General features: G+C 42.3%; 1 protein-coding gene across 3 annotated transcripts; it reads left to right on the top strand.

Annotated features, from left to right (window-relative positions):
* The first annotated feature begins 17,230 nt into the window (after positions 1-17,230).
* Positions 17,231-42,616, top strand: AZIN1 (antizyme inhibitor 1). 3 transcript variants are annotated; one of them, XM_082235765.1, is made up of 12 exons: positions 17,231-17,580; positions 25,229-25,366; positions 28,146-28,343; positions 29,599-29,772; positions 31,283-31,455; positions 33,687-33,821; positions 34,989-35,070; positions 35,585-35,659; positions 37,167-37,332; positions 38,339-38,454; positions 38,588-38,802; positions 40,633-42,616. In XM_082235765.1, exons 3-12 carry the CDS (start codon positions 28,242-28,244, stop codon positions 40,742-40,744), a joined length of 1,350 nt encoding a protein of 449 aa, XP_082091891.1. In that variant the 5' UTR covers positions 17,231-17,580; positions 25,229-25,366; positions 28,146-28,241; the 3' UTR covers positions 40,745-42,616. The 3 variants fall into 3 exon arrangements, with proteins under 3 accessions (XP_082091891.1, XP_082091893.1, XP_082091892.1); XM_082235767.1 differs by lacking the exon at positions 17,231-17,580 and adding an exon at positions 18,776-18,796; XM_082235766.1 differs by lacking the exon at positions 17,231-17,580 and adding an exon at positions 21,448-21,594.
* Positions 42,617-67,093: the final 24,477 nt, after the last annotated feature.

Below are 67,093 nucleotides of genomic sequence, written 5' to 3'. Positions count from 1 at the left end.
AGTAAACCATCTAATACTTGTGATAGCTGTCATGGGTTTCCAAATAGTGTAAACATGTTTCTAAAAGGGAATCTTATCTGTTTCTGAGAGATTATGTTTATTACTGTGATTAGACTTTCATCTTATAGAACCAAATAAGTCAGTTTAAGATTAGCTACTATTGCCAAATCACATTGAACATAAAATGTGTAGGGCCCTTCATTTCTGTTTTCACAGTTGGCAAGTTTTTCTACAGAAATAGCATTCCAAAAAATTAAAAGATTGGATTGTGCAAAACTGTTTCTTGCCGCCAACAACCTCTTTACACACATCACCAGAAACTTGCTTTTCCAGACACAGTTTAAGGAACCTGAACCAACAGGCTTTAAGCCAGCAGATAAAAATATTAATGAACCTGTGCTCTCATCTCAAGTGGAAAAATTCCATTCTCAAAGAAAGCTACTGATGTCTAGTTCTCAGCATAGGTCAACCACCAAGGAGACCAAAGCTATCTCTGTCCCATAGCTAAGCCTAAAACAAGATTAAAATGGATCTAGATAATTAGTCTCTCCTACATGGAAGCCATGCCTGTTGTCTTTGTCCATGGAGTTTTCTTGGCAGGGATACTGGAGTGGCTTGCCGGTTCCTGCTCAAGGTGGAGCACGTTTGGTCAAAACTCTCCACTATGACCTGTCCATCTTGGGTGCCCTGCATGGCATAGTTCATAGCTTCTCTGAGTTATTCAAGCCCCTTCACCACGGCAAGGCAGTGATCCATGAATTCTGGTGCTGGAGGAGACTCTAGAGAGTCCCATGGACTGCAAGAAGATCAAACCTATCCATTCTTAAGGAAATCAGCCCTGAGTGCTCACTGGAAGGACAGATCGTGAAGCTGAGGCTCCAATACTTTGGCCACCTCATGAGAAGAGAAGACTCCCTGGAAAAGACCCTGATGTTGGGAAAGATGGAGGGCACAAGGAGAAGGGGACAACAGAGGACGAGATGGTTGGACAGTGTTCTCGAAGCTACAAACATGAGTCTGACCAAACTGTGGGAGGCAGTGGAAGACAGGAGTGCCTGGCGTGCTCTGGTCCATGGGGTCACAAAGAGTCGGACACGACTAAACGACTAAACAACAACAACACATGGAAGCCATAGCTGCTCTTTCTTCAAGCCCCTCCAGGTCCTGGTAGTCAACTGGCCCATCCCTCACAGCCTGCACGCCTCCCTCTGTCTTGAGCTGCTCTGATCATCCTGTCTCCTACCTTGTGGGTGGTGCTAACCCCTATAAATCGCTGCTCCCCCTCTCCTGGGTCAGTCCCCTGGCCCCCTGCCTCCATACTCTTCAGAGCCCTGCCTGTCCCTGGCAGAAACACGCAGAGAATTAGGCAAGGGACTTTACCTTTGCCAGGATTCTGCTGTAAAGTGTATCAGGTAAGGACAGATGAAGGGACCCCGAAAAGACACAGAGTACGTTTCTCTCACCAGTGAGCAGCTACTGAAAGTTCCCACATGTTAGAGGAACAGCCTAGTATGGCAGCTGAGGTTGGACCTGGGACCTGAAGTCCAAGCCCCACAACCCAAGAGGCCCTCAAATGACCACCCAGAGAGTGAAATGTGAGGGCAATGGCAAACAGATTCTGCATTCGCACTCTGGCTGACACAAACATGCCACAGGCCTCCAGCGTTGATACTGCTTGCTGCAGCACCCCATTAAAAACAACAACACAACCATTTTATAGCCAGGGAGGCAGTTAGCTGTGCATGCATATACTGTAGTTACAGATGCTCATTTTATTAATATTGTTTTAAAAATATTTTCCTTCACAAAATATTGCTTATTCCCAAGTAAATGCGTTCAGCATTTGGGCAGCGGAAGCAAACTCATTTTTATTCCCTGTGGTCATGATGGTGCTATGATTTAACCTTGCTTAAAACTGTGCACTGAGAAGTTCTTTAAAAAGAAAACAAAACAGGATTGACTGTTGTTGCTCCATTTTGTTCTAACATATCATGAAGGTAGAGGCAATGGTAAATTATGGAATGGGTGTGGTGGAGGAAAGAGGAGAAATGTTAATTGTGTCAATTAGGTGCTTTGCGACTGGAGATCTCTGTACAAAAGACCATTAAGTCCAGGATGTAAAAAGCACCTAGCTGCACCACAGGAGAGGCTTTCCAGATCAGAGCCTGGGAGGGGGGCAGTTTTCTTTCATATTTGACCCTGACACATATTTCCATACACTCTGTAGAAATTAAAGTCTCTGCCAAAGAGTGGAAACCTTCCTTGTTCCAAGTTGGCCTGTGGTTGTATAAGCACTGCTGCTGCTGTTTTCCATCTCTGCTCAAGGCAGTAATGGGAACTATGTGCATAGTTTGAATTGTAGCAGTCAAAGGCAAATATCTTGGAACTGTTTCACCAATCCTCCCTAAGTTTAGGTATTTAAACAACCTGAGCTTGGTAGCCCATAATCCTGGTTCTCGTAGGCAACCGACCATTTGGCATTATTTACGTTTTTAAATACATGGTGATGAATGAATTCATACAAAGGGGGATACAGCCCTAGAGATTCCACTTTCGATCCTGGCAAATTGCATTCTTAAAGAATACCAATACAGACACAGCAGCTGTGGGATCCGGCTCCTTTTTCAACCGGGGCCAAACAGGGTTTCAAATGACATAAGCAGACTAAAGTTTCAAAGCAGCACATGCCTGGAAGGACATTCTATTCTGCCCAGATAATTCCTAAAATATGATCTGCAATGAATGGCTAGTCAGATGGAGTCTCTCAAGAATGCTGTGTGTTTGAGTTGATCCATTGTTTATGCAGAAATCCTCAGGCAACAAGATTACAGAGCAGCAATCCTATATCCATTCACTGGGGAGTAAGCTTTGTTGTAAACTCAGTGTGACTTACTTTTGAGCAGACATATATTGGGTTGTGCAGAAAGAAAAAACACTTTCCGCAATATGTTTCAAGGTCGGCCCTTCCCTTAGGCACAGCAAGCATCAGGCAGCAGATGCAGGAACAAGTCAGGTGGGGAAGTGGTTGAAATGGCAGAATTGGTAGTGGTCTTCCTTGCAAGCCCTAAGCTAGCCTACAGGCCTCAAGTTTAGTGGGGGAAGCTGTCCCATCACCAGTGTTGACATAAGAGTCAGCGGCTGATTCGGTCCGCTTCTGTATATGGAATAGTTAGGAGGGAGTCCCTCTCTTTTCCTCTGCTCTGACCAATTTGCTTAGAAGTACAGTTGTACCTCGAGTTACAAACACCTTGGGTTACAGACTCCTCTAACCCGGAAGTAGTACCTCGGGTTAAGAACTTTACCTCAGAATGAGAACAGAAATTGTGCAGCGGCAACACCGCGGCAGTGGGAGGCCCCATTAGCTAAAGTGGTGCCTCAGGTTAAGAATGGTTTCAGGTTAAGAACGGACCTCTGGAACAAATTAAGTTCGTAACCAGAGGTACCACTGTAAACACCTTCTGATTCTGTGGGTTTCTCTTTCAGTAAATATGTTCAGGACTCTTAGCATAAGGATATTTCCTCACATATGTGTTCACAAATAAACCTAAGACTACCTCATCCACTTTACTACCTGCCACAAAAATCTGTTTTTGCACAAGACTGGGCACCTGAGAAAAAGGACACGCAAATCAGTAACCGAGGAAGTGGCAACATAAACGACTACTGAAACCGGATTCCAACAAAAACATTGTGGGAGAAATCTGGTAGGCTGTATTTGGAGTCATTTGTTTTGATGACAGCCGTTTTCTGATATCTGAACCGTCCCTTATAAATTTATTATTAATCCTTTCCCCTCTCCTAACAGAATTGTTGTGTATTGCATTACTTTTTCATTGCCACGGGCAGCTTTGGGATCAATTTTTCAACTAATGACATTTTGTACTGTAACTGAATTGCTGATTCACACAATTGCACTAAATTTTGACATGGCAAAGTCACTACAAGGCACCACCATATCCTGTATTTGTTTCTATGGTTCTTGGTGAAAAAGCTATCTTGCACTGGGTGCCTCTGGCATGGAAAATCATTGCTTACCATAGCTGATCACTTTTTGTCTGTGTGCACACATTATTATATTCTACATTCCATACACATGGAAATCTTGGTTTTTCTACCAGATCTACATAGTTATTGCAATTATTGCAGTTATATCCCACAACTGCAATTATTGTGTTGGAGGGAATGGGAAAGGCATGGAAAACCTTTTCAACAGGATTATTTTCAAACAGATACCATGTAACTACACTCACCCTTGTTGATGGCAGGATCGAGAATACATATACAGTGGTACCTCGGGATACATACTCTTCAGGTTACATACTCTGCTAACCCATAAATAGTGCTTCAGATTAAGAACTTTGCTTCAGGATGAGAACAGAAATTGTGCTCCAGTGGGGCAGCAGCAGCAGGAGGCCCCATTAGCTAAAGTGGTGCTTCAGGTTAAGAACAGTTTCAGGTTAAGTACGGACCTCCGGAACGAATTAAGTACTTAACCCGAGGTACCACTGTAGATTGAAAGCAGCTTATTAAGGAGGGCTGCGTATATATCAGACCTTTAAAGCACCACCTCCCTGCATAGAGGAGTTAAAAGTTTGTGTAGGATGTATTATGGATGTGCTTTAGAGGTTGACTATATGAACAATTCTGCATTCTGATAAACCATTCCTTTGCACTCAAGATGGATAAGTGTATACACTGCCTTAATCTCAAATGTCTTAAGCACCGAGGCCAAGCTACCCAACCAGGCAAACTCAATCTTTTTCTAGCATTCATCTTTTCCCAGTACATCAACTATAAATCAGCAGCAATTAGTGAAAAAAAAATATTCTCATCCATTCTAAACAACATTAAAGCGGTAATTTTCAACTTAATATCTGCAGGGAACACATCCCTCTGTTGATTTGTCTGTAGAGATGCCTCTGTGCATTTGCTATACAGTCCTTCAGCACTGTCAAGGATCCTTGTGAGTCTCCACATTCTCAGTTCGTATAGTTAGGTCTCATAGTTATGCTGCAGTCAAATTGCAATGTAGGACAGATTCAACCCACCTCTCTGGTTTCACCTTGAAGGGGAAAACCCATAGAAGTGGGCAAGCTCTATTTCAAAGGTAACTTCATCTTTCAATATATATAGTAACTGATCATCCTAGTGAAGTACCCCTCAAAGTTTAAGGTTCACTTTAATACATTTAGAGGGAGGAAATGTTGCACTGTTGCACTTCTGCTTAAAATACGAATTAAAAATAAATGCTAATGAATGAGCAAGAAATGTACAGTAATGACAAAGGTGCAAGCAGGTAACAATAAAAATGGAAACAGGAAAGCAGGGTCGGGGGAAACCACTATGCCAATCTGTACTTGCAAGGATTGAGCTGCAAAAAAACAAACTACTACAACTGAGCACTTAAAAACAGCAGTGGGAGAGGACAATTGATAAAACAGAGGAATGCCATGGTGCAAGGCTTTCTGCATTCTCTGGATTAATTGGGTGAAAAAATGGTATCAATTCCAGAGGAAAAAGCTAGTGTGAAAGCTAGTCTGACTTAATGTGAAAGGCACATTAATATAGCCAAAAGATAGCTAGCTTTAACATGTAGCAACATGAAGAATTACAGTAAAAATTACTGCAACCAGAGGGTGTTTCATGTTGGCACTTAATAAAATGTACACATAAAATTATTCCGTTTAAAAATATGTTTGTCTGGCTTCCAGCTGGAAACTAATTACATGTTGAATTCTTGCCTTCTGCAGATCGAATTATGTAATCGCCTTATACTTGTACAACCGCGCAGTAAGCCACCAGTAAGTAATTGAAAAAATAAAATAAACAACTGGGTGTTGTTGTTTTTAAGCGTTTCCATCTGAGCTCATGAGCAAAGCAACAAAGCAAATTCATGAGCACAGTTGGCCTTAGTCTTGTGACATTATGGGCAAAATGTGCAGAATAATTATGTGATAGCTAAGGGCTACTGTCAGCTCCAGAGACCATACCTGTCCCTTTAAAACGATGGAGTAGCAAGAGAAGCTGTTCCCCCTGCACCACCTGTGTCAATACCCCACCTTTGCCCACCTTCCTTTTCTGCCTGTAGTGAACCAAAACTCAGGTCCTGCATACTACAGCACTTGGGTGTGGGGATTGGTGGACCAGTGGATTAGGAAGCACAGTAGGGTCTTGTAATTTACTATATTTTGAAATTAAAGGGAAAGGCATGATCTCTGGTTCTCATCTGGCATCTGTAGTGGTGGTGTCCTTCAGAAATACGTCTAAGAGCTTGGCTCGCTCTTCTAGAGTATAAATCAGGCAGGAAGCAAGAAGGCATCACATTACTAAGAAATGAATAAATCCATCTTTCAGTTAACTGTTATAAGCTACATTGCAACCAGGGGGGCCACCTTGAATAAAATATTGTGGGGACCCAGGTAAGTCCCACCCCGCATAATCAGTCACATGATGAAGTGCACACACACCATTTGAATGGGAATGCCCATCAACTTTGTGGTGGCCCAGACCCCTCAGATATTTTATTGTGGGGGGCCAAAGCCCCCGCGGGCCCTAGGAGTTGGCTTCTAAGATTGCAACTCCATCAGTTTACAATCTATAGCAGGGGAATTAACATGATGCCCTCCAGATGTTACTCAATTCCAACTTCCATAAGCCCCCAATACAACGACCAGGGATGGTGGAAGTTGTAGCCCAAAAACATTTGGAGAGCTACACGCAGGCCACCCCTCATCTTTAGTGAGTTATACTGTCATAGCAATCCTATTCCCATAAGGGTAGCCATGTTGGTCTTCTGCAGCAAAAACCAACAAATTTATTTGCATTTTATTTATTTTATTTGTATTTATTTATTTGTATCTGAAGAAGTGTGCATGCACACGAAAGCTCATACCAAGAACTAACTTAGTTGGTCTTTAAGGTGCTACTGGAAGGAATTTTTTTATTTAGACTATGGCAGACCAACACGGCTACCTATCTGTAACTGAAATTTATTAGAGTATACACCAATAGTGTAGCCTCAGGGCTAATCAAGTGCATGAAGCCTTTCCTACCTGCTGCCATCGTTCTACAATTTTTTATGGTGGCTTAAAAAAGTCTTCTAGACTCTGAACCTTTGGATTCAGTCCTTCTCCCATCTCCTGCTTCCAAGGCTTCATGTACTCCCCAAGAGCCCGTGGAAGGTGAGGGAAAGTACACAGACTAGCATATTACAGTGGTACCTCAGGTTACAAACACCTTGGGTTACAAACACTTTGGGTTACAGACTCCGCTAACCCAGAAGTAGTACCTCGGGTTAAGAACTTTACCTCAGGATGAGAACAGAAATCGCACAATGGCAGTGTGGCGGCAGCAGGAGGCCGCATTAGCTAAAGTGGTACCTCAGGTTAAGAACGGTTTCAGATGTTTTGGTTTTTCATTTCCTGGATTTGTTGTATGGCTTGTATCTCCAGCAGAAACAGTGCAAACCCTGCTCTAGTTTGGAAACAGGCCACCGCGCAGGTCAGATCTGTATGGAGATACATCCATTTCGGAGAGCCAGTGTGGTGTAGTGGTTAAGAGCGGTAGTCTCGTAATCTGGGGAACCGGGTTCGCGTCTCCGCTCCTCCACTTGCAGCTGCTGGGTGACCTTGGGCCAGCCACACTTCTCTGAAGTCTCTCAGCCCCACTCACCTCACAGAGTGTTTGTTGTGGGGGAGGAAGGGAAAGGAGAATGTTAGCCGCTTTGAGACTCCTGAAGGGGAGTGAAAGGCGGGATATCAAATCCAAACTCTTCTTCTTCAGGTTAAGAATGGACCACCAGAACGAATTAAGTTTGTAACCAGTGGTACCACTATACATCCACTCACTCAGCTGGCCTGCTTCCAATCCGAACCATCTCTTCACTTAATACAGGCCAGGGATCTTTGTATTTCTTAAAGGGATGTGGGTGAAGCATGGCTGGCAGGCTGCTTTCTGATTATGGCACTCTGGGCTGGGAGATTTAAAGACTCTTCCTGTTCCTTGGCAAAAAAAACACCCAAAACAGCAAAAGAGTTATGCAGCTGCCCTAAAAGCATGTGTCATTTTCACAGTCCCTTTTTACTCAAGGAAAGTGTTTCTTATCGCAGAGTGAGTGCATATGTGCCTGTCTCAGATGCCCCTTGCACTGGAGGTCTGCTGCCTGGGTATGGCTGCAGCCAGGAGTTGCAACTTGCTACAGGGCACTTTCCTGGCCTGAGTCCACTTTATCAGATGCAACTGATTAAGTGGAATCTAGAACATGAAAACATGCACCACAATACATACGGCATTCTTTTTAAAGGTACCACAAGGCTCTTTGTTGCTTTTGCAACAATCATCTGTGGTACGTAGGCCACTATATTATTTCCTTATTGCAGTTAAATAACATATTAATGCCTCCATCCATTACAACACTAGTCTCCTCCGTCCGCTCAAGATTTGTCCAGCATGTTCATTCTTTCCTCTTCCTGCCACCCGGCTGTAGTATCACAGCCCTGGTTCCTCAAGTCTATAGGGAAATGGATGTATCTCCATACATATCTGACCTGCGCGGTGACCTGTTTCCCAACTAGAGCAGGGTTTGCACTGTTTCTGCTGGAGATACAAGCCATACAACAAATCCAGGAAATGAAAAACCAAAACACCAGCGAGTAAACTCATACTTTCTTAAAGATGCAGTAAGAAAGGCAAGCATCAAATACCATGACAAGAAGTCAGAATAAGAAGTAATAATGAATAATAAAAAGCAACATGGAACATATAGCACAGCAGGAGAGGCTAGCAGTGTGTATGAAATATGTTAGAATCAATGTAATTGAGAATTAAGTCCCACTATGTCCAGTGGAGCTCACTCTTAATTTATGCACAGGACTGCGGTGTTACTGTCTTCAAAGTTCTTTGTGTAAAGGACCAGCTTTCTTCAAATTTTATGTTTGGGATTATCCTGGGGGGAAATTGTTTCAACACAACCCTTAACAATTATAAATTTGTCTTGGTTTATAGCATATTAGATTTGCTAAAGGCAGAGAAATTAGTTAACTTCTTAGAATGAATGATGCCTTTGTAGTAAATAAGTTAGCATGCCTGCCAAATAAATAAACAGTAGAACTAATGCTGTCCCATTGATCCTTGGCTTCTTCTAAGCAGACTTGTAATCTCACGGAGATCTTTACTACCTTCTGAGTACAAACAACATCTACAGTGTTTATAGATAGTATTACTCCCCAGGGCACTAATGCCTGAGATAACTTTGTACTTGTAGGATTCAAGTTGCTGTGGAAGATCTACATGATTTGCTTTCTCTGTTCCTCTAAAGGGTAGAAAACAGCTGCTTTTGTCTCATGCAGAAGAAAATTTCTCAAAATGTTAATAGACCACACCTGTCTGCATAAGGGTTACGAAGCAGCAGCCTCCCACGGATGTGGCAATATAACTATGTTGAAACAAGTTTTCCCATTGGCGTTGTGTTGGACTTCACCAGCACAAAAGCAGTTTAGGAGTAATCATTTGCTTTCCAGCGAGCAGTGGTAACCATGATAGCTTGATTTGCCTTGCAGAGGCTCTGCTATGAGCCTCACATTGGGCAAAATATTTCTGCATTGCAGGGGCTTAAACTAGATGACTCTCGTGGTCCCTTCCAACTCTACAATTTTATGGTTCTATGATTCCAGATCAGTTATCTGGAATATTGTCTTCTGACATGGTGCTGAAGTGAGCATTGTGCAAACAATTTTGATCAGTGACACTTACTGTGAATCTCAAAGAAGACAACACTCCAGCCATAGAGATATAGGATATGAGTATAATTAAGTTTACATATACGCCTTAGCGCTCTCTCTCTCTCTCTCTCTCTCTCTCTCTCTCTCTTTCTCAAAAAAGTTTTCTGCTTGAACTGTGTTTCGAACTTTCATGTGGATAAGAAACTGGGATTTAGTATCCAGCTTCAGAATTGTTTACCTGACATGGCTGTGAGATCAGATGGAATGGAAGTTGGCAGATCTCAGGAGTTCTCTACTGAATCTAATGAAAGTGTTTTTATAGCATCTCTTTTGTGGTTTAATCTTACAGCATCATTGGAGGGTGGGACCAACTCCTGAGCAAGCCCAGGATCTAAACCAGTGTTTCCCAACCGGTGTTCCGCGGCACACAAGTGTGCCGTGAGATGTTGCCTGCTGTGCCGCGAGATGTTGCCTGGAGGGAGGCGGGCGAGGGCGTTTGCTTCCCGGAGGACTTGTGGGAAGCCGCCCCTTCCCTGGGCAACGCGCTGCCTTGCGACTCCGGAGTCAGTCCCGAGGGCTCTCGGAGGGACTCGCGAGCGACGGCGCGGCGGCTCCGGGGCGCGCTCAGCCGGGCCACAACGCGCCCCCACTGCAGCTGCCCGGCGTGGAGCGCGACGCGGAGCCGGCCGGGCTTGGAGGCGCCCAGGTAGGGCCGAGCCGGGCGGGGGCGGGGAGGTCTCGGTCTGCTGCGGGCGCAGGAGGGCGAGCGGGAGAGGGGGAGCCGTCGGGTCTCCTGGAAGGAAGCGAGGCGGCGGCTGAGGGGGATGCAGCCCCGTCCCCAGCAACAGGCGCTCCTCGAAGTGAGGCCACAAGTCGGGGCTCGGACAGGGCCTGGAAGCAGCGGCTCCGGCTCTTGGGAGCGGAGAAGGGGACTTCGAAAGCGGCCTGGAGGAGAAAAGCCCCGATGCAGCGAGAGCAGGGAGCGTGCTGCCTTGTCCAGGCCTCCTCGCTTTGTGCCGTCTGCTGCCGGGAGCAGGACACGGGGGCTCCTCATTCGCATGCTTTCCCGGGTGATCGGTGAGGGTTAGGGTTAGGGTTAGGGTCCCTCAGTCCCTCGCTTTGCTGCCTCCTCCCCCCCCACCCCCAAAGCTTGGAGGGTCCCCGGCAAGGGGGAGGGGAAAAAATTGAAAACTTTCACTTTCGTGCGTCCCTCCCGGCGTGACGCTGCGCGCTGACGTCACGGGGCTGTAATGGTGGTGTGCCGCGAGATTTTTTTCATCAAACAAGTGTGCCTTTGCCCAAAAAAGGTTGGGAAACACTGATCTAAACTAAGCCCCGTGATATCTGCAAATATGCTCAGGCTTTTTTTCTTTGTACTTGCACTGTGCCACCAGGGTAGGGAGTTATGCAGGTGGTGTATTTTTTTAATTAATCTTTATTAAATGTTAAAACAAAAAGAAAGGAAAAAATACCACAGCTGTCAAAACATTATATACTTCAAAGAAACAAACTGACACAACATAAGATTGGCAGCCGATAAAGTACTTAAGAAAGAAAGAATAAATAAATAAAACAAAAGTAGGTAATTATTGAAAACGAAACAGGACGTGTGTTAACTGGTGTAAATGTGGTGCAATGCCAGCATAAACACTTTGCATAACTCCAGGATAGGACATTACTATTAGAAAACATTGTGTCCAAAAGGATTAGTACTCGATACATTCAATATACCACAAGTTTTTGGGAGAGGGTAGGGGAACTGATTCGCCTGCCAAGAGAGGAGAGGACAATATATGGCAGATAGTATTCCGCTTGACAACAGACAGTTTTGAAGAGACAGGTAATCATTTATTTTTATTTTTTTACTGAGCACTGATGAGATAATTGGTTAATTTTCCACGTCACAGAGGTTATCAAATTATAATGATGTTATACCTCTTGTGTCCTTCCGAGATTCATATTTATGACCCAGAGGTAAAAATCTGTGTAACCTATAATGGGTCACCTTAATTATACCTTGAAGTTTGTATCAAATTATTTCGGTTGGTACCTACCGGGTATATATGTATAAATGCAATTTGTAAAGACAAGAACAACCTTCATTCTACTGTTTCTCTATGGAAATGCCCTCCATTTCAGGTAGAGAAGCTTTCAATGCATTTGCCTGTAATACAACTTTTCTTGTTAAACATTGTCTGAGTGTGGTCTGAAAAAGCAGGGTTGAGTATTAATAGCCAGTTCATAATTGCAGAGGATTAAAACTGTTTGGCACATATTATTTTGCTCATACTAGAATCCTCTAATCCTAGAGTTGGAGAGGATCTAGTCCAACCACCTGCCAGCGATGGAAACAGCAACAGCACCCGATTGGTGGCCATCCAGCCTCTGCTTAAGGACTTTTAACCAAGGTGAATCTGCCCCCTTACAACACGATTTGTTGCAGCAAGACAGCTTGCATTGTTAGGGTGTTTTCAGGAGCCAACTCCTAGGGGCTGAAGTCCCTTCGCCGCCATCCCCCAATAAAATATTTGATTCCCGCCCCCAGTTGATGAGTATTGCCATTCAAATGGCGTATGCGCACTGTGTCATGTTTCCACTTATGCATGGTGGGGCTTACCTGCTCCCCCCATATTTTATTCAATTTGGCACCCCTGGCAGGGCTTGAGCTAGCAGTTGGGGAGTGGATGGATAACTGGCTAGCTGAAGCCCATGCAGTCCATGGCTCAAACACCCTCAAGCATAGGCTGCAGTCTTCTATACCTACTGATCTGGGGCAAATCAAATTGAGCTCAAAGGGGCTTCTGAATAAACATGTGTAGAATCACACTGTTAATTGGTAGGCTTGCAGTCTGCATGACCTGGCTCCTTTAGGTTCCCCCACTTCCCTCCCTGTGATGAATGGGAAGCTGCCTACAGAAAACAAACATTTTAAAATAGTTGTGATTTGTCAGCAGTATATTCCACTCCCCACCCTCCACAAAAAGGTTGTAGCATAGACAGTAGTTCATACGGGCTACTCTATGTCCTCGTTTACTAAAGGTAAAGGTAAAGGTACCCCTGCCCGAACGGGCCAGTCTTGACAGACTGTGGGGTTTGTGCGCCCATCTCACATTTATTGGCCGGGGGCCAGCGCTGTCCGGGGACACTTCCGGGTCACGTGGCCAGCGTGACATCGCTGCTCTGGCGAGCCAGAGCCGCACACGGAACGCCGTTTACCTTCCCGCTGGTAAGCGGTACCTATTTATCTACTTGCACCCGGGGGTGCTTTCGAACTGCTAGGTGGGCAGGCGCTGGGACCGAACAGCGGGAGCGCACCCCGCCGCGGGGATTCGAACCGCCGACCTTTCGATCGGCAAGCCCTAGGCGTTGAGGCTTTAGCCCACAGCGCCACCCGCGTCCCCCTCGTTTACTACAAAGGTATAATTCTAAGAGGTTAACTCTGTATCTTTGAAATGCTGTAGCGTGGAGTGTTTCTATTGAATTCTGATCAGCCAGCTCTGCACTCCACAATAGGCCATGCCATTCCCAGCGCCAAAAAAAAAAAAAAAAATTTAGTCAGCATTCTTTTGCCATTGAGCACACTCAGTTCTCAGGGTTTCAACCCCACTCCAGGGTTTCCCCTTAAGGTTTTTTTTTGTACTTCTGCTAACACTGAGGCTCCCTCCAAGACAGCTGATAGTTCCCTCTTGTGCATGGATGATGCCATTTTTTTTGACACAAAAGCAAGGGCACACACACTTGAACATCATAAATGGAGGGATATTTCCCATTTTGCAGCCCAAATCAGTCCTGGAATGTAAGAAACAATCCCAATTTCATACTTTTAATGCAAGACGGGCATTTTGTAATCCTGTTATTATTCCTTGTGTTACATAAATATACACTCTGTTTTACAAATTATCAAACCTTTCAAAACACTGCTCTCTTTTTGATCTTTTATTTCATTATGTAAGTGTTTCAAGCTCCATGTGGGATGTTTAATACGGTACAGTGTGTACCAATGTCTTCTCACTGTTGTACTAAGATGACCCAAAGCTACCACACTGGGAGGTTATAACACATGCTTGTTCTCAAGTCCCTTTCTCTCCTGTTGTCAGTTCTGTAAATACTGGCAGCAGTCTAGCATGTGATCTGTCAAGAAGACCATGTTGCTTATGCTAAGTAGCAGAATATATTGTGTGGGCTAACCTAGGTGTAAGCATAGGAGCTGCATGCATTAGCCTGCTGACATTTTTTTTTTAAGAATGAAAAGTAGTGGAGAGAATGAAAAAAATCTATTTAACCCTTTCGCTTCCTGACATTTTCTACTCAAAATCCCACTTAGCTGCTTGTGTCCCATCAGAGGGAAAGATACATGAGTGGGAAAGCTGCTTGGGTGATTTCAAGTAAATTAAGGACAGAAGGGGGAAATGCTAATCAGCCCTCCACCTTCCCAGTTCTTCCTGGTTCCCAACTGAAGCCTCTGAGATTGCTTTCCTTAAAAAATAAAGTTAGGAGACTCCTTTACATGATTACAAGATTTTTGTTGGGGGGACAACGACAGGACTTTGTTTGGGGGCTGCAGAACCATCGTGATTGGTCAGTTAGTTAAGTATTTCTATTGTTCTATTGCTGCCCCTCCCTGCCAACCCCCCCCCCCTCTATGCCCATGGCTCCCATGTAACATCAAGTTTGGTCATCAGTCTATCACTGAACCTGAAAAAAGATTAACATTTAAAACACTGGAAAGCTAATTGTAAGGTTCCTTAGACAAAAAATTCAAAAGGCTGGTACGGTTTCAATCCTATATTTACGCAGTGTGGCCTAATCCCAGGTTAGTGGGGTTAGGATTTCAGCAGTCACAAAGTTGCATTTTTTTCAATAACCAAGTTTTAGAAACAGAGCTTATTTGTTTTTCATAAGTTCCTGTCAGACTCCTTGGGAGACATACCTGCCTTTTCCTGCAATGCTTCCAGTTTAGTGTCCAGTTTAGTTTAGTGTGGCGCTTGGGGGGGAATTGTCATCGCGCCACTCCTTGGTGTGTGGAGTACCTCAGGGTGCGATTCTCTCCCCGATGCTTTTTAACATCTTTATGCGCCCCCTCGCCCAGCTTGTCCGGAGTTTTGGGCTGGGTTGCCATCAGTATGCCGATGACACCCAACTCTATCTGTTGATGGATGGCCATCCTGACTCGGCCCCAGACACACTGACCAGATGTTTGGAAGCTGTGGCTGGATGGTTACGTGGGAGCCGGTTGAAGTTAAATCCTTCGAAGACAGAGGTCCTCTGGCTGGGACGGAGCGATATGGGATCGAGGGGGCAACTCCCGTCTCTTGCGGGGGTGCAATTAGTGCCAGCATCGTCCGTTAAGAGTTTGGGTGTAATCTTCGATACCTCCCTCTCTATGGAGGCGCAGATTACAGCTATAACAAAGGCGGCGTTTTTTCACCTCCGCCAAGCTAAGCAGTTGGCTCCTTATCTCTCTCGCCCTGACCTAGCCACTGTGATCCATGCGACGGTCACCTCCAGACTGGATTATTGTAACTCGCTCTACGTGGGGCTGCCCTTGAGACTGACCCAGAAACTCCAGCGGGTGCAGAATGCCACGGCGAGACTCCTTACGGGGTCTTCGCTACGGGATCACATTCATCCGGTGCTATACCAGCTGCACTGGCTCCCGGTGGAGTACAGGATCAGGTTTAAGGTGCTGGTTTTAACCTTTAAAGCCCTATACGGCCTAGGACCCTCGTACCTATGGGACCGCCTCTCCTGGTATGTCCCACAGAGAAATTTACGGTCTGCAAATAAAAACACCCTAAAGATCCCAGGCCTCAGAGAGGTTAGGCTGGCCTCAACTAGAGCCAGGGCCTTTTCGGCCGCGGCTCCAATCTGGTGGAACGCTCTGTCACAAGAGACTAGGGCCCTGCAGGACCTGACATCCTTCTGCAGGGCCTGCAAGACAGAGCTGTTCCACCAGGCCTTTTGTCAGGGCGCAGCCTGACCCCCTCCTCTGGCAATCTGCACAAAACTTTGCTTGATGGTTGCCATTAATTTGATTTTAATTTGATTTAATTAATTTTATAATGAATGTTTTACAATGTTGAACCATTTGATTGTTGCTAGCCGCCCTGAGCCCAGCTTCGGCTGGGGAGGGCGGGATATAAATAAATTTTATTATTATTATTATTATTATTATTACTGAGTCAGAAGCACAGCTGAGCTGTCCTACAGACACACTGTTACTTCCATGCCATATACTGATAAGGTACAGAAGAGTCATGAGGCGTTTCCCAGAATTCTCCTTTGACTTGTTCTGAAAGAGTTCCTATCCCCCAGTGCCTGGGAAGAATGTAAAATGCAAACAGATAGGTGAAATTATGCAGTCTTTGCCATAGATTAAAATGGTGGCAAGGTAAGTGTTTGGCAGAATGACTTAAACCAATATTAACTTGTACCCATTTGTTCCATTTGTACTAACAAAGTACATAAATGTTTACTCAGAGGTAAGCTCCACTGTATTCACTAAGGCTTACTGCCTACTACTCAGAGTGCTTAGGAATGCAGTGCTAGAAACATGAGTGTATTTCAAATATTGTGGCACACGGAAGGAAAAAGAGCTAAGTGTGAGAGCGGGCACAGAACTAAAATAAGCAGCCATATGGATATCAAGCAAAATAAACAGCATTGCAGACTGTGGCATAAAAACAATTGTTTCTAATTAATACCTCCATAAATACCTAAGGTTGGTTTTGTTGGCAGAAGAGCTCTCTTTCACACAAGTGTTTCAGGCACATAAATACTGCATTTCTTGACAGAAGAATGCCTTGCCCTGGAAGGATGCATCATCTCCTGGGTTTCGGCCTATTATACAGCTCTTAAAGTGCAGAGCGCCTCTAAATATTATGGGCTCAAAAAAACAGCAAAGTATACTAATTAGGAAGGACAAGAGACAATTTAAATCCGCTTTAGTCTTTTAACTTTTGTAAGTTTTGGAGTAGGATTGTACATTTCCCCCGATTTTACTGTTTGCAAACCGCTTTGAGGGTTTTTTGTTTACAATCGAGCGGTGTGTAAATTTTGTAAAATAATTAAGAAGCACATTCTGGACACGCTCTCAGCGCCTTTCCGTTGTGTATTACTTCATACAGAAGGCCAGACCCCAACCAAATACAGCACGCCTTTATGTGTCTGTGTGCGCTTTTAATGCGGGCTCCGAGGCGACTGCCTTTAGTAAAGGGCGCACTTCGGCCTCCCCGGGAAGAACCACCGCCACCTCGCCTTCCCTCTGCGCCCTGCGTATGTGGCCTGCTGCGCTCATGCGCAATGCCCTCCTAGCCCCGAGGAACTGTCACTCACGTTGGGAAGGAAGGAAACGAGTCGCAAGGAGAGAGAGAGAGAGCGCGCGCGCGCCTTCGCTCCCCCGGCGAGGAGGGCGGCGAGCAGGCGCCTCCTTCCTCGCACGCTTGTGACGCGTGGCTCCGAGCCCCGCCTATAGCCCGGCTCCTCCTATAAAAGCTCCGCCGGCGCCCCTTCTTCCTCTTCTTTTGCCATTTCCTCCTGCCTGCCTCTTCGGCGATCTTGCTTGCCGCGCCGTCTCCCGTCTTGCGTGTGTTTTTTCTTTGCCCGCCCGCCTGCCTTCCTCCTCTCCTCCCGGGCTTCTGCCCCGCGCCTCCCTCGCATTTTTGTGTGCGCTCTCTCTTATTTTTTTCTTAAGCCTTGGCGCAACTTTGCGCTCTTTTCTCTGGTCGCGCCGGCAGCCTATGGCCCTGGAAGGCGCCGCTGCCGCCTCCCGTATTTCTGCTGTAGGTTCCCACATCCCTCTTTAAAAATTCCGCCTAAAAAGAGAAGACGATTTACCAAATCTTTCGGGCCGTTGTCCCACGTGAGTACTTACTTACTATATATGATTATGATTATTTATTGGGGGGGAATACGTGTATTGAAAGGGGACGCCACCCACCCCTTGCAGCGCTCTCCTTCCCTTCCCTGCCTTGCCTTGCGCGGGGGGGGGGGGCCTTTCCAGATGCACCTTCAGCCCCAGCGGAGGCGGGTGATGGCGGAACCGGGCGCAGGTGCCTCGGCCTCGGCCAGATCCAGAGAGGCGGGGGGGGGCAGTCTCCTTCCTCCTCGGTCCCTGGCTAGGCGGCGAGCGCCATAGATGGTGACTCCTCGGCACAAAGCTGCTCCGAAAGGAGGCGCGAGGAAAGAGCAATGTCCTGCGAGCTCTGCGCGCGCGCTGTCAGTAGGTCTGGATCCGTTGGGAGCCCGGTAAAGGAGATGCCTCCCCACCCCACCTCCATTATAGCGCGCGCGCTTCGGGGCTCTGGGGGGGGGGGTTCCCATTACACCAAGCCCCGAGGCGACACTTCTTCCCCCTCGAGGCGGGGAGAAGAGGAGGGAGAGAGCCGAGCTCCTGGGCGGGCCGGGGAAGAGCCAGAAGGGAGCTCCCCTGAGCGGACACCCCTCTCGCTCAGGATGGCGAGTGTGCGCTCTTCCCCGCTTCTTCCCTCAGCGCTCAGGGCGGCCAAGGAGCCCCCCCGACCCGAGCAGGTCATCGGTGTGCGAGAGAGAGGAGGCGCGGGGCTGAGGAGCTCCTAACATGGCGGACGCTCGCGTGTGAGGGAGGGAGGGAGGCAGGGAGGGGGCTGCCGCCCGACGGGCTTCGGCGGCTCCGTTCCCCCGCGAGTCGGGCATTTGTGGCGGCGGCGGACGGGGCCGGGAACCGAGGCGCGGGGAGCCCAGAGGACAACATGGCAGAGGGGCTCCTCGGCGGCTGTTCTAACATGGCGGATTCCTGTGGAGGGGAGTGGGAGGCTGCCACCGCCTGTGTGAGTGAGTGTGTGTATGGCTGCCTCAGAACTGGGTCAGTTCATGGTGATAAGCTGCGGGAAGCAGCAGCAGCCGTTTGACGCCCTGCCTTTGGAGATGGAGGGGGGGTAGAGGTAGGGGTGGGCGGCTGCTCAGGAGGCCGAAGCTCCGCGGTGGCGAGAAGCAGCGCTTGACGTGTGCGAGAGGAGGAGGACTCCTTATCCCTTCGGAGTGGCCATTGTCGCCGGCTGGTCACTTGTCACCTGCCGCCCTCTGGGGGGTGGGCAATGGTGAGTTGCCTCAATCCCTAAAAGTGAAGCCTTCATGTGGCTCTGGGAGATCTGGCTGGGGGCATTTAGGCCTCGCGACTATGAAGGGAGTCATTGGAAGCTGGTGACATGGCAGAGGTCGTCCTCTCCCCCCCCCCCACCTTTTTCATTTGTAGGTGTGCTCTGTGTGTGTATAGAATTGTGACCAGCTTTCCGGGTTGTGTTGTTGTCTGGCCCTAACCTAAGGGCTTTTCCTCCTCGTGCGCCTGGTGAGCAAGGAAGGCCACCCTTAATGCCCTCTCTCTGCATGGGTGGATGGTGTCAGCAAGGAGTGGCTGATGATTTTACCGTGTCTCTGAATGGGAACCAGCTGCTTTTGTCAAAGCCTGTAAGCAGTTGCCAAGGTGTATGAAGTGGTGCAGGCCACAGGAATGGAGGAACATGACAGGTGTCACTTACCCTAGGATGTAGAACATTTGCCATGGTTTGCCTCAAAATGATTTTGCACCCATTGTTTGTGGCTATACCATGTTTATTGTTGGTAACATAATTTGACACAAATATTACTGCTGCTTTCTTCAAAGATCAAATAATTTATCTCCATCATGGCTGGAAGAGAATTATTGGAGCTGCCCTTTTTCTTGGTGCTAAGACATGTCTTAATGCTGGTATACCAAGGAATGGGATGAAGCAAGACCTCCTGTCCTGTTCAATTGTTGCAATTCTCCTGGGGCACATGTCTCTTAAATATTCCTACTGGTCCGACAGACGCTTGCACAATATACACAAGAACACACATTTTTGTTTTTAAATACTCAGGAATAAACACAAACCCCATGGTCTGTAGAGGCAATCAGCACTGCAAGTTTGTCCCTAAGCATGTGTGGAAGGATTTGAGAAAATCTGTCCTGATTTGAAGGTGGCAGGGTTGCAGCTTCTTGGTTCAAACCACTCTACTTGACATTATTGAGGGGGATATGGTTTGTCTCTGGCACGCCTTGGCTTTTAGAAAGTTTGTAAAGAGTTGTACATATTTTTTCGTATGTCGGAGAAGTGACACAGGTGGAACTGTTTGGATATCTGACACCCATGCCTCCAGCAGAGGCTGGAATGGTTATTTGAATTTAGGAAAGACCACATTCTTGATCATCTGTTGGGAAAGTTGTGTTTTTCTAGCTCAACCTACTTGGGGGGGGGATGAGTATCCTATGAATGCTGCTGCGAGTCCTTTGAAGAGGATACAAATGTGACAAAACATCTCCTTTTTCTTTGTGGGGAAGACAGTGGGAAAAGCTCTTAGCTGTTGAATGGTACAGGATCATAACTTTGGCCATCTGTTAATATGGAATAACTGTTACCTCTTACTTGTCCTACAATGTTCATTTGCTTACATTTATGCCCCATCTTCTATGGAGCTCAAGGTGGCATACATGTTTCTCCCTCCTCCCCATTTCATCCTCATCAGGAACCCTTTGAGGATGGTTAGAATGAAAGACTGTCGGAGGTCACCCAGTAAGCTTAATGACTGAGTGAAGATTTGAACCCTGGTCTCCAGAGTTCCTCTAACGTTCTTTGAACTGGTAGTGGAAAAGTACCTTTTGTCATACCTGATCTCCCTGCTTCTTTCTGACCACAACAGCACAGTTACTGGTTAACACAATTAATGCACCTACTTGGGCATTAGAACCAAGATTTAGGTGTTATGGGAACATATACTTTTATAGCAGTGTGTTTTCCCAACACGCATGGTACAGGTCCAGTGTGTTCGCATTATATCTCAGCTGCGTAGTTTGTGATGCGGCAGAAGTACAGGGAAAGGCGTGGAGTCGGGCTTTGCACGCGGGGCAGGAAAGCAAGCCTTTTGAAGTGCAGAGGATCCTGCACATATTTGGCGCCAGTATAAGGGACAGTTCAAAAGAGCGCAGGTCTCGCCAGACCAGCCTGCAGCCCCCTTTCGGAGGCAGCGCTGTCATTGGAGGCTTGGGCTAGCTGGAGCAGCCGCTGCTGCTTCAGCGTCACCGTCCGCTGTGACCAAGCTGACGCGATCGTCCTCGGGGCCCCTTCCTCCTTCCCTGCATGTGCGCTGGCGACCAGCTGCGAGCGCCCTCCTGCAGCCCTGCGGCGACGGCGTCTTCGCGGAGTTGCGCCGCGAAGCATGGCGTGCTGGCAGGGGGAGGAGGGTCTGTTCCAGTCTGGACTGGTCCTGTCTAGTTCTTCGCATCCTGCCTGCCTGCCATGGTGTGAACAATGCTGTTGCTGCTGCCGCCGCCGCCGCTGCGGTTTGCGACACGGCATCCCCCGCCCCATGCGCTTCTTCAGAGTGCGAGCCCCTCCCCTCCCTTGTCTGCCCAGCTACAGCCTCGCCAGAGAGCTGCTGCTGCTGCTGCTGTCGCCCACATCAGGCGCATTGGTGTATCCCGCCCGCGGGGAAGCCCGTAGCCGCTGAGCTTTCCCTAGCAGCCTCCGGCAGACACGGGAGAAAAGGAGGGCGGGAGCTACGGCGGCGGCTGGAATAAGCTGCAGGGCTTCTTGGTGGCGCACAATGGGAGCTTACTTTGGGTTGCTGATACTGCCAAGGCAGTTCAGCCATGTGGGTGATCGGCTACTCGGCCTCCTTTTTGGTCGCCCCCACTCCAAGGGGGGGGGTGGATGTTCTGCTTTATGGCTTGAAAACGCGAAGAGCTCATCTGTGGCGAAGGAACTGCTGCTTTGCGCACGCCTTAAAATGAAAAAGGCAACACAACTGTACTTGAGAAAGCGGCTCCCAGACACGTGCCTTTATTGTGTGAACTTGTTTTTGAAGCTTGTTGATTTTATTGGTACGTCATTATAAATATGTTATGCTATTTATGCAAACTGCTTACAGGTGTGTTGTTTTGATTAAGTTGCCTGTAAATTTTGTTAAATGGGCAGTTATGTGCATAAGCATGGATAATAAAATAACCTGTGTTGGCAACAATAGATTTTAGAGTTTCAGGAAAGAATATCCTTTAGGAGGTAAAGGACTAATTCACAGCCATGATAGCACTGAACTTTTGCGAAGTCCCATGGACACAGTGGAGGAATATTTATTTTAGAAGAGCTAAGAGGATAGTGCTGAACAGGGGAAGCACCCACTTAGTAAGGAACTTCATCACCACATGAACTTGTGCTAGTCTCTTCTCTCTGGTTAACTTGCTCCTTGGGGGTTATCTAATGAAAATCTCTCTGCAGAGAGAACAGGGCACAAATATGAGAAATAGATATATTGTGACATAAATATTCAATCAGTCTCCTATTTCGAAATGTAATGCAGAAAGATTTTTTTAGGTATATGTGGTACAAGTGAAACAAAGTTTTGTAGCACTTTAAAGAATTAATAAATGTATTATGGGATAAGAAATTGTTGAACCACCTCATCAGATGCATAGGTTTGTTAGTCTGTTGCTGTACTATAGAATCTTAAAGACTAACATGTTTACTCACCTGAAGCAGTTAAAATGGTAGAAATGGAGGTGAGTGAGTTTCACGGTATGTTTAAAAGGTGTAAAGAATGCAAGGGAACATAAGGTGTGTTCCAATCTGATAAAGTATACACACCAGATCTGATTCAATTAGAATAGGTGTATTCCACTTCCACCTCTGCCAGAGGGTATAGGGTGCACTAAACAATCAGCTGTTCCAACTTGGACCATTTTGATCCTTGTTGGGCTCCTCGGAGACATTAGGTTGAAACCTTTTTAAAAGAGGTTTACAGGATGAATACATAGAATCTTCATAGTTTTGTGAAGTACTTGCTTTCATGTCTGGATGCCAAGCACAACCAATATAGTCCTGTCCGCATAAATGCCTGCTTCTTAGGAGTGCTGGGAAAATTGGACCAACACAGAATAATTTTTTTCTGCTTTGTGGAGCTAGTGTACCCAGTCTGCTGGGTTACTCATTTTTTAATAGATGAGTCGTGCAAATGTTGTATCAAGAATGGTGAGGGTACTTATGCCTTTCGAGGTCTGGATTAACTGGGGCACAGTGTGGTCCTTTTGGATAAAACATGAAGAATAACTGTGAAGAAAGGATAGGAATAGAAAGATGACTGCAAGGATTCAGACTGAACAGATGCACCAGACTGCCCCTCCACCAGATGCACATTCAAAGCAGATACATTTTTTTCCTGTGGCTGCTCATTGTCCTGCAGCACAGCTGTTCTGGAGAACAGAAGAGAAGTAGAATTGTTTCACTTGTCTGCCGATTGCCTCAGAAGGCTATTGCCATCCTTGGACAATATTGTTGTTAAGTAAAGGACTACCACTAGGACATCTATCTGGGGCAGTGACGTAGCGTGGGTTGTCAGCACCCGGGGCAAGGCAAGTAATTTGCGCCCCCTAACCCGTGGATTTGCGCCCCCTAACCCTAACCCCCAGATGTTGCGCCTGGTGCGGCCGGCCCCCCCTGCACCCCCCACGCTACGCCACTGATCTGGGGACCTGAAAGACTTGAATTGTGGTTTTTAGTGGGCTATACAGCTGTTGGTACAGGGACTGGGTTCTTTATTTCCCCCGCTGCTCGCTACTTGCGCCAATGTTGTGCTTGTCTCTGGACCTTATCCCTGATTAACTAGAACAAGATGTGCCCACAAGCTAGCCTGTTGGTGGATTTAATGTGTAGTGTGAGGGTTTCCTTCAAGTACTCATTTTAGGCTTCCTTACTGCCTCTGTTCAAACTTTCATGTAGGTTTTGGGTGTTGACAGAGTATGGTAGCCCATTATGTCCCTGCTCTATAATCTTGCTCTTGAGGGATTCCTATTCCGAGCCATTGTGGGCAGGAGTTTGCTGCTGTTGATCTTTCAGTCTGCCACTCCCCCAGCTCTTGCCAGAAGATTCTCTCTTTTGGACCTGAAGTTGTGCCTATAGCCTAGGTGATTGTGATTCTTGTCAGACTTTACATTTGTAAGATTTTAATATTTGTTTGATCAAGGCGTGAATTAGAGTGTGGTGATAATGCCAGGGTTGTGGGTTTGATCCCTGTATGGGGCAGCTGCGTATTCTTGCATTGCAGCAGGTTGGATTAGATGATCCTCAGGGTGCCTTTCCTTGATACAGGGGTACCTTGGGTTATGAACTTAATTAGTTCTGGAGGTCTGTTCTTAACCCGAAACCATTCTTAACCTGAGGCGTGCTTTCGCTAATAGGACCGGCACATCTCATCCTGGGGCAAAGTTGTAACCCGAGGTACCACTTTATAGACTTTGTACCAATGTCACTGTTCCTCTAAAATGTAGTCTAGATGCAGTTGTCAACATAGAATACGGTCTGCTGATGGAAGTGATCTGTTTACACCAAGTAATTTAATTACTAAGGCGTAGTTTTTCTCTCAGCAAGTGTTCATAAAACATATGTACACAAAAAGCCATCTAATGTAGCATCTAATGTCCAACTTATGTCTCAAGAAAGGTGAGCTGTTATTTGTAACTTGCTTCCTTGAAAAATGTTTCCATCATCCAGAAGTTACAAAAATAGGGGTTCTGCTAATTTAAACTACATTCTATATGTTTTCTATAGGATGTACAGTATTTACCTTTCTGTCACATCATTTCCCTTGGAGAATGTTACACTCAGTAGCAGTTCTCCATTTTTAATAATTCAGTCTCCATTTTTAATCTAAACTTGTTCCTTGTTGTTGAACTTGGATGATGTGCAAGTGTGTTCATCACTTATCTTAATTCTTTGTTTTCATTCTTCCCTTTTTCTCAGAGCTTAAGTAGTTTCCACAGTATAGAACTCTGGTTTCCTTTTTTTTATTACCTTGTTTACACAAAGTGCTGGTCAGATCTATTGTGCCACGTGAGCAGAACACACACAACTTTCCTTATGCTTACGTACTGTAAGGGAAGTTTGATAGTGGCAACAGAGTTGTCAGGACAGCTCTTCTGCTGATCCCCAAGGCTCCCTGAACTCGGTTTGACAACAAATGGTTGATAAGCTAAATATTTTAGTACCTAGTCAGCATGCTCATTTATGCTTCTGGCTTGTAGTTGCTATGACACTGCTACTGCCTGGGAGCCTTCATACTGCAAGTTGAATGTTGTACAATTCTGGTGAAATTTGAATTGGCCTTTTCAGTCTGCGTTCTAACCTGAATGTATGTTTATCAATGATCTAAACATACAGGCAGCAACCATTTTAGGCACGTCCCATATGTGCATGACTGTACCAAACCTAGAAGTGACTCAAAAACATCACGGGACGGGACAGGGCAGGGTGGGCTTACGTGGGCCCCACCAACATGTGGGGGGGGGGGGTCCAGAGTGTAACCTCTGCACAAATCCTGTACTGTATGCTAAACTTCCTGTTTTTTCTTAAGCACAATTGCTGTATTGAGAGGGGTGTATTTGAAGACTGGTTTTGTAAAGCTGGACTTGCAACATTACTGTTGAATATATAATGGATATTCTCCTCCTCCCTCCCACCTTACAGGGCAAGCTCTCTGACCAGGTGTACAACTATCCAGAGGGATTAGGAGAAGTGCTTTATCGGGAACAGTTCGACTTCAACGCTGAGCCACCTTGGGAACCTAGCTGATGATAGTAGGGTTCCATCTCCTAACTTGTCCATGTGAGTCTTTTCCTTTATTTTTACAGCTGTGCACTTGTAAATTCACTAAGTTTTCCCTTCTGGAAATTGTTTTATGAATTGTTCCAAATGATAGGGAAATGTGTGAAAGCCTGATCTTAATTCAAGAAAAGCTGTTGGCCTGAATCTATGTTTGTATGAGTTTACATATCAAGACATTACGATGCCTTCCCTTAAATTAACGGCATAGTTTTTATAAATCCTCTGTGTTCATTTGTAACCTACCTCAGTATGCTAATTGGGAGATAATGGCTGTTTAGAATAAACTTTAATCGTCTTATTGATGTGTTACATGTAAATACCCATTGCCAAATCACTCCAGCACTTCACTTGTAGAGCACAGCCTCCAAGGCATGTCTTGTTAAGTGCCTCTTGCTTTCCATAAGTTAGTTTTTCAACTACAGGAGATTGGTGGATTCTGTCGTGGACAAATGATTTGTACTAGTTACAGTTAAAATTATAGAGGAGAGAAATGGACGGAAGCATCCTACTATAGTTCTGTATCACCACAGCAGGAAATCTGGTTTTGCAAACTTGGTGCCTTATCAGACATCTTCTAATAATATATTCTGGTTATCATTTTTGTTGGAAGCAAAAATAATTTAGATTAAACACTACTGAAATAAAAAAACATGACTAGTTGAAGCATGTCCCATTACATAATAGACAGCATTCTTGCAAAAGAATGTACCACATACCAACCTGCTGCTGCATTTGTGTGCTAATATATGAGAAGCTGCTTCAAGCAGTAATTCTATTTTATTATGGAAAAAGACAGAACTCAAGCAAAACTTGGAGGATGTCACCTGAATTTAAAAAAGACTAATCTGTCAAATAGACTTGAAACAAAAGTTATGCTTGCAGGTTTTGTTTCGTTTAGCTAAATTGTTGGTGTTTTGAATCAGCCTATTTGACTAGCCTGGCTGGAAGCCTAGCTCTGACCTGACTTAGATATATTGAGATTGTAGGTTTCAAACTTGTATACTACTTCTTGCATCATCATACTCTTCCTTGCATGTTCATATTCCCATTTTTTTTCCTAGTTGAAGCAAATGTAATTTGCTCTGATGTTTAAATCAGGCAAAATGTGGTTTACGCAAGCTGTAGTTTGGCTTCCAAATCAGAATGAGAAGTTTCTGTTTGAACTTTGAGAGACCAACTATGGGTTGTACAAACATAGTGTACTTGATTTGGACATTACAGCATATTATGCTTTGCTGAGACCTGGAAGGAAGAACTGAGTCTGAAAACTATTCTCAGTAGCCAAACTATGACTTGCCTGTTACATTTGAAGATCATCTATATTAATTACTTAATGATTGTGTAGTGCCTAGGCACTCTAAGCTTTTATTTTGCATTAAGACTTGTTCTGCTGTGTACAAATATTTTAGATTAATCATAACTAGTGAACTTCATAGAAATGCTTACCACAAATATACTTACATTTGGGGTGTGCCTAAACTTGGAAGAGCCTTGACACACCCAGATTGTTCGTGTGTGAGAGAGCTGACTAATAGGCACCTTGAAGTTGTGCTATAAAATGTTTTATTGAGGAAAAAGTCAATTAGACATTAAATATAATGGACCCTACTAGGAACAGGCTATTAATTAAAATTGGTTTGTCTGGGTATAATTTTAAATTCTTATTAAAAGTGGTCTCCACCTTCAGCTGACAGCTGTAGGAAAAAACCTGCTTGAGCTCTTGGCTCTGGGACTAAAACCTACCTTACTCTTGTCAGGATAGCTCTCTGGGACAGGCAGTTCTTCACAGAACCTGCCTGGTGTGCACATGTTTCCCCAACACTCTTTTGGAAGACAAGTGACACATAGGTGTAACCAAATGAGAGAACTGGAGTAGACTAATTGGAGGTTTGTTCTTTAGCCAGCAGACCAGAAAAGTCTGGAAAAATGTTTCTCTTACTTCCCATCCCCCATTCCTTCAACTTTGGGGCTTTAAGGGGTTTGTGTGCGTGCGCGCATCAAACACTTTAAGAACTTCAAATAACTATTTTGCATGCTAAGTAAACATACGTTCATTGTTTAATTGAATTATTATTGGATAACATGTCAATATTACATTGGTACATTTATTTTGCATGCTAGCCTACTCCGTAATTAAATGATCCCCCCTCCTCACTAAATGGCTTTAGTATTTTAAAAGTGGCTATGACCTCTTAATGTTTGAGATTATTAAGGAGAAAAGTTAATGTAAAAGTAAAGGTTTGGCAAAATGTCTTTCTGTATGCCTACTGCTTCCCACAGATAATGAAAACATTTTTTAAAATCACAAAAGGCTTTTTGCAGTGGAAAACTAGCACATGGGGTGCTAATTTGCTAGGGGCAGGGAACTTCTTTTCTGTAGAAGGCAGCATTCCCTCAGTGGTAATCTGTTGACAGCAATGGGTGGGGATAGAGCCAAAAGTGGGTGGCGGGGGTTCATCCCTTTTCTGTCCCTACCTCTCTGTTTCTCCTGTTTGTTGCCCTCTCCCTGCCCCCTCAGTGTTTCCCCCCTTTTCCCTCTGGGCTCCTTGCATGAAAATAGTTGAAGGGCTGCAGGCTGCCCACCCAATTTATAATCCAATTTTGCTGAATACCTAGCTTTGTTGTTTTGCTTTCAAATTTAAATAAGCAGCATATTTACACTATTGATAGCCCCCTGATCTCTGTGTGAGAGAGCATGGGTGGGGAAGGAGAAACGAAAGCTTTCTAAAAAGGCTGTGGTGCGATTGTAATTTTTTTTATTGTCTTCTCTGTCAAACAGTTTGTTGCATAGCTTAAGGACCCGGATCTAAGGTTTTGTGGCCCATCCCTTGTGTTTCTTGGTTTATGACTGTCGGCTTTGCGGAATACGGCTGAGATGAAAGGATTTCTTGAGGATGCAAACTACTCCATTGGCTTACTGGATGAAGGAGTAAATGTTGGAGATGTCATTGACAACTGCATTTATGAACATACTGTTGTAAGTGTTCCACTTTCAGTATTTTTATTTTATTTTTTATATTGCAAACTCAAAAAATAAATCCATGCAGTTATACAGGACCTCAGTTAAAAGCAAAAAACACAAAAGTAACATTGAAGTAAAATAAATTAAAGAAACAAAAGTAAAGAATGGTTCATCTGAAAAAATAATCACAAAAAACAATCATTTTGATGAGAAGGCTAGGTTAAAATAGTGGTGTTAAGATGGTGCCTAAAACCTATGACATATGATGCTAGCTTGATTTCATTAGATGAGTTCCTTAGCCCCGTTACCACCATATGAAATGCACAATTGTCAGACTTGTCTGAGTGACAGTTCACAAAGATCAGGCAGGGGTGTAGAGATTAAAGCACCCTTTTAAGTACACCAGGTTATGTCTGTCTTTATAGATTACCATATTTTTTGCACCATAACACTCACTTTTTTCCTCCTAAAAAGTAAGGGGAAATGTCTGTGCGTGTTATGGAGGGAATGCCTACAGGTGGCATGCCTACGGACTTTCCTCCTCTAAAAACTACGTGCGTGTTATGGTCGGGTGCGTGTTATAGAGCGAAAAATACGGGAATAGCAAGAATTTGAAGCTTGGTAGCATACTGGCAGTCTGTGAGGCTCCCTTAACACAGGTATTGCATTCAGAATTTTACACCAGTCTCAAGGGTAGCTCAACATAGAGTGTGTTACAGTAGTCTATCCTTGAGTATTCCATTGCTTGAACCATCACAGTTAATTCATGCAGGAACCGTTGCAGCTGGTAAATGCACTCCTAGCCACTGAGGTTTATCTGTGCCTCAAATGACAAAATTGGACTTAGGAGTACCTTCACACTGCATAGCTGCTCCTTTAGGGTGAGTGCAGCTCCATCCAAAGCAGGAAACTGGCCTTTCTCCTAGACATTGAAATGGCACAGCCATAGAGCTTCAGTCCTGCCAGGATTCTAGGCTCAGTTTATTGGCCCTTATCCAGGCCACTGCTGCATCTCTAGACACTGGTTCAGAAGCCTTACCTGGCTTAGACATTGTACTGCCGATTTTCAGATTTAGAGGCGTCTCAACCACAAACAAAGTTCAAAAACAAGGTTACATTTTCACGGTATGCCCAGGGAAAGTGGAGGATGTCTGGGACAGTAATAAACAAAATGGAAAATGCCCCCTATGACTGCCAGCTACTTACTGTATATCTTTGTAGTTACTGTAGTCTTTAACTGTAGATTCACCGTTTTTCTCCTTCTTCCTAGACTGGAAACAATACTTTTTTTGTTGGTGATCTGGGAAAGTTGATTAAGCAGCACATCCACTGGCAGAATGTGATGGCACCAGTAAAGCCATTTTACAATGTAAAATGTAACTCCACTGTAGGTGTACTTGAGATAATGGCAGCTCTTGGAACTGGGTTTGCATGTTCAAGCAAAGTAAGTATTTGACATCTTACCTAAACAACTCTTCTCCAACCTGGTGCCCTGCATAGGTTTAAGACTACAGCTCCCTTCAGCCAGCACAGCCATGCTGGTGGAAGCTGTAGTCCACAACATGGAGGGGACCACATTAGGGCAGGGTGCTCTGAACCCTAAACCTCTAGTGGAGGATGCAGATAAGAGCTTGTTCACTCCTTAAGAACAGTTTCGGAGGTTCCGCTTCATGTGCCTCTGCCGCCAGCGCTTTGGAGGTTGGTGACTAGAAATAGTCCTGGTGGTGATCCTGTTTATGGAGTGCCCACCTCCTAGGCATGATGGAAGCTAGTTCATATGTCTGTGTGTGTTTATATTCTTAAAGTGGCTTACAACAGATTAGAGCAATAAAACAAACAATCCAGGAACATTCCGCTGGCTGGTTTCAAAGGTTAGAATGACCTTCCCCTCACTGCTGTGATTGTAGGCCAACTAGCATTTGGAGCAGAGTGTTCATTACAGAAGATAAGGGGTGAGCAAACTCCCTGCAGTTCATTCTCAGGCCGGTGGCTGGAGCCAGCTCATCTTCCCAGTTTTATGAAGACAGTTGTATTCTCTGGTACATTCAGTGGCTGGGCCTGGCCTTTTTATTCTTAATGCTTGTGCTGTTGTCTGTTTCATTTGGTGTCTTATTTTATTCTAGTGCTGTATTGGGTTTAATGTTCTAAAGCTTCTGTAAACCGCCCTGGATGTGTTTAAGTTGGAATTTAATCATCTTAATATTGGGGGGGGGGGGAGATATGGAATGCATTCTTGACCGTATCATTGCTATGCAGAGGTGTGTGATACCGCAAACATATTATATTATTTAGGACCATAGAAAGCTACCATATACTATGCCAGACTTTCTCCAGTTAGCCCATTGTCTGCTTTGACTGACAGTAGCTCTCCAAGGTCTCTTTGTAACTTGAGATGCCAGGGATTAAACTTGGGACCTTTGTGGAAAGCATGGGCTCCACCACTGAACTGTGGTTCCTCTCCAGCCTATGAACCTTCCACATATTGAGATTTTTGTACCCAACTTCGATGCTCTCATAACTGGATTAAATAAAAAGAATCCAAAATACCATTGTGATGTCTTGAGAACAACTAAGAATGACGTGTTTTATTAGCGTAACTTGCATAGCTTGTTTGGACATTATGTACATGTAGGACAGCTCCAGAGCTCCAAGCATTAGAAACTTTCAAAACTTTGTAAGCCCCCCCCCTTACTCACACACACACAGAGCTGGCTTTGAGTTTCTAGAGATAAACAACTTAAGGTAGAATTTTCTTAGCCTTTGGGATAGGGCAGCTTGCAAACTTAAACTAAGTAACTTTGGATAACAAGCCTTGCATTAGGTATTACTTTCTTTCCTCCCCTTTTAATACCACTATTGTGATTTTTAAAAATTCCAACTTTATATACTCTAAATCTTCTTCACAACCTTTATTTGCCTCTAACCTTGTTCAAATGTTTGTTTGTTTTTTTCAGACTGAAATGGCATTGGTTCAAGACCTGGGCATTTCTCCTGAAAACATTATATTCACAAATCCTTGCAAGCAAGCTTCTCAGATAAAATATGCAGCGAAAATTGGAGTAAACGTTTTGACATGTGACAGTGAACTTGAATTAAAGAAAATTGCTAGGAACCATCCGAATGCAAAGTAAGTATACAGAAATGTTTTCATTTTACTTACCATTGTGGGAAGTTGGGATTACAGTATACAATTTTAAAACATTATTGTGGCATCTTAGAACACAAACAAATTGTACTATGGCATAAGCTTTCATGAACTGGAGCCCACTGAATTAAATTTAATATATGCTTATAATGAATTATCTCTAAAGGGATAACCTTCTGAAATACTTTTTGCAGAGAAGTCTCCTTTGGCTGTTCTAACATGCAACTCTTAAAAACTTGAGAGTGTATACCTTGATGACCCAAATACTAGTTAGGTGTGTTTGACAACATAGTTTTAAGCTGTTGCTTTTGAAGATTTTACTAACTTACCCTGAAATTGCTTTACCAAGATACCTTAAAACTTCTTTTGACTCGGAAGCACCTCCTGCCAGGGTTATGTGGGCTGGCAATATTAAAACATGAATATATCTATGTGTTTACACACATCATTCTCTGCTTGGGACTCTGGCATCATGATGAAATGTATCACATGTTTGTTCAGATCACCATCTGTGAGAATTGTCTCAAGATCCCGTGAGTTGCTCCAGAATGTTTCAGGGGGGGAAAATCAAGTACAAATCTGGAACAGGCTGCTATATGCTGCGTGCCAGAACTGTGGTGCTGCACCAGAAGTGCACATCAAGTTTTCTTCTAGTTTACTTGGGGTAGCATCAGCATGAAGGAGGAACAAAATGTATGGCGGTGGATTATCTAAAACAGATAAGGCAGTTAGTGGGTAAGTACATGCCCCTTTGAAATAATAGAATATGAAGGCTGCATGTCAATCTCTAGATTGTTTCAGTAATTTAATATTCTGGCAGACTTCCTGGGCCTTGAGAGAAGAGTTCATCCAGCAAATGTGTCATCCAGTTGGGCACCTCCTTCCTCATTGTCAATCTTTGTGTAAAAAGTTGCTGGAGTTTATTCTTGTAATAGGGCAGTGATTGCCATGCGTTCAAGAAATGTCATATAGATGTTATATGCTCCTACACTACTAATGCATATTATGATCCAAACTTTTATCATCAGGTATATTGATCCTTAAGAAAAAGGATAATATATAGTGCTTCAGTTGCATGTTTTTAAGGGCAGATCTGCATGAGTGCTGTGGACCTTATTTTGGGGCAATATAATACACACTTGGAAAATATAAAGATGTTAGCTTCCCACTCGTTCCGATACCCAGCATTGACCATGCAGTCACTTCTGTTAACTGAATCAGCAGAGGACTAACACAGTCATTTGTGGAGTATGACGTTTGCAAGGCTATTAATGCATCCAGCTCCCAAAGTAAGGTTTGGTAGACTTGGCCCTAAGGATGTTACACAGACATTTAGAGTGAAATTAATGGCTGTATCTCTTTTGATTAATATTAGCAGCTAATTGATGTTCAGGTTTGCAAGAAATGACCCATCTTTCTAGAAACCAAGGACTCATTATGCTCTCAATCATCAAGTTAAGTTCCAGTTTCTTGTAAGGGTGTAAGCCCTGTTACCTTCAAATGAAATGCTGCCTACTAGCCTGTTCTGGCTACTACTACAGGAAGAAGCAAGCAGTGAAGCTAATAAAACTGGAATTAATACTTCAAAAAAGTACCCAGTGGGAGGGAAAATCTGGGATGCCTTCTATTTCAAATCAGCCATATTTTATCAAGCAAACAGTATTCAGAACCCAGTCATTGACGTGGCTTGCATGTAAAGGTAAGCTGAACCATAGCTTGCTGTGACTGCATGGGCCCCTGTAGAGACAGTTGCAGCTGCACCAAACCACACTTCAGCTTGCAGCAGTGCAGTAAGACTGGAGAAGGAGCAGCTGTAACTGTCTCTCCAGGGGCTATGGTTTGACTTAGTGTTACATGTGAACTGAACCATATTCAGCACATTTTGCAAGAAGTTGTCACTGAGCAGCTTTATGACAGCCATGATTACATCCAAGGTAATGTATTTTTATTACAGCAATCAACAGGTTTTCTGCTACAGCAGTTATTAGCTGCTGCATTTCCAAACCACTTATCCTTTTTGACTCCATATTTAGGCCCTAATTGCTAGTTTTCTCTCTGTACAGGATTATTTTTATTAGGTTCCCTTGACTCGTCCATCGGTGGAACTGGAGTATTGGCAACATAATCAACATACTTCTGACAGTCTTCAGGCTTCACATGTGCTGATGCTGCTGTAAACCAACTGTGCCCCAATCATCTTCCCCTTCTCTTAGGCTCTTGCTTCATATTGCCACAGAAGACATTAATGGAGAGGAAGAGATGAACATGAAGTTTGGCACCACCCTGAAGAACTGTCGGCACCTCATGGAATGTGCTAAGGAGCTGAATGTCCAAATAGTTGGTGTTAAGTAAGTAATCATGTCCTTTCTCCTTCATCTTCCCTTCACATTGCTGCTCTTTTCAATGTGAAAGAGGAAAGCAGTGGACTTGAATGGTATATGCGGTCACTAATGTTGAAATGTTCATGTTAGGAAGGTATCCTGAATGTCTACAAAAGTAGCCACAGTGTTTCATAACTATGCTTCCAATTATATCTCATACATATTAGTAAAATGCTATATAATACAGTGTATTGTATCTGTGCACCCAAATATTTGGGAAAAGAATATGGGAAGTATTAATACCACAGAGAGAAAGAAACTGAACTCTTCAGGGATATTAGTTCCCAGACCTCTAGAAAATTATTCTTAAAAGTTTGTCCTATATATGGTGTACAGTACATACATTTCCTGTGTGATAAAAATTGACCTTTTCAGTTTAAGGCTGTAAATTAGTTCCTAAAGGGGGCCACCTAATTTGAATACATATGGCAGATGAAAGTCATTTAACATGTAAGGCTTGATAGGACAAACCCATTTCAAACAAAAGGTAAACATTTAGAAATACATGTATGAAAGGCAACACAATATTCAGAGCAAAGCAATTCTCTACAGCTTTCCCATGGTCTCAACAATATAATGTCACGTCCCTAGTAGCAAATATTAGACACCCATAGCATCTAATTCCAGGAAGATGATTATACTGAAAACAGGCCTCCTGCCTCAAGTGTCAATATACCTCTGGGTATAGGATGGTATATAAATTCAATAAATACTAATAAATAAATCATAATTTTGGGCAAAAAACTATAACTAGTGAGGATTGGGAGTAGAACTTCAATGCTGAATGATATTTCAGTAATGTAGAGAGATCTCTTTTGCTAATACTGTACTGTACTCCATCTTCTTGTTTACCCTTTGTACAAGTCCCATATTTATTAGCAAGAAATCCTGTTGCTTTCAGTGGACGCTTCTTCTAAGTATGCTTAGCATGGAACACAGACAGATTTGATTGGCTGGATAATTGTCATCATGTTTATGTTCTAGGCTTCAATAAGTGAGAGAGCCATTGAGAGAATGAGAGAATTGTGAAGCAAATTTATTGCAAAGTTTGAGGTTGTCAAGCCAGAGTAAATCGCATAGAATCTGCAGGGGGTTTTTAAGCTAAAGTTAGTCTTTGTTTTTTGTTTGTTTCAGATTTCATGTGTCAAGCTCTTGCAAGGAAATTCAAGTATACAAACATGCTATTTCTGATGCTCGCTGTGTGTTTGATATGGCTGTAAGTGAATTATTGGACTTGTATACACTTAAGTTCACATGTTGAATATGTTCAGTACAGTGACACCTTGGTTCTCAAACGGCTTAGTTGACTAACAAATCAACTCCCAAACGCTGAAAACCCGGAAGTGTTCAGGTTTTCAAACGTTTTTCAGAAGCCAAACGTCTGACGCGGCTTCCACTTGAGTGCAGGAAGCTCTTGCAGCCAATCAGAAACTGAGCCTTGGTTTTCTAACGTTTTCAGAAGTCAAACGACTTCCGGAACAGATTCCGTTCAAGAACCAAGGTACAACTTTACTTAATTCCATCACACAATTGTAAATATTTTGCCATTTATTTTTGACATAATATATGAAAATTAGTTGAGTTGCCATTTACTGTATAATTGTTTAAAAGGTAACAAATAAATCACCTTGTCTTGTTAGAAGAGCTCAATGTTTTAAGAGTCTATATTACAAAACAAAATGGGCACCTAATACCTTGTAGATAGTAAACTTTCTGCATTTTCATTTTAGGAAGAATTTGGCTTTACCATGAACCTGTTGAACATTGGTGGTGGTTTCACAGATTACGAAGCTGACCTGGAGGAGGTATGAATTTTGACTTAGCTTTTTCCTATAAAACTGGCTTATTTAATTGTTCAGTTAGTTGAGATTTGCATTTGCAGTGGATATACGTATGAAATAGCTAAAGAATTAACATAGAGATGGAGGGTGGATTTATAGTCTTCAGTTCCAATTCAATCATTGAAACTTGAGTTCACAATATTATATTTGGATACAGAGCAGCTTTCTTAACCTGGTGCCCTTCAGATAATTTTGGACTACAAGTTGCATCAGTCACAGCCATTTGGAGAGCACCAGGTTGAGGAAGGCTGACTTAGAAAATAAGAGTGGCAGACTGGTTTGATCCTGGCTTGTTTAACCAAGTCTAAGTATAAAATAATCAGCGTTCCTTTGAGTTTAAACATAATAGAGAGCACTGATTAGTTTTAAAACAAAAGTTTATGAACTTCTTGCTACACCAAAATTGGAGATGGGAGCACAGTAACCTGAGGCTTGTTTGCACAATAGTAAAACACATTTTCTTGTTGCATCCAAAAAGGACTTTGCAAGTTTTATATTATAGAGCTTCTGATGCTTCTTAAAATGAATATTTTTTGGAAGAACTTGTGCAGTGATAAGAAGTTATAGCATGTAGGCCAGGATCCAAGGAACTGTTGATGAATGATCAGATGCAGCTTGTGTAGTTGCACTTTGATATTTTGCACAGTTTAGCTAACTCTGCTTATAGCTTCATAACTTTCTCAGGGCTTGTGTATCCATATGTGCTATGCATCTAAGAAGGTGGCCTGGTTTTCCTAATGAGGAAAACAACCTAAACTTGGAAAGCAGATTTCCATATGTGGAAGCAGATCTTTGGGTCCCAGTCACATTTTATCATAGTAACATGTGCATCTGTATGACCTGTTTTTGCTACAGTGCTTTCTAAAAGATATTGTGTTATATGAGTACTGCTGCAAGTGTATTTTGGTCTAGTTGCACAAATGAGAAAGCAATGTGTGTGAATTGGTTCTCCAGTTTGTGCAACCCACATGCTGTGAGTTACCTGACTGACCTAAAATGTTTTTTGGATACAGGTTCACACTGAGAGGGAGGAGAGGAGGAACACACCACTATTGTGCTAATTTAAAACTCCAAGAGTCTAAATATCACAACAAAATCAACCATTATTTTCAAATTACCCAAGATTTTAGATGGCTGCTTTTGAATAGACCTAGATTATTTGAAAACAAGATCATATTTCGTAGGATTGAACATTGGGAAAAACAGCCTGATAGGAGCAGTTGTAGTCCTCTATCGGTAATGTGCTAAAATTTATACAATTCACTTTATTTTAATAGATCAGCAATAATACATCATGTATCATTTTTATTCTGAGGTAAAATTTTATTCTGCGATAGTGAGTGGCACCTTTTCTCCCCTTAGCTTTCAACTTGACAAACGTTTATCTAGGAACAGACTTAAAATTTGAACTAAAGTTGTACGTTATAAATTGATACAGGTTTTAAATCGATATTCCCCTTCTATCTTCAAGGTTAATCATATTGTCAGTCCATTACTTGATACCTACTTTCCTGAAGAATCTGGTGTGAACGTGATTGCGGAGCCTGGATGCTATTATGTTTCTTCTGCATTTACTCTAGCAGTTAATATCATTGCCAAGAAAGCTGTTCAAGATGACAAACCTCTTCTCTCTAAAGGTAGGCAAAACCTGTTCCACACTTAAATCAGCATAAAGATTGAAGAAACAACAGCAGTGCTTTGGATCCTGGCCAAAAATTAAGCTTCTAATCTAATAGCTTATTTTCTCTTTTAGGTTGCTGAGAAGCTTTGGTTTATTTCATTTGTTAGTGGTATTGATATATGGCCTTTAAGGGAAACCACACAAAGCAGTTTGTTAATGCTTATTGTTCTAATATTTTAAAACAATCAAAGAAAGCAGTAAAAATAAGCTATTGGGGTGGGGGAGACTCCTAAAAATTAAATTTCTCTCCTTGAAACAAGATGGTCTTTGGTCAGTCCTGGTGGCAGCTGGGAGAATGGGGGGTTTACCTCATCTTGAACATTGGGAGTTCACCAGGCTGTTGTTTTCTCTTTTTCATCTCCTGAGGTATCGTGTCTCTTCCAGTATTTGAGCTGGTTTCAATTTAAAAGACTGTTGGCTTTTTTGAATCAGTAAGGGCTCAGCCCTCAGGAGGAAAAAAACTTTGCTATTTGTAAACTAGAACATATTTTCAGTTTCCATAGAAACATACTGTTTCAGGCTGAGAGTTTTGCCTGGGGGGTTACATTTCAATTTTTGTTAAGCTTTAAGACTTCAGGGTTTGACTTGCATAGTACTGCTAATTTGTATGGCAGACCGAAGGCATACCTCTGCAGTATGTTTGTGTTCAGACTGAATTAAGTGATGAATCTATCTTATTTAATGTGCAATCTTAAGAATGTTCCAGGTCATGATTCATATTTGTCTCAGGATACATCTTATATCTGATATTCCTTCATCATGTTTCTTGTTGTTAGCCGCCCTGAGCCCGGCTTCGGCTGGGGAGGGCGGGATATAAATAAAAATTTATTATTATTATTATTATTATTGTTCATGTGCATGTTCCATATGCTCCTGAAAAACTTAGGCAACTGTTTAAGAAAGGGCTGTAAGTGGAAACTTATTGTGAAACTGTTATTAAAATGTAACATCTTTTGTTACAGTGGAACAAATAAGGAGTGATGAACCAGTCTTCATGTACTACATGAATGATGGTGTTTATGGTTCTTTTGCACGCAAATTATCTGAGAATTTGACTACTATTCCAGAGGTTCACAAGGTAAGAGCACCTTTATGTACTATAAGCTGCTATCCTCAACAAGAATTGCCAAATGAAATTATCATTGCTTTTGTATGTGTAGAATCATACATGTATAAATTTAAACCTAACTGTCAGAACTGTTTCCATGCAGAAATACAAGGAAGATGAGCCTCTATTTGCAAGCAGCCTTTGGGGTCCATCCTGTGATGAGCTTGATCAAATTGTGGAAAACTGTCTTCTCCCTGAGCTGAATATTGGAGACTGGCTGCTCTTTGACAATATGGGTTCTGGTGCTTTGGGTGAACAATCTGCTTTTAATGATTTCCAAAAGCCACCAGTTTACTACATAATGTCAATCAGTAACTGGTAAGTTTATATTGCGTTGTACTTTATGATTCAATCTAACTTTTACAAAACACTATGCTCAATATTTTATGAAGGAAGGTGAGCTATTTCTAAGAGCATAGGCATTTCAGCAATGTGTGTACACCTTTTGAGAAACCCAAACTTCCTTTGAAAATTGTTGCAGCCCCCCCCCCCGTGCTTTTCCTTTTTCGCCTGGCAACACATGCTCACTTTTAACTGAAGAGTCAGGATAATAGCTAGAGTGCTAGATTTGGACATGGGGAGACCCATGTTCCAATTCAGTGCAAAGTTTGTGTTCAACTTTGGAGAAGTAGGTATCTAACTGATCTCACTAGATACAAAGGCAATAAAGCATAATTTTATCTAGATAGTGCATGTGTGTTAGCTCTTGTTTTGTATAGGCTGTCCAACTAGCTTTGCAGATCCGTATTTTTATTTTTTTAAAAAATTACATGTCCATTCATACCCATGCTAAGGTCACATGTAGTTTAGGTGCTAAAAAGAAGTATTTCAGTGCAACCACAACAGTGGTACAGTTCTCTCATTGGGGTAGACCCTTAAAGTATATGCTGGGCCAGCCCAAGCCTTGCTACATAAAGCCTGGCTGCCTCTAACCAATCACTATACAGTACTGCACTTGCATGCACTGCTATCCTGGTCTATAGGTAACACACCAGTGTGGGCAAACTGTGGCCTTGCAGATGTTGTTAGATTCCAACATAAAGTGGTCAAGGATGATGGAGGGCTACAGGTTTCCCTTTCTACTTGTTTTGTCCATGTTGCTAATTGGCCAGGACATAATTTGGCATTAAGTGATGGAAAGTCACTTTGTGGAAGAAGGAACAGGTTGATCTGGGTGTCAGCATCGCCCTAGAGCCAGTGCACCAACTGGACTCATGCACCTCAACCCCGACTGGGCTAGGCGAGCTGGGTAGCACCGCCAGAGACCTCCTTTCTCACAGGAACAGGTCACAGTGCTGTGGACTCACAGCTTAGAGCTGAGAGCACCGGATTCACTGTCTCAATAATACAGTCGTTGCACAGCAGAGTTTTGCATAGTCTTGCAGAGTATAAACCACTCGGAGAGCAGCTCTGTAGAATATCTTCCTTTTATTCTATAACTACAACTATGATACAAAACTATATACAGAGCTGAATATTCTAAGCATAAATCAATGCTACACTGAGAGTCTGCAGCTGCACTTAGCAGCAATCTTATCTCTAGGATCTCCAACACTCTCACTTTCTCCGATACACTGACTGACTGACTCTCTCACACACAGAGATGTTGCTAGGCAGAATAAGTAGATAGGCAGGACACGCCTCCTCCTCTCTGGAGAGTCAGCAAAGACCATCAGGAGATCATCAGGAGATTCTTGAGTATGGGAGGGGTGAAATCTCCTCACTGGGTATCTAAGTTCATTTTTACCAGTCTTGCAGATTGATGGGATTTTATATATGCAGGCAGTGGCCATTTCACGTGGGGGGTTTTGTCAGCAGAGCACACACAAGCACACCCAGTTATGCCCTCTTCCAGGTCCAAAATGACCCACACACTGGTGATCGTGCCTAAATGTACAACTGCATGCTCGTTAGATGAGGTATAATGACCAAAAGTGCACAAAAAGTACCATCTATACTTTCTTCTGAATATTTGATAACATAACGGCTGGGAAAAGCTAAAATTAGGCAAGTTAAATTGCTAAACTTGCAGTGTTTAGAACAGTATGCAAAATAGGAAAGGGCGGTGCTACAGTGCTTGGAGAAACCCCCAAATGAAATCTTTCTTCCCCTATTTTGCCTGAATATTGTGTGTGCTTTCCATTCCAGGTGTGAGATGCAAGATGCTGGGTTCACCTCTGACACACTGATGAAGAACTTCTTCTTTGTGCCTTCTTGCATTCAGCTGAGTCCTGAAGACCGCTTTTCTATTGCAGCTTAAACAGGCACTAATGCTTCAATTAGCCTTGCAGTTGCATGTCTGTAGTCTTGTCTGGTCACAACATTCCAGTTTGGAATTAAAATGGAACAATCTTGAATGAATTATTGAAACTTGAAATCATTTGGGACCAGGCAAAACCAGCTACAACTACAATTCACTGGGGGAGTAAAGGTTAAAAAACAACATCATTTAAACTTGTCAGATCACTCAATCCCTCAGCATTTAAACGAAATATGCAACAAAATGGATGACTTAGTTGAGATGGAAACCCATCACTTGGGTTCTCTGTTAAACAGTTTACATACAAGTACAGTTTTTATACTAAGGATTTCTGTTAGTCTTGTAAAGTTGTCTTTCCCTCTGATATCTGAAATGTCAGTGGGAAACAAGTGTGACTTCATTAGCTATGTTTAGTGTATTTAGAACGTGTAAATTTGTGCTTTGAACTGTAGTTTAATAAATGTAAAATTGCATCATAGTATTTGTTGTATTCACCTTTGCAGTACCCACCCTTGTACGATTGCAATAAAATTTTGTGTAGACTTTACTGTTCTCCCCACCTACCCCCCTCCCTGCTAATACAGGGAAGAGATCTAAGCAACACTGATAGTACAAAAAGGTGTAAGGTTATTATACAAAGACTGTTTAAATTGACAAAATTTTAAATCATGATTAAAAACTAAGATGAAGTGCAGTCTGCTGTTTTCCTCAAGCATCTAATTTAAGCTAACTCCAAAACATGCAAGCAGACAGGTGCTGCAAATCAATTCACAGGAAGTAAAATGCATATAATAAACAGAAAGCTAACTTATTGCTCTTTTGTCTAAAAAGCAAGACTTACTTTGCACACTGTTGAAAGCAAGACCCATTAATCTTGGAGGGGCTTACTTTCCACAGAAACAAACATAGGATTAGGATTTAAAAGTCTCAGTATTCCAACAAAGTAGTTCTGATTAGCATTTTGCTCTTTGACAGGATGTCTACATCCATCTCTAGGAACCAGATCCCTGATGTTCTAGATATACTGTAGCAGCTAGACTTAGCAAGCAAAATATAGAAGCTTTTACTCATCGTTGCTTAGATTCCTCCTTCCCTTTGAATTTCTCACTTTAATTTATTTTGCTAACCTAGTAGCCTTGGATGTGAATTTTGAAATGCACCAAGCCAGAGTTAATTTGAAAATGGAGATTAGTATACTTAAATAACTTGGTAATGTAAAATGGGCTGCCAGATGCACATGCATTTTATACTAATGCCAGTTGGCAGGAAGCTTTCTATTCTCTCTGCCCCCTTTCCAGTTCACTGGAGCTAAAACTGCATACTTGCTAGATGAAAGGGTTTGGGAAAATTCCCTTCAGCCTGATCCTTTTAAAATAACAGGTACTATATGCTTTTAACCATATGAGATGCTTTTAATCTGCATGAATGCTTCCTGCAGCTAAATCTTAATAACCCTGACAGTGGAATATGGTTGTGAACATTAAAGCACAAATGAAAAAAGCAAAATCAGTTTTCCAATTAAGAAAATAACATCACTTTTCAGAGTTTTGATCCAGTATCTGTCAGGGTTCTATCAGGAAATAAAAAAAGCAGGGGCAGTTGTCATATCCATCATCAAGCCTCTCTAAAAATACCAAGGATTCTGCTCTTAAGTTTATAGAACTGTTGTGAGTTAACCAACTCTGTTGTAAATGGTACAGTCACCTTCGAAATGTCTGTATTGTATTTGACAGTTTGCCATAAAAGCTGGTTTGAACTTGGTATGTATTTGAATTTATATGCTAAAACCTATCTCTTCTGTTTACAATATTGTAATATCAGTTTTTGAATAATTCAAATATAAAACTGAATGATTTCTATATAGCAAATTAACTAATGGGACTTTGTCTTGTGTATAGTATAGCTAGTTGCTGAGAGAGACTTGTTATTTGAATGATTACACATGAAGACCTATAGACCTGTCCAATTGAAACTGCTAAGGAAGGAAGCTATGTTTAGATGCACCAAACTGCTGACATTTTAAATGAGATTCCAGTTGGCAAGATTAATGGAAAGGCGGACAAAGGGACTGTTCCATCTATTGCATGGGTTTTATTCTCAGGTGCAGTGTTCATTGGACATGTAATGTAACTCCATAGGTTTATATTATGAATCCTAAGCATACCTGTCACATCACTGTCCTATCTTAATATTTGCACAATAGCTTCTTGTCACATGAGTTATAGAAAACATCACTTCCCCTTTGGTAAAACAGGCCCAGTCCAGGTTCCAATTTGGCCCTCAAGTCCATTCCCCACAAATCACCTGCCTAGTCTGTCACCCAAGGTATTATGTCAACAGGAGCCAAATCATGCTAATTACTATTGCCATGGCAGAATTGCAGCAGACAAACAGCAGCAAAGGAAGATAAATGCTACCCTCAGTTTCATAGGTTTCTATCATTCAACATCCAAGCAATCTTTAAGGTCTTCACATCCTGTTCAGTGTTCAAGAGGGTATTCAGTGAGCCTACTAACCCTGGTAGCCTTCCAAGTACAGTGGTACCTCAGTCTACGAACAGCTCTGTTAATGAATGCTTCGGACAAAGAACTCCGCAAAACTGGAAGTAAGTGTTCCGGTTAGCGAACTTTGCCCCAGAAGATGAACAGCAGCCAAACACCGGCGGCGGGAAAGCGTGCGCCTCCGTTTAAGAACACTTTGGTTTAATAGACCTCAGGAATGGATTAAGTTCGTAACCCGAGGTACCACTGTACAACATGCAGGTTCTCAGTCCCACAAAGAGAGAGAAGTCATGCACATGGGTCTGCCATTCATTCCAAAAATGAATTTAGCTTTTCACCAAATGCAAGAACAGATTCTTCCTTTTGCCCCCAAACACTCTCCCACTCTGCATAAAGGTGGCATAAGCTAGATTTTGCAGGACCTTTGAGAGTTGTTTCTTCCCAACCTAGCTTTGTGCTGAAGAACGCTTCAAGCACTATGAGTGCTAAGCCTATGAGGTGTTATGTTTTCCAAAACCACAAGTGATTGCTGCTCATTCCAGCAGCCTAGCATTTTCCACTTTTCTTCAAATCTGCAGCGCAGCCACATGAAAATAATCTTTGACCTTCACTAAACATTTTAAGATGGATTCCAGTGCATCTGAGGAGTTGGCCATTGGCAGGCACACTCTGCACCCTAAATAACTATCCAAATTCCCATTCTAGGTTCTGAGTAGCTTAGACATATTCTACTGTAGGATGCCTCCGCCCCAAACTACAGTAAGGCAACACTGGGCACTTACCATGAATGTTTTTTCTTGTTTGGGGTAAGCGAGTCTTCCAAGTCTTCCCCTATTTTGATGAATGGTCTGCACAAATGGACAGCTTCAGATGTTGCCATCCTCTGATAGATACTCTAGCAAGTGCTGAGTTTCCTCTAGCGTCGGAGGCTCCTCTTCTTTTCCAGGCTCCTTTGCTCTATAGCTGTAGTTATTGCATCAGTGCACTTTGTTTCTAGCTTTGTCAAGAGTGCAGGATATTCCACCAACAGCTAATCAGGTGCTTCTTGTGCAGTTGGAGTGTGTGACCCATTTGTTTGATGCTTCCTTCACCCTAAACAAGAAAATACATTCAAAGTAAGTGCCCAGCTTCCCTATCCTAGGGGAGTGCATCGGTTACCAAGAGACTGGATTGCTGCAATGTAGTCTGTGTGGGGCTGCTCCAAAAGCTCAAGCTAGGGCAGAAAACAGCAGTTAAGACTGCTGATGGGGGCAGCCACCCAATAGTATGTCACATCTCTGCCACCAGGCCAGGTCCAAGAGTCTACAACACCCTGAAAAACCTGGATCCAAGATACTATAAGGTTTGCCTGACCCCTTAATTTCAAACACAGCGATCGTCCAGAGGACTGTTGTTAGTTTTCTCCATATCACAGAGAACCCAACTGGCATCAACTAGACGTCCCACATTTAGTGTCGCCAGTTCTATGCTGTGGAACTGTTGGAGAAATTTAAAGGGGTTCCTAGACTGGAAGTATCCCTCCCTGAAACCCAAAGGAAAAGGATTTAGGCTCCAATTGAAAAGATTGGCCTTTACTGAAATGCCAATGCACACAGGGACAGCCTCAAAAATGAGGCTGCAAAGAACCAGATCCAAAGCAATGTTTCTTACACACCTCCAGAATACACATGTGATTTCATTTCACAAATCGAAGGATCACAGCAATCTTAGCTGTTGCAACCCAGTGTTATCATTCTGAACCAACAAAGTCATTTAGCTCTCCAGATCGGCTCTCATCAGATCATGTGATTACATACAATCGTTTTTCATTTTGACTAATTTTCCAATTCATTAAATGCCTTCTAGTACAGTGGTGCCCCGCAAGACGAAATTAATTCGTTCCGCAAGTTTTGTCGTCTAGCGAATTTTTCGTCTTGCGAATCACGAAATCCCATAGGAATGCATTGAAATTCAATTAATGCGTTCCTATGGTCAAAAAAAGTCCAAACAAAGCCAAATTTGGTACAACAACAGTTTATTAACTGCTCTTTAAAGTCACACATACTGTAAAGAGCAGTTCAAAAATTGAAGGGAAAATAAATTAACTTTATAAACAAAACATGTCTTTGTTTTTAGACAAAGGAAACAAAGTCGCGAGACGTTTTCGTCTTGCGAAGCAAGCCCATAGGGAAATTCGTCTTGCGAGGCAAATCGAAAACGGAAAAACCTTTCGTCTAGCGAGTTTTTTGTCTTGCGAGGCATTCGTCTTGCGAGGCACCACTGTATCCTATTTCATCTACCTACAAAACAACTCAGGATTGATCACAATTGCCATGGCTATTTTCATGCATACAATGGCCACCCTGGATTCTAAGAGTTTATTATTTTCAGTATGAATATTTGCTACAGACCGTACCTAAATGCAACTAGTTTTGTACTGGAAAAGGTAGGTTGCCACGGACCTTTCCAGTTTATCTAGGCCACAGACTCAAAAGTTTTATGAAATTATTATTATTTTATCCATCAGAAACCTCTTCCAGCAGAGATTCAGTATGCATCTTCATACAAGTACATATTGTACACACATCCTAGTATTTTATGCGATGGCAGCATATAACCACTTTATATAAAGGAACTACTTTTATATAAAGTAGTTTTATAAATGAACAAACCCACTATTTCCAGGTTGAATACCACTCAGCTGGGGAAATGAACTTCAATACTCTCTGATTTAATCAGTAATGAACTAAATGAGTACCAGTAAACTAAGACATTTAGTTCATTACTGTGCCTCAACACTGATTCAGAAAATCCACTGTCTCATCTGGATTTGATGAAAAGGTGATAAAGCTGGGTGTTGCTTCAGTTCTCTGCGTGACCTCAATGTAGAGGTGGTGAGAGGGAATGGCTTGCATTTAGGGCAAGGACTATGCAGCTGCTTTACAGTAGGACATCCCCCCCCCCAATTTAGTTGCTGCACTAAATTTTATTTAACAAAAGTTATGCACTGCTTCCTCTAACAAAAGAACTCTTAAAAGCCTTACAAAAGACAAATGCTCATTTAAAAATACCAATGAAAGCAAAAATTAAAAACAAGTTACATATTTTAAAAAATATATAAAATAAAAACAACTACGCTTACTAAAAATCACATGCTAATGCAGCTTGCTAAAACTATATGCGAAGGTAGGCTTGCTGAAACCAAACTTTAGCAGTGCCAAAAACAATACAATTAATGGGCAGTGTCACACTAAATGATGAATTTATTGCAAGTGTGGAACAAACATTATTTGGCACTTGGGGGGGGGAGTGGAGACATTGCATGCCGATAGTGTCTCACTTCTGTCAGCAATTACACTGCAGCACTCTGCAATAACTCTAGCTTCTGGACCAAACACAAAGAGGGTATTGCAGTAGTTCAGTCTTGAAGCTACCAATTCCCAGAGTACTGAGATCAAGCTGTTCCAATCCAGGAATGGCTGCAGCTGACAAAAGGTGTTCCAAGCCACCAAGGCCACTTGGATCTCCACTGACAAGGTAGGATCCAGAAAGCATTCCCAGACTGCAAACCTGTTTCTCCAGCGGGAGCACAACTTTCCAGGGAAGGCAGCCAGCCAGTTTCTCAGACATGGGAACCAGGCACTCACAGAGCATCCACTGTGCCAGGATTCGGCCTCAGCATCTGAGCAGAGGATTGGGAGTGATCATGCCAACTGTCCATCTCATTTCTCTGACCAGAGAGATGATACCTTCCCCCATTTCTTAGTGTCGGCTGTGGCAAGCCCAACCAGTTCCAAGGCTGCCTCTCTCAATGTCCCAAGCAAGCTAGCTATGTTTCTAGATTCACTGGGCATATTTGACTCTAGACCAGGATCTGCTAAGAAAAGATGTATTTTGGGATGTTTACTCTTATCAGATGCCGTTCAACCTTCAAACAATGTAAGCATAAGAAAGATTAAGTTCTACTTGAAGGAAAAAATCATTTTGTTTACTAGATTTGGAAAATCTGGTGTTGGACACAAAATAGCACAGAAATATAGGTAGTCTTTTTTTCCTACAAGTTAATGTACAGTTGTACCTTGGAAGTCAAACAGAATCTGTTCCGAAAGTCCGTTCGACTTCTAAAATGATCGGAACCAAAGCGTGGCTTCTGATTGGCTGTAGGAAGCTCCTGCAGCCAATCAGAAGCCACACTGGACGTTCGGCTTCCGGAAATCATTCGAAAACCAGAACACTCATTTCCAGGTTTCGCTCGTTTGGGAGCCAAGGCATTTGAGATCCAAGGTACGACTGTACTAAAAATTAACAAAATTGAAAATATGTGCCAGATGTTAGTGGGAGAGTTGTAACTTGGTAGTTGCATGCAAAGCACCCTGAGCTCAATCACAGACATCAATAGGTACTTTCCTGTATTATAGATTCCCAGTGCCCTTTTATTCCACAACCAAAAACAATGGCAATAAAAGAGCTTTGGCTGACTACACAAGTTTTTCCTCTCTGAAAGGAAAAGGATTATAAATTTACCTTTTTCTTAATTGAACATCTCAAGCAAGAATCTGAAACATCCCAGAGGCAGCTACAGCCTTCCTGGGTACATTGGAAAGAATGAAACACATATGCAGTGGTACCTCGGGTTACATACGCTTCAGGTTACAGAAATATTACCTCGGGTTAAGAACTTTGCATCAGGATGAGAACAGAAATTGTGCAGCGGTGGCACAGCAGCAGCGGAAGGCCCCATTAGCTAAAGTGTTGCTTCAGGTTAAGAACAGTTTCAGGTTAAGAACGGACCTCTGGAACGAATTAAGTACGTAACCAGAGGTACCACTGTATAGATTTCAATTTGCTCGTATAACATGTGATTCACAACATTGAAAGATAAGCATTTCTGTGTCCTGAGGTTGCCTAGAGGTGGGGTTTAAAAGACTAACAAAATAAACAAATCCAATCAGCATGGACTCTTTCAACCTGGTTCTTTCAAGTTTCTCATGATTTGCCACATCGTTAATCTCAGTCCCTAAGTGTCCACTAGAGGTCATATTTTGCTTGTCTATTTGATTTGAAGGGGCTGAAGCCAACCACTAAACTCTGGGCCAAACTACAGGTTATTCCAGGACAGGAGATCTATGCCAGCTCTCTAGACATTTTTTAAAAACACACGCTGCGGTACAGTGAGGGGTGTGTGTGCGTGTAGGCTGCCAATTACTTTAGAACAGCGACAGGTTGGGAAGGGTGTTTAACCTTTCTTCCTGTACCACTCAGCCTGCCCTGTTTGCTCCAGGAGGGAAAAGATGCCTGTAAACAAATTATTATAGGTAGTGGATATGGGAAACCCACAAAGTAGAAGAATTTTAAAATAAGTCCCAAGTTCAAAATAAGTTTGAGGTACTACTGGCGCAGGAGACTCATAAAAACAAACAGCTTTAACTCAAAGGATCAAATCCTTGTTCTTCCTCCCTTCCCTGCTAAAACATTCTTAATCTTTATGGGATCCTTCTTACTAAACGAACAATATTATGTTTTCCAGTTTGAAATGTAGTGTGTCATCTTGGTGCCAACCATGCTATGGCCCGTGTTAATCATTTACACTGTGACGCCCTAGAATAAAAAGACAATATCTTGTGACTGACATCTTAAGTGCAGCACAAACAACTTAAGGCTTACGTAGCCAGTGTTGCCTTGACTGAGTTCTTCCATCTGTCACCCCAGTCCAAGGCTTTTTGCGCAACACAATATTTCACCTTGCTATTCACTTTTATGATAAAATGGTGTCAAATAAACAAGGCTCTGTAACCAGTGTTAGAAACTGAGATATGAAAGCTAGGAGCTAAATGGCACCTTAAACCTAGGTTATGGGTGGAATGTCTAGGCACACTTTTTTAATAACAAGAATACAAAGCTGAAAATGAATGAGCTGCAGCTAAAATATTATATAATAATAATAATAATAATAATAATAATAATAATAATAATAATAATAATAATTTACTATTGTTATTATACCCCGCCTATCTGGCTGAGTTTCCCCAGCCACTCTGTGCGGCTTCCAATCAAGTGTTAAAAACAATACAGCATTAAATATTAAAAACTTTCCTAAACAGGGCTGCCTTCAGGTGTCTTTTAAAGAGAAGATAGCTGCTTATTTCCTTCACATCTGAAGGGAGGGCATTCCACAGGGCGGGCGCCACTACCGAGAAGGCCCTCTGTCTGGTTCCCTGTAAGCTCACTTCTCATAATGAGGGAACCGCCAGAAGGCCCTCGGCGCTGGATCTCAGTGTCCAGGATGAACGATGGGGGTGGAGACGCTCCTTCAGGTACATAGGACCGAGGCTGTTTTATGTTCCTTTTTCATATGGTCTAGTCCTTCCCCTGCCCACACCCCTAATATTCTTAAGATCTCCAGTCTTCAGAGAGTAGCTGGAAGTGGGGAGGCAGGAAAAAAACCTCCTTTCCTTCCACTCTGCAGATTTAATCTGAAATCTTAGGCACAGTACTGCGCCCAGAGCTCGAGCTAAGGCTCAAGCTAATGTCGCAAAATGCACCTAGAACAATGAGAGTTTTGAACGCTGTCTGTAACACACAGTTTTGCAGAGTTAAAGACATGGTACTCAATGAAGTTTAACTTAGAGTAGACCCATAGAAATGAATGAATATGACCATGTTAGATCCATGAATTTTGGTGGGTCTACTCAGTAATTTGTGTGTTGGGACACAAGTCCCAATAAGCTAAATATCTAAAGTTGTTTCAAATAACAGCTGAGTATTTATTATATTCAGCTGTTGGCATGCATTCAAACAAAAAAGACAAGATACATGCTTTTCTCTCACACAGGTTCATTTCCTCATTAGAAATAGTAATGTATGAAGAAGCAGCATTAAAATTATCTCATTAGCAGGTCTTCTTTTCCTTCACTTCTCATTCTTAGCTTATTAGCTTGTCTAATAGTGGCCTCTCAAGGTTTTTCTGCATTTGCCCCTTTTAAAAATTAATGTGGATTGACTGCATATCCAATTGGTGCCTATATAACTCATCTGAGCACAATGTAGCCTTTGAGAAATTTCACTTAGCTTGCCAAACTGAAGACAGATCAAGTCACAATGCTTCAATTTTCAGCAAAAAAGCTACTGTGTGTACCCAAGTAATTCATTTAACTCTGAAAATCTGCTCTGATGGTTGTCACATGGAAGCATAGCTATAAGAAATATGAAATAAATAAAGAACGTGAAAAACAGTACAAAAAAGCGAATCAAACCAGGTTTCACATCCATTATAAAGAACATTCCCAAGAGACTACACATTGAATAAGATATTCCAACAAAAACCAGCCTCATAAAGAAAACGTATGAAACAAATGTTAGGAATAATCAATAAAGCCATATTTCATTGGGACGTACCATCCCTGTGATTGGCCTATCATACGAGTAACAAATGGCTGACAAATGGAGACAAAATCCATAGGTTTAGCTGTAACCCAAGATACCCTTAGTTTATATGTCAATTCCTCATAAATAAACAATACTTTATGGAACCAAATATTTATATAAAAACCTGAGGACTCCTTCCAGCCCTGTGATATGGCCAAACAAGCAGCTACTAATAGAATAAAATTAAAATTATACATCATATTAAGTTGTGTTATTCAGTTGAGTTACTAAAAGGACAAAGGAACTCAGACCTGCTGCCCATAGTGCTCCTGGCTGGAAGTTGTTTGGAAAAGTCCCCCCCCCCCCAAAAAAAACACCCTATATAAAAGACTGTAAAATAATTCAGCAGAAGTCAGTTTCCTCAGCAAGGAAGTACAAAAACGGGGGAAAGAGACTCATCTCCCCCACCCTCAATCAAGTCCAGCTGACCAATTAGCCGCTCCCAGGTCATGACTTTAAGAACAGCACAAGCAACTGGGAAGGGAGAAGAGGAATTAAGGGGAGGGGAAATATTTACCGGTACTTGGGAATTCATGCTACTGGTTTTCAAGTGAGCAAAGATGGATGTGTGGGTGTGAAGGACACTTTGATAACAACCCACCACACAAAAAGAAATCTGTGATGCTTATGTTCAAATCATGCAGTTTCTTCTTGCAACGTTTCCACAAATATGACTCAGACAAACGTTTCCAAGGCAAACCTTTCTACAACTGCAGAGTAATGTGCTAAGGTCCAAAGGCAGAAACACCTGTACACAGTTTTATGAAGGAACTTGCCCTTCACATGATCCATAGCGATGGAAATTTGAGCGAGAGCATTCAGGGACACAGGCTAGCCCTGGCACCTTGCCTGCTTTCCTAGCTAGCAAGTGCTGCGTCAGTATTTAGGAACTAACCTGAATACACAATGAGAAAATACACACTGTACCTATCCGACAAGTGCAGGTAGAGGATACTAGCAGGCACATATTAAGACAAGTCTCAATACGCTAGTGGCAATTAAACACTGTATATAAAATAAGAAGCTTGAGGACAACAGATTCAGAGTTTGAGAAGAAGGGAAATATGGAAGAGATAGCAAATAGTTACGGGCAGGCAAGTAACAGTTACCGATAATTTCTAAGCTAGTTTCAGTGTACTTGCTAAAATAATTTTAGCCTTGTCCTTCTCTCACTTGGATGTTCCCCCTCATTGTTCTCCCTCCATCCTTCTAACTCCTGGATTACTTGAGTGTGTTCACATTTCTGTCCATTCAGCAACCGCTCACACAAATGCTTCTATCTTTGTTGCAGCTCGGAGTGCCATTTTAAAAGAAGGAAGTGCCATTTAAAAGAAGGAAGTCTGCCACTGCAATTTCAACATACAGTGGTACCTCGGGTTATATACGCTTCAGGTTATATACGCTTCAGGTTACAGACTCTGCTAACCAAGAAATAGTACCTTGGGTTAAGAACTTTGCTTCAGGATGAGAACAGAAATCATGCTCTGGTGGCGGCAGCGGGAGGCCTCATTAGCTAAAGTGGTGCTTCAGGTTAAGAACAGTTTCAGGTTAAGAACGGACCTCCAGAACAAATTAAGTACTTTACCCGAGGTACCACTGTATTGAGGATGGGAGTGGCATTTCTCTTTTCACCTCTGCTATCCTTCCCCACCAAAGGTTTTGGTCTTCTTCACACCATCAACCAATGGTGGGGTCCAGGTCACCTGGTGCAATTTTTCTAGTTCCCTACCATATTTCTTCTTCATCTCGTAATCCATATCACATTGCAGATAAAGCTGATTGTGTACACAGGGCCACCTTCCAAGTTTGATAGCCGTAGCTTTAACTGGCCAGATAAATGACTGCAGTCCTCTTTTCACTTTGAAACTATCTGCATCAACCTCATAAAATTCTCATGGACCTTGACTTTAACACATGACCAAAGGACATCATCATGATATGTGGAAAGGGGAGGGGGGAGCAATATACTGAAGGAAAAGAGAAGAGGATCTAAGGCAGGAGAGAAAGAAAAACGAAGTAAAAACAAGCTCTGGTGTACCCAGAACCTGTTTGGAAAGCATGTAAACTATGTGCTTTCTCCCTAGTAACACTCTGTAGCATGACAACAAGTACCCAGACTGTGTCATTCTGGTGCAAATTGTTCTGCAACAGACTCCAAGGTTTTATTTAGAGTTAAAGGGCAGTTCTTAATTGCTTCTGCTTAAAAACAAAGCATGCATGCATCACATCACTAAATTAAGGCAGGAGGAGAACAAGCGCAGCTGGGTGTGTAGCTAATCTGTGAGAAATACCTGAAACATTAAGTCCAGAACACTGCCTTTTTTTTTTTTTTGTCTGCAAGAGTAAACACAGTATAAGAAGAAAACAAAGTTTAGGATTATGGCTGCTAACACATTTACCAGGGAATAAAGTCTGTGGAACTTACTTCTGGGTAAACATGACTGAACTGTACTGTAAGTATGCTTTCTAGTTAGAAGCTTGACAGGCATAGGCAAACTCGGCCCTCCAGATATTTTGGGACTACAACTCCCATCATCCCTAGCTAACAGGACCAGTGGTCAGGGATGATGGGAGTTGTAGTCCCAAAACATCTGGAGGGCCAAGTTTGCCTATGCCTGGTACAAGACTTAAGATCTGGGGTTATAATAATTATAAGCAGTGCATACTGTATACAACTTTTGAGTCACACGTAGCTGGTATGTAAATCAAAATACATATATGCTCTATTTATGTAGGTCTCATTCTTCACATCCACACATGCCTCAAAATCCTCTTCTCTCCTCACCAGGGAAGCTGATATTAGCAGCTTATCTTATGTAACAGTCCTGCTCCCCCCCCCTTATGGGCAAACCCAAGCAGGGTTTCAGAGCAAGACTTGGGATATGACACAATGGGTTTTGAATGTTGCACAAACATGACATGTTGTGCTTCCCTCAGAGCAGCTTCCTCTAAACTACCGAAATATTGTAAATACAGTACCTTAATTTTAAAGAACAAAATGCTAGCCTGGCCCTGAATAACTAGTGGAGAAACTCACTGCTTAGGCATTTGCTGGGGGTTCAGTTGACGATGCCAGAAAAACACTAAAAACATCAAGTATGCCATGTTTGATAAATTGCACTCTTTGATCAACAGGAAACATGCAGGCTAACTAAAAGGGCATCTGATTTGGCTTATGCATGCTGGCAATCAATATTAAGACATGACACTGGAACAACATCAACATGGTCCATAAAGTCATGAATTTTAGCCTTGGTTCTGCTCCAGATCCATCATGAATTCATTAACTACTATCTCAGACAAGTCACCATCAGCCTTAAATTTTTTTTGTTATGGAACAGGCTAAACTGGAGAGTAAACAGGCGGGTTGTAAACAGAACTCCTGGCTTCTCACCACATAATACTGTACAAATATTTCTATCTACTTTCTCTTGTTTTGCATCAGTCCCTGCTTCTGTGCACGTGTGAATCTTGGCAAAGCCTACTGAGTGCACATTTATTGTGAAGCAGATGTATTTGCTGAGCAGGTAGACAACAGAACCATAGAATAATAGAACTGTAGAGTTAGAAGGGACTCCAAGCGTCATCTAGTCCAACCCCCTGTAATGAAGGAATCTTAGCTAAGACAGATGTCCACCCAACCTCTGCTTAAAACCCTCCAAGGAAGGATACTCCACTGCTCCTGAGGGCATCCATTCCACCGTCAAACAGCTCTTACTGTCAGAAAGTCCTTTCTGATGTTTAGTCGGAATCTCCTTTCTTGTAACTTGAAGCCACTGGTTTGGGTCTTAGCCTCCAGAGCAGGAGAAAACAAGCTTGCATCATGTGACAGTCCTTTAGATATTTGAAAATAGCTATCATATTTCCTCTGTGTTTCGTCTTTTCCAGGCTAAACACACCCAGCTTTCTAGACCGTTCCTCATAAAGCTTGGTTTCCAGACCTTTTTTCATCTTTGTGCCCGCCTCTGCATATGTTCCAGCTTGTCAATATCCTTCTTAAATTGTGGTGCCCAGAACCGGACACAGTATTCCAGGTGTGGTCTGACCAAGGCAGAATACAGCGGTTCTATTACTTCCCTTAATCAGGACACTATACTTTTGCTGATGCAGCTTAGAATAGTATTAGCTCTCTTTTTTTGCTGATGCATCACACTGTTGACTCATGTTAAGCTTGTGGTCTATGAAGACTCCTAAATCCTTGCCACGTGTACTACTGGCAATCCAGGTGTCCCGCATCTTACATTTGTGCAGCCAGTTATTCCTGCCTAAGCGCAGAACCTTACAATTGTCCCTACTGAAATTCATTCTGTTAGTCTGGGCCCAATTTGTTAAGGTCATCTTGAATCCTGATTGTTGTTGTTGTTTCTGCAGTATTAGCTACCCCTCCCAGTTTGATGTCATATGCAAATTTGATAAGCATCCCCCCAATTCCTTCATCCAAGTCGTTTATAATTATTCTGTGTTTGAATCTGAATAAACATTGAAGTCTAGGATCTCTCTCACACACATACAATTTTGAGAACAGTTTTCTTATGTGGAACTATTTTTTACCATGCCTTAATTAAAATTTGATTGGGCTTCTGGGGGCAGGATAAAATTGCTTTGTCAACAGCCAGTTGGCCATTCATAATTTAAGAAGCTGGTGGTATCATTTGTTCAGTAGTCAACATTCTGTCCATTAAACTTGGCAGTGAACAGTAACAGTCTCCATGCAATGTTTTTAAATGTTGCTCAAGGAAGGACCCTAGCTAAAGAAATCACAGAAAAGAAACAACAACACCAATGGTATAATAAGTATTGTTTTGCTACGAAAATCAAACAAGAGGCACTTTGCTAAGTGCTGTTTGATCCAGAACCAAAACCAAAAAGAGGAATGTCTTACCACAAAGGATTAGCAAGGTATAAAACATACAAAATAGAGGATGCACCAAGTAACAACTGCTTTTGTTGTTGTTTAGTCGTGTCCAACTCTTCGTGACCCCATGGACCAGATAATGCCAGGCACTTCTGTCTTCCACTGCCTCCCGCAGTTTGGTCAAACTCATGCTGGTAGCTTTAGGAACACTGTCCAACCATCTCGTCCTCTGTCGTCCCCTTCTCCTTGTGCCCTCCATCTTTCCCAACATCAGGGTCTTTTCCAGGGAGTCTTCTCTTCTCATGAGGTGGCCAAAGTATTGGAGCCTCAGCTTCAGGATCTGTCCTTCAAGGGCTGATTTCCTTAAGAATGGAAAGGTTTGATCTTCTTGCTGTCCATGGGACTCTCAAGAGTCTCCTACAACACCATAATTCAAAAGCATCACTATCAACACTGAACTGGAACTGTGCATATGAGTTGCTGGATTCTGGAAGGGGTCTGCTATCTAGACCCAGAAGAAGTCACATTTGCAACATGGGCCGATTTCCCCCCAACCTTCAGGAACAGATTTAATGGAGGGGCCAAGAGTGCGGGTGGGAAGAAGAGAAGGTGGGGAAATTACACTGGATAGCTAAAAGTTGTTGCACTAATGTTAACTGATTGACTGGATACTGCCCACTGTACTTACTTCTCCCACTTCCCCCCCACTGGGTGGTGGTGGTTGATAATAACTGAAATCACAGGTGATGGGGGAAGATTTAACCCTTTCCTCCCAAGGATCGGTGTCTCATGACACCTAATGGCACGGCGGCTGCATTTTACACAGCTTCCAGAATGTCCTTAACAAGCATACCCCATGTAGAATGCATTGCAGTAGTCAAATCGAGATGTTATTAGTGCATGGATTACTGAGGTCAGGCTGTCACGATCCAGTTAACAGTTGCAGAGGCAACCTGCATCTCAACTGACGGCCTTGACTTGAGGAAAACCCTTATTCTTTCTGGGAAGTGCAAACCCATCCAGAGCAAGCCATCTACCAAATTCCAGGACTTGAGAATCACCTACACCTGCGACCATCATCTGTGGGGCCCCATCTTCCCGTGTTCCCTCCATCAGAGTCTAGTGGGTGGCAACAGGAGAATGGGCCTCTCCTGTGGTGGCTCACCTGGCACCTTCATTACATATATTTAGGCACCAGGCCAAATCATTCCTCTTCTCACAGGCCTTTGGTTAATTAAACAATCTATGGCCTTTTCAACTGGGGGGTAGGGGTATTGGTTTTGTTTGTTACTATGTTATATATTTTTGTGTTTTTATATTGTAAACTGTCCTGTGATCCTTGGATGAAGGGGTTATAGAAATTTAATAAGTAACAGTAGTAGTAGTAGTAGTAGTAGTAGTAGTAGTAATTGTTAGGATATTTCCGTTCCACCTTAAAGGGGAGCAGGCTTTGTGAGTCACAGAGTCTGCGCATGTCCTGTTCACAGGATGTTTATGTTTGCTGTTGCTTTCGATTTCTCTGTCGGAGACATTGACTGCAGAACAGTCATGTCTTTCTTTGTTCTGATCAACGCTGAATAAAGATTGTAAATTATGCTCTCCTGAGTGCGACTTCTGGCTGTGCATTATCTGCTGATAAAAGGTGTGCATGAGCCCTGGAATGTGGCAAGGTATTTCCAGGAAACTCGTGTCGCTAAAAGCTCATACTGCGTGACTACAGGGATTGATGGATCGTCCGGCAGCCGGCTTGGGGGCCATGATGGACTTTATCTCCCTGGCAGTATCCCAACAGTAATACCTTCAGCACCTGTGTCTTGAACAGATTCAGTTTACTGGTCCCATTTGGTCCATCACTGCCTCTAAGCACTGCAACAACACCTGCACAGCACCTCCTAATTCATATGGAATGGAGAGATAAAGCAGAGTGTTTCTAGCACCTCAATGACACTGTACCCCAAATTGCAAGGTTCCCCTCTCCTCTCCCTTGCTCTGACCACTGTTGGATGCAGACATGCTGCCACTTTCTGCAGCTTAAGGCACATGCCTGAAGCTTGTTATACTGTAAATATAAGTATTTTGCCTGCATGGTTCTTACTGCTACTGTTGCTGTGAACCAATGCATGGATATAAAGTAAGTAAATCCTATTTTTAAACTTACTTCGCAGGTTGTTGCCTGATACGGAACGGGGGGGGGCATGTCTTCTCCACCTTCTTCTTCGCTACAATATATCCATTTATTTCCATCTGCCAAGCCCTTCCTCCGGGCGATGCCAGGTGACAGACTATGCAAACATGGGCCATTGTCTTCTCAGGATGTGCTTATCTGCGCATATCTCCAGCTCTCTGCATATTCCCCCCCTCCCTCCTCCATATGTTAATCTGTGTAACCCAACCTCTCCTAATGTATTCATGATGTAACTGGGATGTATTTTGCACTGTATTCTGGGACATGGAGGGAGTTTCAAAAGTTCATGTCACCCCTTTCTCGCTGTTCAATCTCGCCTTGAACCTGTTGCGCAATAAACTTGGATCTTCTGCAGTTTGCTCCTGCGTCCGGCTGAGCTCATTTTCTTCCGCAGGGACCCACGGACTTAGTCCGATGAGCTGGGTGGCAGAGTAACCCCGCACCCAGATTTTAGCCGTAACAGTTGGCGCCCAATGTGGGGCTTGCGGTTCTCCCGAGCTGCTGACTGGGGCCCCCGAAATCTTCAGCCGGCTCCGGGCCATTTTGCCTGGGAAGATCCTTTTGGACCCCCAGCCATCTTCCGGGCGGTAATCGAAAGCCCTAGGAGTTCAGCCGGGGAGCAAAAGAGGGATCCAGCCGGCTTATTCATCGATCCCGGGATCATCATAGAAGACGCGTGAGTATAAGGAAAAAGGAAAATCCAGTGCACTGGTGGGAAGGGGGTGGAATCTCCTGGCAACTGAATTCTCTGCCCTCCTCTCTATCGCTCCTTCTTGCCTTTCTCTTGGTCCGGTTAGTGAGAGAGACCGTGGACCGCTGCTCAACCCGAAAGGGGGGTTCTGAGCTCTATCTCTTTTCCTTAAAATCTCCAGCCAGCCGCACCAATTGGGAGCCCGAAAGTAAGACGGAGAGACCCGGCTTGGAAAGACAGCCGACTCCCCGCAACGGGCATCTCAGTTGAAAGCAAGGGGCTGGAGTTCTTCTTCCGAACTTCCCGAGCGCCCTTACGGAGGGGGCAGGAAGGGGTCTGGCTTTCTATCCCAATCCCAGCCGCACTGGTCGGTGCCACGTAACACGTGTATCGTGCGTGAGCCCGCTTCCAAAAGCAAGGGGGATTTTCAGTTCGAAATTCTATCCAGGGACCACCCGATCTGGCACTGCATGGCGCGGGCGTCCAGTAGGGCCCCTTTTCCTGAGATGTGACGATAGGTAGGAGGTTGCCAGGAGGGATAGCCCATGAGGAATTGGGCAGGACCGGCAGAGTGGAAAGAGACCCCAGGTTATAGGAAATAAGGAAATAAGGAAATAGGAAATAAGGAAATAGGAAAGGGAACGCAAGGAACCGGATAGCTAGAGCTCTCTAAAACCCACTAAGGAAGTTGCCAGGCAACTAGAAGCCCCTTCTCCTCTTTACTATACGTCCCTGTACTAAGCATACCAAACCCCTGGACATACCAATCCTAATCAACCCCTCTCTTTCCCCCTTCTCTATCCCAGACACCCCCCCAAAAAAAGGAAAAAGCAAAAAAAAGCAACAACAGCAACACATGCATCTATAAAGGGGTACCCAGTCAACCAAGCGTTGTGAGCCCTACCAGTTTGATTAACTGGTGGTGTGTTTGAAGAGGCAAGGAGGCTCATAAAACCATGTGGGACCTTCCTATTAATTTCACTTAATGAAGGCAAAGGTAGTGGCTAAACTCCTTGCAATAACCAACTAAAGGATGAGAATATATATGTTTACATGTTGTCTGTTATGTGTGTTGTCTGTTAATACATATATGAGAATATGTATGTTTACATGTTGTCTGTTATGTGTGTTGTCTGTTCCTTCTGTCTCTGGCAGACTGCCTTTCTTAAGTGTGCATAGTTTAAACTGCAAGCTTGCTTCAAAATTTAAATCTAAGGAAGCCATGCTGGATCTTAGCAGTCCTAAATAAGAGAAAATGAGAATGAAGTGTGCAAATGTTTACCCCACCTCTTGCTTTGCCCCAACTTTTGAGATTGTGAGTCTACAGTCTTATTTTGGAAGGTGCTGATAACCTAATGTTTCTGCTGCAAAAGCCTAGTTGAGCCAACTGCTCTCTCAAGCTAAAATGCAGTGTATGTACTTCATTAAGCATATGCCTATGAAAGTATGGTGTTCCTTCTAAGAAAATTATGTGAGTCCAGTTTTAACTTTGATTTGGTTGGACAGAAGAGTTATTGTAAGGCTCCTGATATCATTCTCTATAAGACGTCCTGGCCTCTTTTCTTAGAAAATGCCCCCCCTTGTTTCATTCTGTCTCTTTCAGGGGTTTTTTTCCCCTTCTCCTTCTTATTCCGTGCCAGGTAAATTTACTCCCGAGTAAGCTTCCTTTAAAGGAAATTGCAAGGGGGGGGCATAGATTAGGCTTACTATTCCTCTGCAAGTTCAGGAAAATTGTCACTTTGTATTCCTTTTAAATCAAATCTATGGCTGTTTTGACTATGCTTTATAAGAGATCCTCTCCCTATCTTAGGAAAAATGTTCACTTCAGTCTTTAAAGATAATTTATCTAGGAACTTTCACTCTTTAGTCTAAGGAAGTAAACTCCCACTCAAACTAGCTTCAAGATCTGCTAAAAGGGTTCTGTATAGAATTGGGTACTTTTATTTTCCTCTTCCTTAGTACATGATAGGCGCATGGCTTGTGATCTCTTCTCCAGTTGTGTCTGTGTACATAAGTATGTGTGGTGATATCAGGCATTTAAGTGATTACAGTGTTTATCGTTTTGTCTATTATTTTAAAAAATCAAACTTAAAAGTCTATTAAAAGTTTAAGCACCTAAAAAATTCATATAGTCAAGTAGAATTAGCCTTGACCAATCCTGTAAATAAAGGGCAGTAAAATTTGTCTGCAAATGGTAAGGCTGAAATGACTGAGAATGTTAAAAAAAAATCCTATGAATTCTAACTCTCTGGCCATTTTTACTCATAAATAAGAGAGCGGTTGATTGTTCCGCGAATGACCAGATAAAATGACCAATAATGATAGCCCTTTCCTGTACATAAAGGAAGCACTCCTTTTGCTTGGGCTGAAATTGCTAGCTTTGGTGAATACTTAAATTGCTGAGTTTCTCTTTTTTGTTTTAAAATCTAACCCTATTTTTAAAATCTACCCCTTACCTTTCCCTTCCTTATTCTAATTGAGCCAAAAGATGCAACATTTTCAATGGTATAAAAGGTTTGCTGAGACATGAACTCTACACATGCACAGAGGCTAGATCAGCTTACAAAAAAGAGAGAGCGAGAGAAAGGAGGGGGGGAGAGAGAAGGTTTGGAGAGCGTGAAACCTATACAAATTTCCTTATGTAAAACTTGGAACCATTGAGGGAAATCATCCTTCATGTGTTTTGCTCCAGGGGCTACTTAAGACAAAAGTTAAGTACGGGACATGCCAAATTCTTTTCACAGGTAAATATCAAAGCACTCCCACCGAGAGTTCCTCTCTTCTAACATGCAAAATTCTTTTCACAGTTTTCCCACTGAGCTTGTCTTTTATCTCGTTTGGTTTTGTGAGTACTATATACCTATGCATTATAGGAACAGCGTTCCTGACAGATTTTCACAGGAAATAAAATTTCCCTTTCAAACAGGATAGTGAAGAGAATTCGGACCCACATAAGCAAAATGTTTAACAATTTGCCAATTGTGTTCAAATTAACAAAGGTTTTGTCCCTTCGTTTCTTCCACAGCCAAACTAAGTGAAGGAAATTAAATGTAAATGATTATAATATTCAAATGGGTAAAATGCTTAACTATGAGTTTGTATTTACAGCCTCCCAAGAAGAAAATTTTAGAATATTCTCTCCTTTCTTGACTATTATCTTCCTCCTTAAAAAGAAAAGAAGAAAAAACAACAACTAATTATGTCTTCAGATCCTACAGGCCTATTTCCAAAGGATGCTTTGCGGGAGACCAAAATACTAAGACCATCTCCTCACCAGCTAAGCAACCTGCCAATGCATCACAGTGGCCACAACAATTTCTTCCCATAAAAGACTTGAGAAACTGACTAATTGGATTTTGAAGGAAATGCCTTGTGCCAAGTTTGGAAATACATGTAAAAGCAGCAAGAATTGCCTCAAGATCACATTATTGCCTCAAGATATAGTGTAGAACTAATAATTTGTACGTTTTGTGTATTATGTGTTATTATGTAGGAATGCTGAGGTGTGTCTGATAATGTGTTATCTCCACAAAGAAAAATTTCTGTGTGTAATTGTTTCTGTATAATGTAGGATACATAACTATGAACAGCAGAAGGATATGGCTTACACCCAAGTTTTCATGGAGGATTCCCATATATTACAATGCTTTCCAATAGAGCAGACTATATTTAGATTAAGTCAACTGGTGATCATATTTCCTTGTCCCACCTGGCACTCTGCAGAGTCCAACCTTCCCTACCTATTTATTTATGTATTTAATGTTTTTCTATACATGAAGTTCCCAGATTTTTACTATTTCTTTCTTTCTGTTGCAGAAAACTATTTCAAATCTTTTCTATGACTTCTCTGCATCTCTTGCAGATTCAGTACTGTCTTCAAGTAGCAATTGTTCTGTATTTATTTACTTATTAATCTTGGTTTTCCCGTATAGCTGTGAAATTAATCTAACCACAACCAAGTATTATTATCGGAACCATATTTTATCAGGTAGATTTGAAGCAACGCTCCTTATTATTATTTGAGATATTTGATTAGGATGCCAGATGAAATTGGGTGTAGATCATGTCCCAAATTTTATTTATTTATTTGAGGACACGACTACCATATGTTATATTATTATTGATAACAAGAAACGTGTATATGCCTTGATGTAGCAAGAATGGTCCCTTATAGAGTTAAATTGACTCATTTGGACAAATGCCCCCTTAAAGAATGGCTTTGGTTTTAACATATTGGTTTTGAAAAGTTGAGAACCACGGGGCAAGATAAATTCAAATTGGACTCTACTGGAATTGGGCACGTGTATCCAGGCTGCAACTAGCTTTTGGTCCTTTATTTATTTTTTTTTTTTTGCATTTTTAAAAGATTTTATTAGTCTTTCCATATATATACATTAAATCCGTGTTTCATACATCTCATACTTTTGGACTTCCTTCAACGTCCTTGACATTCATTCGTATTTCTCTCTTTATAGCGCATTCCAGTCTTTCGTACTGCCATTAATACCATCTTTCAAACATTGTTTTCCATAAGCAATACTTCTTGGTGTTTTACAGTGCCTCTTTAAATCCTACTAGCGTTGTATTTACTAAACATTTGTTCTCCAGATAGTCCGCAAATTTTCCCCAGTCATCTATAAATTTTTGATCCTTCATATATCTAATTTTCCCTGTTAATTTATCTAACTCCGCATATTCCGTTAATTTTAATCTCCACTCTGTTATCGTTGGGCCTTCTTCCTGCTTCCACTTCTGCGCCACCACGATTCTAGCAGCTGTTACCGCATACTGGAAGATTTTACAATCCTTTCTTTTAATGTCTTTTCCCACCATACCTAATAGAAAAGCTTCGGGTTTCTTTACAAATGTGTAGCTTAATATCTTTTTGATTTCATTGTAGACTTCGTCCCAGAAGCTTTTAACCTTCCCACATTCCCACCATTGGTGATAGAACGTCCCTTCTTTTTGTCTGCATTTCCAACATTTGTTATCTGTTTTATACATCTTGGCTAGTTTAACGGGTGTTATATACCACCTATATAACATTTTTAACATATTCTCCCTTAGCAGTACACATGCTGTAAATTTTATATTCACTCTCCACAATTTTTCCCAATTCTCCAATTGAATATCATATCCAAGGTCCTTTGCCCATTGAGTCATCACTTTTTTAACTTTCTCATCTTTCATGTTCCATTCTAACAGTATTTTATACATACTTGACAGATTTTTCCGATCACAGTTTATTATCTCTCTCTGAAATTTCGATGTCTTTTCATCATATCCCCTCTCATTCACTTCTTTTTTAAATATTTCATTTATCTGATAGTAACTCAGCCAATCGTATGTATATCTTTTTACCTGGTCATATGGTTTAATTTTCCACTTCCCTCCTTCCTTCAATACCATTTCTTCGTACCTACCCCATTTTTTCCCCATATTGACTTTCTTTACACTTATCAGCTCCACTGGTGATAACCAGTGTGGGGTTTTTGGTTCTAGTATGTTCTTATATCTATTCCAAACTTCTATCAAAGGTCCCTTAAAGATATGGCTGCAAAATCCCTTATGTACTTTTATCTTATCTCTCCACAAATAGGCATGCCATCCAAATTTGTTCTTATAACCTTCTAAATCCAATAACTCTGTATCCTCCAACTTTATCCACTCTTTAATCCAACAAAGGCATGCCGCCTCGTAGTACAGTCTCATGTCTGGTAGGGCGAAGCCCCCTCTTTCAGTAATATCTGTTAATATCTTAAACTTAATTCTGGGCTTCTTTCCTTCCCAGACAAATCTAGAAATCACCCTTTGCCATTCTTTAAAGTTTTTTGTGCCCTTTATTATCGGAATTGTTTGGAATAGAAAGAGCATTTTGGGGAGTACCATCATTTTGACCATGGATATTCTACCCCAGAATGATAATTTCATCCTTGCCCAAATCTCCAGATTTTTCTTAATTTCATTCCACACCGGGATGTAATTATTTTGGTATAAGTCAATATTCTTATTGGTAAGCCAGAGTCCTAAATATTTAACCTTTTTGACTACTTCAATTCCTGTTTGTTCCTGTAGTAATTCTATCTTATCTTGGTCTAGGTTTTTAACAATCATCTTTGTCTTATTCTTATTTAATTTAAATCCAGCTAACTTCCCAAATTCCTCCATCTCCTCCAGAATTCCCTTTAAGCTGTCTATAGGATCTTCTACCGTTAATACCACGTCATCAGCATATGCTTTAACTTTGTATTCGTTTGAACCTAATGATATTCCCTTAATTTGTTTGTTTTGCCTTATTGCGTTTAACAGAACCTCCAACACCACTATAAAGAGCAGCGGCGAAAGCGGGCATCCCTGTCTTGTCCCTTTAGATATTTTTATATCTTCTGTTATGGCATTGCTTATTATCAACTTCGCTTTCTGTTCTGTATATATTGCTTTTATCCCATTCCAGAATTCTTGACCCACTTCCATAATTTCTAAATTTCTCAACATGAAGTCCCAGGTGACATTATCGAAGGCTTTCTCCGCGTCAATAAAAATCAGGCTAGCTGGCTTATCAATTCTGTCCGATAGATATTCTATTATATTAATTATGCCTCTTGTGTTGTTTTTTATTTGCCTTCCTGGTAGAAAGCCCGCTTGGTCCTCATGGATTATCTTCACTAATATCTTTTTAAACCTTTTTGCTAGAATTCCCGCAAAGATCTTATAATCTGTATTTAATAAGGAAATGGGTCTATAATTTTTTACTTGGGTTGGGTCTGTATCTTGTTTTAGAATTATTGTGATAAATGCCTCCTTCCAGGTACTTGGGATCTCTTTTTCCTTTAGGGTCTTATTCATCACCTCAACTAACGGAGCCGTCAATATATCTTTCATTTCTTTATAGTAGCTCGCAGTGAACCCATCTGGGCCCGGAGCTTTTCCTCTTTTCAGTTCCTTTATCACTTCCTCTACTTCATCTCTGGAGATGGGGGCATTTAACATTTCTCTTTGCTCTGTCGAAATCTTCCTTACCATTTTCTCTTTTAAATATCTCTCTATTTTCCTATTATTGTTTCTATCCTTATTCCTGTATAGTTGCTCGTAAAACTCCACGAATCCTCTTCTAATCCCTTTTGGTTCAGTTATCTCTTCTCCGTTTATTTGTATTTTATTTATTGTGTTTTGTTCCTTTCTCTTTTTGACTTGCCACGCAAGCCATTTTCCTGGCTTATTAGCGAACTCAAAATTTCTCTGTCTTAATCTTTTAATATTCCACTCAACCTCCTTATTTATCAACATTGCAAATTGGGTTTGGAGGGATTTTATTTCCTGCAATAGCCTTTCATTATTTGGTTTTTTAATTAGTTTTTGTTCACAATCCATAATCTGTCTCAAAATCTCCTTAGTTCTTTTTTCTTTATTATTTCTTTTCCATACATTTTGTTGGATGAACAGGCCCCTCATAACTGCCTTGCTCGCGTCCCATACCACGTTTATTTTAACCCCTTTGTCTAGGTTATCTGAGAAGTACTCCAATAGTTTCGTCCGAATCTTTTCCACAAATTTTTGATCATCCCATAGGTTATCATTTAGTCTCCATCTGAAAGTTCGTCTTTCAACCCCCTTCATCTCCATTATAATGGGGTTATGGTCGGAGATAATTTTGGCCTGTATTTCAATTTTTGTAGTTCTTACTGTTAGTTCGTTTGATATCCAAATTTGGTCTAGTCTTGACAGCGATTGATTCGATCCTGAATAAAATGTAAATTGTTTCTCCAGGGGGTGTCTCAATCTCCATATATCTACCAAGTTATAGTTCTTCACCATTTCAAAAAATGTCTTGGGTAGTTTCCCTCCTTCTGTCTTAGTTTTCCTTAATCTATCTATTTCTGTTGAGACCACCCCGTTCATATCTCCCATTATTATGATTTTTTGGTCCATATAATCAAATAATCTCTCTTCCAATGATCTGAAAAATTCTGTTTTATTGCCATTTGGTGCGTAAACTCCCACTATTATCATCATTTCCCCTTGCCATTTAATACGGACTGCGATCATTCTCCCTTCCTCATCCTTAAATAGTTGGTGTGTTTCAATGTTATTTTTAATATATAGTACTACTCCTCTTTTTTTCTTTTTATCGGAAGAGATAAACTCATTTCCTAACCTCTTATTAATAAGGACTTTCTTATGTTTACTGGCCACGTGGGTTTCTTGAAGACATATGATATCTAAATTTTTCTTTTTTAGAATGCGTTCAATTCCATTGCGTTTTTTCTTATCATTCATTCCATTGACATTCCAGTTCCATAGTTTTAGAGACATATTATTTTAAGTGCTACTCTGAGTTAGATGTTACTCTGTAACCTTTCTGTTTCCTCTCCTTCTTCCTCCTCTTCTTCTTCTTCTAATTCTCCTCTGCTTTGTTCTTCCTCTTCACCTAATTCTAAATCCTCCCTCAGTCTAGGTCCACCTTCTGCACCCTTCTCCTCTTCCTCTCCCGCTTGGAGCTCTTTATATCTTCTTGTGAATTTTCCTATTTCTTCGGGACTAGTCAATCTTCTTTTAACACCTTTATAGAAGAAAGAGACCCCTTCCGGGAATTCCCATCGGAAGTCAATTCTATTCTTTTTAAGTAGTTGCACTAGTGGTTTATACGATTCCCTCCGTTTTAACAGCCTTATGGGGATGTCTTTAAATATGATAATATAATGCCCATCAATGT

The sequence above is a fragment of the Podarcis vaucheri genome (assembly GCF_965113315.1).
Source record: "Podarcis vaucheri genome assembly, chromosome: 8".
NCBI lineage: Eukaryota > Metazoa > Chordata > Lepidosauria > Squamata > Lacertidae > Podarcis > Podarcis vaucheri.
The sequence above is the reverse complement of the archived record's forward strand: the minus strand, read 5'-3'. Positions and strand labels throughout refer to the sequence as shown.

Bases quoted from the DNA above. Each gene is read 5' to 3' on its own strand.
- AZIN1 (XM_082235765.1), top strand. From the start codon at position 28,242: ATGAAAGGATTTCTTGAGGATGCAAACTACTCCATTGGCTTACTGGAT. The intron at 29,773-31,282 runs GTAAGTATTTGA...TGTTTTTTTCAG, and splicing joins GGTTTGCATGTTCAAGCAAA to ACTGAAATGGCATTGGTTCA. The intron at 38,803-40,632 runs GTAAGTTTATAT...TTTCCATTCCAG, and splicing joins ATAATGTCAATCAGTAACTG to GTGTGAGATGCAAGATGCTG.